This window comes from Sceloporus occidentalis, unplaced genomic scaffold, assembly GCF_023333645.1.
Source record: "Sceloporus occidentalis isolate IW3139 unplaced genomic scaffold, rSceOcc1.0.p SCAF_4, whole genome shotgun sequence".
In the NCBI taxonomy this organism is placed as follows: domain Eukaryota; kingdom Metazoa; phylum Chordata; class Lepidosauria; order Squamata; family Phrynosomatidae; genus Sceloporus; species Sceloporus occidentalis.
In genome coordinates this window covers 85,292,489-85,364,073 of record NW_028316984.1, presented here as the reverse complement: position 1 = coordinate 85,364,073, position 71,585 = coordinate 85,292,489, and the positions used below count along the sequence as shown (strand labels likewise).

Sequence of the window (71,585 nt, the reverse complement as noted above, 5' to 3'; positions counted from 1 at the left end):
TGCTGGTAGTCTTTCAAACCGATTGGCTAGAAATTGCTTGAAATTCTAAAGGTCAATGGGAGCACTTTAAAATGAGGAAGAAACACAGGTAATCACTTGTAACTTGCATAGTATAGGTGTAATATGTTCCAGCCACCTGGTTTCAACAAGCATTCAGATGCTGGTGCTCTGTACCAGTTCAAGTTTCAGAACCTTGTTTAAAGGTAACCCCAAGCAAAGAGTCTTATAGTTTGCCTACGTGTAACCAACACAGAAGTAACTTTTATTAAATGGGCTTATAACTGATGTACCAGATGTGGTGGTTTGAGTGTATGACTACAACTCTGGAGACAAGGGTTTGAATTCTCACTCTGCCATGGAAATCCACTGGGTGACCTTGGGTGAATCACACCCAGTCAGCCCCATGAACTCCATGATAAGTTCATTTTAGAGTCACCATAAGTTGGAAACAACTTGAAGGCATGCAACAACAACAACAACAACAACAATTCATTTCTCCTTATGGAACATGTGTGAACAGCAAAACAGAGAGAAAGAGGTAAAGACCTGCTTCAGCATGAGCACAGATCAGTAAGTTGAGTTACCATCATGAAAATCATAAAGAAAAGTGAAAGCTAGTGGAAGGGGGAAAGGCATCCCTTAATATATTTCAAAGAAGTTCTCAAGTGACTTTCAGAAAGTTTGAAAAACATTTTGTCTACTTAGGCAAAGGCTACCTGACCTGGTTATTTCATTTCACATTTGCATATTGTTATTGTTGATTTTTTTAAAAATGTTCTGAAACATATTGAACTGCTCTTCTCTTTTGAGATGTAGGACTTTATCCCTATTCTTTCAATGTTATTTCGGCCAAATTTTCTGTTAAGGAAGTACAATAATATTCTGGAAGACATCAGTTTTGTTAACCGAGATATATCTGTATCATTTTTTTTTTTAAAGAACAATTGTTATTTTTTATAGTTCCTTTTAACTCATATTGTGAGTTGTATTGCTTTCTGTAATGGGATAAAGGCAGGACAAAAACTAAATAAATACAAGTAAATGAACAATAAATGTCAGGTAGACCCAATTTTCTATTCGAAAGCAGTGTATGGGATCTGTAGAAAGCATGAGAAAGCAGCTACACATGGATGCTCCATGACCCAAAATTAATTATCTAATTAATTTCAAGGACAAACAGGTTCATATCCAGGCCCCTCTTTCTGCATCCTCCTTGCTGGATCCTATTTCTGACATCATAGATGGCTTATGTAGGGAAAAATGCATCGTTCTTTAGCAGGCAAATTGGGAAAGGTGGATATGCTGAGTTATCCCTCCAGCGACTGAGCCCAGACCCTTCCAATGATCATTAGCATTCCAATAATAATTACCCAAAGTGCTGGGAGTCTCTTTCACTGCCTCTGCCTCTCTGCTTTGCAGGTTCTGTTTCCTTTCGGAAGCCAAATGTCTGTGCATTCAACCAGGAAGTGTTTCTACAAATTATGTGAAACGGTTTTTATTATAATTGGACTTTGGGCCTTATTTACATAGTTACTCCCACCACACCTTACTCCTGTAGGAAACATTTGGTTCCTGGCTACTTGAACTGTGGTTGTCAAAGCATCTTGTTTTAGGCTTTGCCTATGCAGCCCAGATACACTGAAAGGTTGGCCATTTAGACATTAAGATAAAATTGTTATTTTTAGATAGAGTTGCCATATTCCAATCCATCTAATTTGCATATTATGAGAATTATTATAATTATGCATATTATTAATTTGCATTATGATTAGGCAAATTCAACACTTAAATCATTGCACTTTTTCTACCATTATGTGTCAACTTCAGTACCAGTACCAAGCTAAAACCTCTTTTTTCCTTCTTTTCCCTCCTAGCTAGTATGAAGAGAGGGAGGCCTCCAAGCAGCCCCAGAGAATAAAGGGACTCCCTTTATTCTCTTGAGGCTGTTTGGAAATGAAGTTCCACTGTGCTGTCTAGGCTTAGGCTCAGGTCACTGACACAATCACCACGCAACACAAGACCATCTCTCCTCGCCTTTTTTTCTTTTCCATCTTCTGTGCTTGTCAAGGGAATGGAAGAATAATAAGAATAACAACAACTGGAGCGTGCAGGGTTGGATGAAGCTCCTGTCAGGGCTGGTCTTCTTGTACCATTTCCTGCATCATTACCACTGACATATTTTAACCTAACTGTGATGAAGGAGAAATCCAGGATTTACTGCTTCAACTGGCCCAGTTGGCTGGGACATTTTGTAGTCCCTTCAATCTGGACTTTTCCAGGTTTTCCAGGACAAATGGCAACCCTACTTTTAGGACTGCAAAGTGGTGTTCTGCACTTCATGCTCCAGAAGCTCCATATGAGCTGCATTTCTGCTGAGGAATCATAGGGGGGAGTCACATCACGTTACTGAAGCATTGTTTTCTTTTGCTCCTCAAGTAATACATGACAGAGAAAAGAGAGTATTCATTGTGCACTGATCACTGCATGAAAACAAGATCTGGTACTCCAAGGACTGTTTCACATTACACAGTGATAGTGCTATGATTCCATATTAACTGTCAGGGTTCCATCCTATGATATCCTGGGATTTGCAGTTCAGGAAAGGGCATTTAGAACTCTCAGCCATAGAACTGTGCCAAACTACAAATTATTATTATTATTATTATTATTATTATTATTAATCTTTATTTATGAAGCGCTGTAAATTTACACAGCGCTGTACATGCAATCTTTTTAGTTAGACGGTTCCCTGCCCTCGGGCTTACAATCTAAAAAGGCATGACACAGAAGGAGAAGAAAGGAGAAGAAATGCCAAGATTCCATAGGATGTTGCTATGACAGTTAAAGTGGAACCATAATGCTATACTGTAGTGTCAAGAGGTCCATGGTCTTTTAGCTGTGAGAGCATGTAACCCACATTCCAAATCCTTTTGATGTGTAATCTCACAAGTGCAGGTTTTGTAAAAGTATGAGATTTTGGTTAGGGAGCTTTACAGCTTAGTTATGCCAGCTGTAAAAGATTCAGGATTAGTGAATCTAATCTAGTTGAATCTAGTTGAACATGTTTAACCTCCAAGGTAGACACTAAGATATACCAATGGGCAAAAGAAAAGGAAAAATTCTGAAGAGCTGCCGTTCCCAGAACCCTCTACTTTCTTCCCTAAGGATGATGCCAAACATCTGCTAGATGTCAATGAATTTTTGAGTGATGTAAGTTGGAAAGACCCAGACAAGACTCAGTGGAGGGATCAGAGAGTTAAACAGATATCCAGAAGCCCCTTGAGGGTGCAAAGAAAACTTATTTATTAGAAACCCCAGCCTCCCTCCATAGAAGAACACAAAGGCTGTAAAATGGGTGATTTTCTTTATAAAACTGTGTTCACACTTTAGGTACATTCTGTTTCTGAAACAGCAGGGGGCAGAAGATCATGTTCTGTTCTGTTCTGTTTTTTAAATTTGAGTATTAAAATAGTGATGATGATTACAGAATGAATTTTACAAGTACAGTGTACCCTTTTTATACGCTGGAGTTTGGTTCCAAGATCCCCCGTGTACTGTATAACAAAATCCGTGTATACTCAAGTGCCATTAAATATAATGACATAGCAAAATGGTGTCCCTTATAAAAAATGGAAAATGAAGGTTTTATATTTGAAATTTATACTTTTTGGGAACATTTTCAAACCGTGGATGCTTGAATCCTTGTATAAAAAAGTCCATGTATAAGAAGCAGCGACTGTACTCTTTCCCTCAATGAACAAGGACTTTTAAGATATAAAGGAATTTCAATCTCTGTGAAGGCAACTTGAAAGCATAGACCAGGAAGGGTTTACTGTATTTGCTCAGCTCAATATTGACTTGGCATTGGATTCTGCTTAACTGTTATCTGGACATTCATGTTTCCTTGAAAATAAAAATGCCTCACACATATGGGCCAGAATGATATTAGAGCTTTTTTCTTCAGAAATTTTCCTGAACACAATTTGAAACCTAGGCTTTGATATAGTGAAAAGAAAAATTAAGATAATTTATACCTAATTTTTAATATTTGCTTTACCAAAGGTTACCTTTTCATTTTTACCAAGAATGAGAGCTTAAAAAATGCAAGTAATCCTTCTTGTGATATCATATCATGATAATGTTCTTTAATAACCCTCCAACTTCCATTATATTTCTTCTGCTATTAATAATACTGACAGAGAAACACCATGGTGGTTTTTTTCTAAATATCTAAAAGACAGGATCAAGAAAGTGCAGCCCTTGGTTCAGCCCCATTTTGTGTCCCCCAAGCCACTCAACACCATCAAAAGCTCACCAGTCTCTCCCCATTTAAAAGCAGTTTTAAAATGCCCCTCAGTGCCTTGAACTGGAACATCATTTTCCACATGGACACCTGGAAGCCCACTTTTCTTCAGACACATCAGAAAGTGGCTAAAGATATGGGGGTAGATTTCTGATCATTTCTTGGGCCTGTGTTTAGTGAAAAGACAGTAGTACAGCTCTCCATGGGTGTGAACACTGGCCCCTGCCAACCCCTGATCTGCAACTTAAGCCTAAAGCCAATTTCTGTTGATGTTGTTGTGTGCCTTTAAGTCATTTCGAACTTCTGGTGACCCTAAAATCTATCATGGGGTTTTCTTGGCAAGTTTCTTCAGAGGGGGGTTGCTGCTGCCATCCTCTGAGTCCAAGAGATTGTGAGTTCAATTCCATGGTCAAGCAGGGATTCAAAATCTGGTCTCCAGAGTCATAGTCAAACACGCAAACTATATACTACACTGGCTCAAGATAATTTCTACTACCAAATAAAGTAGACCAATAGAATCAACTGCTCAGTGGTCATTCATGAGTTCTGTAAATACCATTGATTCTCTAGGCTTACTCCAGTTGAGACTGGAGTAGGTCATCAGCTGTTCATCCTCTCATATTTCAGTAAAATTGACTGGAAGAACACTTTAAATGAACAGAAAACTTTAAATGTGGGATCTGGGATGGGTTTAAATAAATTTGCTGTTCTTGAAGACCTCCAAGAGGACATTTTATGGGAGTTATTCCACCTAACAAAATGCTAAATATTGGATGGAAGCCACAGTGACCTGAATCTTCTATCACTATCTATATTATGTAACTTTATGTATACTTAGCTACATATCAGAAGCACTAAGAAACCCTGTTAGTGAACTGTGAAGATGTGTAATGGGACACCAATGTTCATTGGTTCTGTTGTACATCAGTCCCTTTGCTGGCTCCCCTACATAGTAATGTAACAGCACCCTCTTACTGGATACGAACATCATGGAACTGCCCAATTCTAATTCCCACAGACCTGTCCTGAACAGGATTCCAGCCAAAAAAACCCACTCCAGCTAAACAAACTAAGCAGGTTTTGTGACTGGTTCAAGGAGGAGTTAATCAGAACCCTATATAGCTGTTTCCTCCTCGAAACAAGAAGAACCAGTTGTTTAATTCACTTTAAAAAGGATTTTGCCCACATGCGTGTATATGTGTTCCCCCCCCCCAAAAAAAAAAAAAAAAAAAAAACAGGTGAGTTTGGAAGTGGATCCATAAGTGGCTTACCTTTCAAGATTCTACAGCTTTCTTGGGCCTATGTCTAGACCCTAGGAGGATCAAATTCTGTAACTACAGTGCGTTGTTATCATTTCATGGCCCTGAATTTCTGTAATTGCTTTTCAGGCTAGGCAAGATGCCCAAGAAAAGGACTCTCCAACACAAGCACTCATGGAGGGTTCTGATTCCAGTCTCCAGTAAAGAGTGGTCAAGTCCTTTAAAGTATGGCCACTTCAGAGAAAGGAACTGGCAGAACCACCTCTGAGTATTCCTTGCCTAAGAAAGCCCATGGGTTTGCCATAAGTCAACAGGTGACTTGAAGGCACATACACACACTGGTCCAGTGGAAAGGGTTAATGACAATGTAAGGCCTGTCAGGACCTTGGACAGCATACGGGAAGTGTTACTCACCATGTGTTGCTTTATAGGGAAAAGTGTATTGCCTGTAGGGAGCTGTAGCACACTGAGGCCTTAAGAAGCCTAGCAGCCCCAAAATTTTCAGGGTCTTCAATTGGATGTTAGATGTAGTTCTTAGAGGGACCATGGTTGTTTCTGTAGCCTCCCACTCCTGCATAGTAAGAGACAGTACATAGTAAGGGACTGCACTGTTCAAATTACTGTCACCATAGCGTGTGCTTCAGTAAGACTGGATTTTCTTGACTAGTTCAGACTCAGAGTTTGGAAAAGTTACTTTTATGGACTCCAGCTCTGAGAGTGTCCTAGCCAGTGTGTCCAGTGCCAATGCTAGCACAGGAATTATGGAGCTGTAGTACAAAAAGGTACCTTTTTTGAAGATTCAACATCCAAGGAAATTGAAAAACTCTTATGGTACTCTGCCAAAGTCATTTAAACTCACTTTTTAAATTGTATATAAGTTAAGCACATCTCCAATGCCATTTTCTTCTGCAGTTTCTCAACATGATCTGCTAAAACTCAGAGAAAATAAGAACTGGTTATTGTGTCCCTAGTACACCAGGATGTCTGGCACCCAAAACACGCTGCTGACACAATGATGTAGAACTCCAGCAGGTTGGAAAAGGATCAGGACCCCAAAGCCAAAATCTGGAGCCTGTAAGGAAGATAAACAGGTGGGTGTTACATGTGCCTTTTGATCTTACCATATAAAGTAAAAATTCTGTATGAAATTTGCCCACTTACCCATGTGGAATAGTTATAATATTAGTTATTATAATAAAGATTGAGATAAAAAGGAGATAGGGCCTGACAGCCTCCATTTACATGTCCAGACTATTTTCACAGCCAGCAAAAGACTAAGCCAGAAAACTTTGTGTGGATACAAAGTCTGATCAAATTCCAAGCATGCCTGTGCTGTCTGTCCTATCTAATTTGATTTGCACACCTATTGCTGGCTCACACATGCATCCTTGAATATAATTCTGTAATGCCAAACTGGATACAGTGGGAATCAGTTTCTAACATGACACTCACAACACCTGAGTCTCTGCGGTATGGTTCCTTCCTGAACCACAAAGTTCATGATAATTGTCACATGGGAAGCATCCATAATATGGCTCCTTTGCTACACAGCAGCAGTATTCCAGTTTCTGGGAAAGATCAAAATGGTGTAGGAAGTATTCAAGATATAGCCGTGTTAGTCTGTAGAATCAGTGTGTAGAGAGATCTTGTAACACCTTTGAGACTAACTAAAGAAAAAAGTTGGCAGCATGAGCTTTCATAGGCTAAAGTCTACTTCGTCAAATACATGACATTCTGGAAACTTCCCATATTATCTGGAGCTTCTGAGATGATACAGGCAGACACTGTGCTGAAAGAGCTCCCACACCATGAAGATATTATAAGCAGATGCCATATGAATGGCTACTAAGCAGCAGCCCTGGAGAAAGAATTGAAGGCCATGAGGTAACTGTAGTGGGAGCAGTTGACTCTGATGTTGGGAAAGGGGAAACTATTTCTGGATATAGTCAAAACTTTTAAGAAGCTATCCAAGGTGCTGAACCTGTTTGACAGGTAGGGTTCAGCACCTTGGACAGCTCTTTTGAAGTTCAAAATGAGTGTCATTCCACTAACACCAGCCATGCCACTGTATAATTAGCATCCACAAAGCTGCCTCAATTCTTTCTTTCTTGACATTTTTAATTTGAGGCAAAACTTGCTATGCTCTAATGAGTACTGGGACTCAAGGGCTAGAATCTGGATGTGATCACAAGTGTCTCCTCTTTTAGACTGATTGTATTTTACTAATCACCAGTCATACAAACAATGTCAGTGTATATGTCACAACTGACAAGATAAGTTCAGAAATCCATGCTTCAGTAGTTGTTTGGAAACCTTTAATAAGAAACTATAGATCCAGTCCAGATCATTGTCAGAACTGAATATTAAGTGTTAACATTGCCTAATTAAACCTGTTTTCAAATTCATGGTGGGCTTAACTCACATTCATTATATTTTATAAACTATTTTGTTCCACTTATTTCTATACCACCACTTTATAATTGTTACAGCTAGATTCTATCACAGAAACAACCTTTAGCAGTCTTGACTCAAGTTCCCCTCCCCTTCATTATGATTCCACAACCTGTGCCTGAGCTCTGCAAGTCTGAATAATAGCTGTTTCTATAACCCATCATACCTACTTTCCAACATATTATAGCAGGGAAATTGCACATGCAACGTCTGACAGTATAGCACATGCGGACTCAAATAGCATGCTGGAAGAGGAGAATGTGTAAGATAGCTTACCAGTGAACTGTATAGATATTTCTCAGAGATAACAGAAAGGGATCCAGAAATAATGAACTGTCCAGAAGAGAAGGAAAATGTATTGAATGCTGGTTTACTTAAAACATGAGGGGGGGAAAGGTCTAACTCTGACCTCTATTCCATAACTAGGGTGCCAAAACAGAGAAGACCCTCTCCCATGTCCTCCCACAGCTATTGCCCCCACTAATGGGGCACAGTGGAGGGCCATTTCAGCAGACCTCAAACCTTGAGCAGCTGTATTGTTTCTTTATTTAATTTGTTTATATGACACCTTTCTGCTGGATAAGGACCCAACAAGGCTCACAAAAAATAAGCTAATAATAATACAATTTTAAAACAATGGGCAATGGGAGAGAAAAACAAGAGTAGGCATATGGTCCCCAATCTGTTTGACCAAAGTCAATGTAGTTTTTGCCCCTCCACCCAGAAAAATTCCCCATCCCTACCTTTAATCAATACCTGCCTGATGCATTGTGGGACTATGTCATGATACACTGTTAACACTCTGATGATGCTTTTATACAAGTCCTATTCAGGCATCAGGCCTAAAGTGGCATGTAACCTGTGTAAAGGGAGTGAGGCCACATTTTGGCATGGCCCATAACATTCCTGTGTACACTGACAGGTCCTGCCCATTTACTCCTAAACTTGCTGCATTGAGCAACAAATTCTGAAAAGTGGTTCTACAGTGGTCTCTCCACATTCGCTGGGGTTAGGGGTGACAGACCCCCATGAATGTGGAAAAACTGCAAATAAAAAAACACCATTCTTTTTGCATAAGAGAACACTTCTCTAGGAAGCTCCAGGTCCTCTAGTACAATTCTGTGGTCAACATGTGCCAGAAGTTGATAATAGAATCATGCTGGAGGACCTATAGATGCCTAGAGAAATGTTTTCTCTAGTAATCACTAGGTTATCCAGCTCAACTCTATGGTTAGCATCTGGCAGGGTTGCACTGGAGGACCTAGAGATAACGTATTAATCAAAACTGCAAATGAACAAATCCAACAAAGTCAAAGCTGCAAATGTGGAGGGCCAACTGTATTTGTGTTTATTTGAATGTAGCGAGAACTTTGAAATGTTACTCTTTTGTAACTAAAGCTTCCAGAATTCTAGAGTCAGCATGACCACTTTTCCAAGCTCTGCATGACTTTGGACCCTAAGGATCCTGAGAAAACAGTTTCCAATTAGCATTCAGTGCATCATGAACTTATCTTTTACACTGTAGACTTCTCCAGATTTTGGAGTTTCCCAGTCAAAGAATGTAAACAAAAGTATGAATATAGTGAATATGTACTAAAAAGTACCAAATGCATTACTTAGAGAAATATGTATACTCTCTTAATCTCAGAGGAAGGCAAAGGCAAACCCTCTCTGACCTGCTCTGGCAAGAAATCGCAATTCATTTTAGGGTTGTCATAAGTCAGAAATGACTAGAAGACACCCAACAATAACAACAACAACATTTAGAAGATGTGCTCCATCACATTATGCAAGGATGTCTGGTGTGCTTTCTTTCAGACTGGTCCCTGGAATCTAAACATAAGATGAATTTCCAAGTCTGATTGATAATGCACAAAAATTATTTTTGAGTGGGGAAAAGGTGTGTTCATCATAGGATATGCACATTGATGTCTAGTTTGACTTTTTACTGGTGTTGTAAAAATTGAAAGTACAACAAGAGAAGTGACCTAAGGTCTCTGGAGGAAGCATACAATAAATATTTTACTTTTTTAAAAAAAAAAAATCTGAATTACTACGAACACTTATTTGGTGTCAGTGGGACTTTCTTCCTACTAAAAATGCAGACAATTGGGCTGAGAGTAGTTTTGTTTGTGGAAGAGCATTTGGCTGCTCCTTTGGATAGTGGGCAAGGGGAAGTTGCTGCTTTATCCTGCCACCCTGGCTCATTTTTTTTCCTTTCTGCTCCTTTGAATACAGAAAAGAGGCTGCCTGGTGGGATTTGAATGCTGCCAGCCACCTTGGCAGTCTGCCCAGCTGAGATGTAACTTCCACCTCTTCCAGCTGGAGTAGTACCAATCTGCCTGAGACCCAGCAGCCAAGTACTGGCAAAAATCATACCAATGTTCTCTTTACCTGCACAAACAAATACCTCTTCTGAGGAGAAGGGTGTGAAGCACGTAGCTTGTCAGGGATGCCCCTCACTATTTCAGATTTTTTAAAAAGCATTTTCCATACCAGATTTGTCCCTCTAACCATTTCTAGTATTGGTTGCTTTGGCTTTTCATTTTTATCAGTCTGTGCAGCTCCTGGACCCCACTCCCACTGGAGTTGCCCATCTCTGTTGTAATAACGAGGATGTTTCAGATTACCAAATGTTTCAGCAGAACTTACCCTAGTACAAGATGAGTCTCTGTTATCCGGAATTCCAAAATCTGAGATACTAATGTTACCACATATGGAATTTAATAAATTTTGGAGAGTGTGTGGAGTTCCTTCATGACCCCAAACTGACCTGCCAGGCTAGCAGCCATAATCCTGAAAGCAGTGGATCAGGTAGGCAGATGAGTCAGCCTCACAAGACCCCTGAAAAGCAACCCCCACAGTTTCCCCACAGAAAGGTTTGGGAGTTGCAAAAGGAAAAACCATCACCTCCAAGAGTAAAATCTTTGTTTTAGGTTGACACTTGATGAGCCAGTGATTAACTTAACTCATCTACCATCTCCCCCCCCCCCCCAATTGTTGTCAGGCCACTTTGCCTCAATAAGACAATGCAAAGCCTTTGTTTACAATGGCCAAGCAACCAAACACCTTTTGTTCTCACCATCAAGTACCTTTGCCAGAAGCAAGATTTTGTCTTATAAAAACCCCAGATTTTTGCCTGTTCACTGGGCCAGTCTGGATTTCAGGGGGAAACTCTGTCCCTTTGAACCCTGACCTGGCTCCTGACTCCTGGCCTAGTCATTCTGTGACTGAACCTCATGCCACCCCCATCACATTCCATTTGGACTCCTGAAGAAGCCTACTGAAGTAAGTATAGCCCTAGTACTGGCTTGAACTATTCCTTATTTCCACTCTTGATTTCCCGAGCTTTGTATGAGTGTGTGTATGTTAGTGAATTGTATGTGTTTTTCCCCTTATAAATAAATTGGATATTAATTCTAGAAGTCTGTCTCAGCTCCATTTATTGGATTTGTGGTCTCTTGGTATACACGATGGGAAGTGATTCTACAGAGCTGTCGTAGCAGGCCCCCTCTTGCAATATTGAGCTAATAGCAATAATAATAAATCCCCCTGAATCAGACTCTTGGCTACACTAAATAAAACCAAAACTTTTCTCATGGGTGGCTGAGACAATGACACCTTTGCTTTCTGATGGTTCAATATACACAAACTTTGTCACATGCACAAAATTATTTAAAATATTGTGTACAAAATTACCTTCAGGCTACATGTATGAGATATATATGAAACATAAATGAATGTTATATTAGACTTGGGTCCCATCTCCAAGATATCTCATCATGTTGCTGTTGTTGTTGTTGTTAACTGCCCTTGAGTCAGCCCTGATTCATGGTGACTCATGGGTGAGACATCTCCAAGCCCCCCTATAGTCCACTGCACTGCTTAAGTCCTATAGATTCATGTCTGTGCCCTCTCTAATTGAGTCTAGCCATCTGGTGTGAGGTTTACCTCTCTTTTTACTCCCCTTCACTTTTCCAAGCATTAATGTATTTTTGAGTGAGTCATGCTTTTTCATGATGTGGCTGAAGTACAACAGTATCAGTTTTGTCATCTTGGCTTCCAGGGAGAATTCTGGTTTGATCTGTTTGGAGGAGCCCTGATGGCGCAGTGGTTAAATGCCTGTACTTCAACCACTCACTCAAAACCACAAGGTTGTGAGTTCAAGACCAGCAAAAGGGCTCAAGCTTGACTCAGGCTTGCATCCTTCTGAGGTTGCTAAAATGAGTACCCAGACTGTTGGAGGCAAATTAGCATACAGTTGTAAACCGCTTACAAACTGCTTAGGCGGTATGAAGCAGTATATAAATGAAGCTTGTTTTGTTTGTTCTAGAACTGGTTTGTTCATCTTCTTGGCTGTCCATGGTATCCTCAGCACTCTACTCCTGCACCACATCTCAAATGAGTAAATTCTTTTCATATCTGTTTTCTTCACTGTCTAACTTTTACACCTATACATGATCATGGAGAATACTATGGCTTGGACAATTTTCACTTTAGTGCTCAGTTGTATGTCTTTACTCTTTAGGATCTTGTCTAGATCTTTCATAATTTCCCTTCCCATTCCTAGTCTTTTTCTTATTTCTTGATTGCACTTGCCATTCTTTTTGATGTTTGATCTGTTAGGAAGCCTCTAATTAGGGGAATTTCTTAATTTAGCTCAAATTGCTGAGAGGGAGGGTTAACAATGCCCTCGCGAGATATTATCCCTTAGTGTATACCAGAGGGCCAAACAATTCCCTTAAGAGATGATGTGGAGACAGACTACTCCAATTAAAGTCCAAATATTTATTAAAAGGGAAACAAACACACAGCACAGGACACACACACACACACACACACACACAAAATCAATGCTCAATGAAAGCAAAGGAGAGAGTTGAGAGAGGCAAAACTACAGGAGATACTTACTTCCGAAGGCTTCTCCGGAGGTGCAGTGCAGATGTGGATGATGGAAGAGACGCAACTGCCAGAACGTGGGGAAAATGGTCGAGGGAGCTAAAATCAGAGTCCAGTCTAGCGTGGATCCAAGCTGCATTCTGAAAGTAGCACACCTGAGTGGACAAATCTAAAGGTTTTTATAGGCGAAATCTAGCCTCTAGCGATGAGCTTAATGGTTTGGCCGAAGCTGAGACAAAGGGTGTAAGGACTTGGGCTTTGTTAAGTTGAAGTGAAGAATAGCCTAGTCAATGCAGTTGGGTCTTGACACAATCGAGGAAGAAAAACAGATATATGGGTGGATAGTTGATTTGAACACACGCCCATCAAGTATGAGGCTCAAAACAAACAGTCAACATTGTGTTGGTGTTTGGTTTAATAAATCTATATGTTCTAACAGATCCTAGGTACAGAAACTTTAAATATTTCAATTTCTTCATTGTCTAGGTTGAATTTATGTATTTCTTCCATGGTCATTATTTTTATTTTCTTTATGTTCAGTATTAACCTTACCTCTGCATTTTTATCTTTGACCTTCAATAATTATTAAACAAAGGACCAAAACACACTGCAGAATTAATCCAGTTTGAGACTGCTTTAACTGCCCTGCCTCAATGCTAGGGAATTCTGAGAACTGCAGTTTTGTGAGGCATTTAGCCTTCTCTGTCAGAGAGCTCTCTGATGCCACAACAAACTACAATTCCCAGGATTCCTCTAGCACTGAGCAAGGGGAGTTAAAGCGGTGTCAAACTGGATTATTTCTGCACTGTGTTTCTGATCAAAGTGACATATACAGTTGGCCCTTGGTATATGCGGGGGATCCGTTCCAGACCCCCCCCCCCCATCTATACCAAAATCCACGTATGCTCAAGTCCCATTGTCCCCAATGGTAGTGTGCATGCACACGCACTGCCATTGGGGACAAAAGTCCCTCTCCTCCCCTCCCCTCCTCTCCTCCCCAACTCCTTCTTTCCCTCCCTCCCTCCCTCCTTCCCAACTTACCTTTTCCTCGCTGGCACCACGGAACCTCCTCTTCACTGCCACCACCGCCACCTGGGCCTCCTTGCTGCCACAGCCAGGGGAAAGGACGGGTGGGGTTCTTGGAGGCGTAGAAGCCTCCAGCCTGCCACCCAGCCCTTCCGCGGAGGTAGCAGCGGTGGCAGCAGCAGTGGAGAGGAGACGGAGGACCTGTGCCAGAGGCCTCCTCGGCATCCTCTACACCACGACCAGCACCTCCACACAGGGGCCAGGTGACGGGCTGGAGGCCAAGAGGCCTCCGGGCTGCCACCGGCCTTTCCGCGGAGGTGGCAGCAGAGAGGAGGCTGAGGAGCAGGGCCAGAGGCCTCCTCTCTGTCGCCTCCACGCAAGGACCGGGTGGTGAGCTGGAGGCTTCTTGGCCTCCAATAGCCTCACTCGGCCCTTGGGTAGAGGTGCCGGTGGTGCCGGCGGCAGAGAGAAGCCCGAGGAGGCCTCTTCCGCTGCTCTTGGCCTCCAGAAGCAGCACCCAGCCTTTCCCCCACCAGTGGCAGTGGCAGCGGAGAGGAGGCAGAGGAGCAGCGGAAGAGGCCTCCTCGGCCTCCTCGCTGCCATCGCTGCCGCAGAAGGGCCGGGTGGGGGTGTTAGAGGCCTCTTGGCCTCCAGCCCGTAACCTGGCCACTGCGCGGAGGTGCCAGTGGCGGCGGCGGAGAGGAGGCTGAGAAGGCCTCTGGCGCTGGTCCTCTGCCTCCTATGTGCCGCCGTTTCTACCGCCGCCACTTCTGTGGAAGGGCCAGATGGCAGGCTGGAGGCTTCTAGGCCCCCAAATCCTCCACCTGGCCTTTCCCCCGGCCGTGGCAGCAAGGAGATTACCAGATATAAGACTAAATTCACAAGCATGTGCCATGTTGTGGATCCAGAACTGGATAAAACTTGATGAGAAAAACAGACCTAGAAGCTGTAAAGCTAAAATATGGATTGCATGCATATATAGGATATAGTAAAGATACAAGCGATAAAGAATTTAAAAATAATGTGATAAGTAAACCACTGATACAAATCTGGAAATCAATCAAGGGGAAAATATATAATGGTATCCCATTATGCATCTCAACACAGGAGGCTTTTTTCAGACAAGAACAGGATAGAAATAACTGGATAACTTATAAAGATTTATTGATAATAGAATCGCAGAGGAAAAATTAGGATAAGATCTAGAGTTAGAAGGCTTAGATAAGAGAGTACATTGGTTGGAATATTATCAGATCAAATCAAAATTTAATGAAGATATGATGAAAAATTCGAAATACAACAGAATCCCACATATTTGTACACATAATAGAAAGCAGCAGTTTGTAAAGGTCTTTATGACTTGGGCCTTGATTACCCAAAGGAATACATCCTCCTTTATGCTCTACCTTGGGGTTGTTCTCACTGGCTTATACGCCGGGTTACAAATCGAATCCAAGGTATAGCGTTCCTACTTGAACCCGAATTAACTAGAACAGTTCTAGATTAACCCTATATCGTTTCCACTTAGATTCGAATCTGATTCGGTGTATTTGTTTTAATCCGTGTTAGAGGCTTATACACCGGAGTAAAAAAATAGAAGGGTCGACCCTAGTATTTTTCCTTGACTCGGGAAAGGATTTGGAGTATTTAAATAGGAACATTTCGGCCTTTGAATCGGGTCAACTGGATGAGAGGAACAGAGCGCGATGGGCTGGCCTGGGGGTGTCACCCTCTTTGGTCTCTTTCTGCATCGCCAGTGCCATTTTCTTCCATTCGCATAATAGCCTTTCCTCCGGTGGATTGCAACCTCCCCTCTGCTCCTCTTTCATAGACTGATGTGTGAGGAGAGCCATTGAACACCATTTTTAACTATTCTTTTTTTCTTTTTCACCTCTGCCTGAACAACAGATGGGCTTTGGAGGAACTATGGGATGGGTTTTGCAGGACATATCCCCACTTCAAGGCTCTCCAGACAGCCCAGGGAGCAATCTTCCCCAAAGATTCTCTCCCCATGGAGCAGCCAAAGCGAATTTGGGGCTACCGAGGCTCTTTCCAGAGGAACTATGGGATGGGTTTTGCAGGACATATCCCCGCTTCATGGCTCCCAAGACAGCCCAGGGAGCAATCTTCCCCAAAGATTCTCTCCCCATGGAGCAGCCAAAGCAAATTTGGGGCTACCGAGGCTCTTTCCAGAGGAACTATGGGATGGGTTTTGCAGGACATATCCCCTCTTCATGGCTCTCCTGACAGCCCAGGGAGCAATCTTCCAGAAAGATTCTCTCCCCATGGGGCAGCCAAAGCGAATTTGGGGCTACCGAGGCTCTTTCCAGAGGAACTATGGGATGGGTTTTGCAGGACATATCCCCACTTCAAGGCTCTCCAGACAGCACAGGGAGCAATTTCCCCCAAAGATTCTCTCCCCATGGGGCAGCCAAAGCGAATTTGGGGCTACCGAGGCTCTTTCCAGAGGAACTATGGGATGGGTTTTGCAGGACATATCCCCTCTTCATGGCTCTCCTGACAGCCCAGGGAGCAATCTTCCAAAAAGATTCTCTCCCCATGGGACAGCCAAAGCGAATTTGGGGCTACCGAGGCTCTTTCCAGAGGAACTATGGGATGGGTTTTGCAGGACATATCCCCACTTCAAGGCTCTCCAGACAGCCCAGGGAGCAATTTTCCCCAAAGATTCTCTCCCCATGGGGCAGCCAAAGCGAATTTGGGGCTACCGAGGCTCTTTCCAGAGGAACTATGGGATGGGTTTTGCAGGACATATCCCCACTTCAAGGCTCTCCAGACAGCACAGGGAGCAATTTTCCCCAAAGATTCTCTCCCCATGGGGCAGCCAAAGCGAATTTGGGGCTACCGAGGCTCTTTCCAGAGGAACTATGGGATGGTTGTGTTTGTTGTGTTTGTGAGACATTTATCCTCCTCTGCCAGAGAGTGCTGGTGCCATAATAAACTACCATTCCCAGGATTCCCTAGCACTGAGTTATGGCAGTTAATATGGGGAGACACAGAAGAGGACGAATAAGCGCCTCCTGATTGGCTCTTTTAAAAAAAACCCGCGAAATTTATAATGAATTAAAAACGGCCAGATAGTGGGAAGGCAAGTACAGGCTACATCGGTGTATGTTACTCCGAATTAATGTGACGTCATGATGACGTCGCTTTGACTGACAGCCAAAACAAGTGAATGTGAACGAAAAAGTAACAAAACCGGTTTAAATATCCACCGAATCATCCTTGAATGGGGACGAAACAAGGTCAATTACAGCGAATTAAAATAAAACGTTAAGTAAATGGGAATGATACAAATAAAGCGAATTGAAAAGCGGGATAACACTCACTTTATTCTGAATTGCTTTAAAATGAACCGCTGTATTTAAATTCCTTTTAAATTACAAGTGAGAACGCCCTCCTTGTGTTTTGATATTGCTCAAGGATGGTCCTGCTAAAACTGTTACCATTGCCTGACATTCATCCCATAGCAGAATGCCTAAAGCTTTCTTGATAATAAAGCCTTATCTTTGAGGTGACCCCAATTAGGCAGGGAACATTACTGTTTCTCCCTTCAAAAATTAATTTAAAATACCTTCAACAGGCTAGGGTGCACAGAAAAATCCATAATTGCTAATATACTTTATTTATTTTACCTTATTTTATTTCTAGAAAAACACAATAAATTAGTTGCTCTTTCAGGCACCATAAATAGCACTGGTTTAGCTAAACCCAATGTTAATCTCAACTATAGTAGTCATGGAACTTACATCTGTGGTGACTAGCATGTCCTTTTCATTCCAGTGGATCTATGCTAGTTACAATTAACATGGGATTTAGCTCTCCATTTATTATTATAATTATTATTATTATTATTATTATTATGTATTTAGATTTAAAATATATTGAAGAAATGTTATGTATTTTTCTATTTTGTTTTCTGTTGTTGCAAAATGATGGATGAAAGATTTAAAAATTATTATAATAGTACATTTTAACAGTCAGGTTAAGGACATTCATGCATAGAAGCTCAATAATGAATGGTGCATAGCTGTAAAAACCTAAATGCCTAGAAGCCCAGTAATGAACACTGCACATCTGAAAACCTTGTGTATATTTACCAGCTGAAGTTGGCATAATGAAAACTATCAACTTACATTGTTTTTGTTACTAGAAGGCAGATGCAATTTCAAGCCAGAATGGGACAAGCAGAAAGCTCTGCATTATGCATCAGGACATTATGGATCTGACCAGAGAACGAAAACTAAGACCATGCGGCTAAAAGCTATGAAGCAATACATGTTTTCTTGTTTCATAGGCTTAGGACTGTAATTCCCATGCATTCCCATACAATATAAGTATCAAATTAATGTGTGATCCTATATATTTAATGACAGGGTAGATCATCCTATTTACACACACACACGCACACACCCACACACACCATTTAAAATTAATGTCTGAAACCACTTTCTAATTTCTGTGTATAACCTATCTTTAGTACATGTCCCATGGTTTGTCCTTCCTTCCATTCACACCTTGTCATCCTTACAGGTCACATTTCAGCCCCTCTAAACTGCCTGCTATGCAAGAGATTAAGTTCCCTTGCAGCACTGCTAAGCTTCCATCTGCTTTCCTACATTCACCCATGTCAGGGGCAAAGTAAGCATTCAGACCGTGCTATTGATAAGAAACTTGACTGTATAGAGTACAGCAGCTGTGTTCCACTGAGATATCAGCTGAAGAGAGATCCTGACAGAGAACCTTGGAGATGATCTGGGCAGACAATAAATAATAGTAATAAAACCAGATTAACACTGCAGCCGTATTGTAAAAACACCTTTAATAATGTCATAATTGTTCAGATTACACCAGTAAAGCCTGGTTTTGCAGGTGGTGGGTTACTCCTAACATACAGAGTGTCAGACTCCATACAAAACTGCACAACTCATTCTCATACTGGCTTCATGAGATCTCCTCAGAACTTGTGGCGTATCTACAATGTCAAAATAATGCAATTTGACACCACTTTAACTGTTGTTGATAGGAACCCTGTAGATAAGACATCTCCTAGCCCCCTATCCTCCACTTCTCTGCTTAGGAGATTCAGGCCCGTGAACTCCCTAATTGAGTCTAGCCTCTTTTTCTACTACCCTCCACCTTTCCTAGCTATTGTTATTGTTGTTGTTGTCTTCTCTTATGAGTTCTGCGTTCTCATGATATCACCAAAGTGCAACAACCTCAGTTTGATCATCTTGACTTCTAGGGAAATTTCTGGCTTTATTTGCTCAAGGACCCACTTGTTTGTCTTTTTGGCTGTCCACGGTAACCTCAACACTCTAGAATAGAATAGAATAGAATAGAATAGAATAGAATAGAATAGAATAGAATAGAAGCTTTATTATGGTCATAGACCAGCACAGATAAAAAGGGGATACAGAATAAAAGAAGGTAAAAACACAGGTTAAAAACAGTATTTAAAATATCCTTTCAGACTTCACAGCTCCAGTATAGCAAAACAAGATTGGTACTAGTCTACTGCAGAGATCATTGCCTGGAAAATTTTAACCACAGCTGCACAGAATCTGGCAACATTATATGTTGTAATAGGGCTGATGTCTGAAAGCAACAGGGAAGTGTAAAATTGACCGGTGTGTCCTTTGTCTTTATGCAATAGAGGTGAAATAAGACTGAGATGGGTGGCTGTTGAGCTCATCTGCGTGTTACCAACAGCATATTCCCCATGTGCTTTCCTACTACTAGTAGCATGAAAGATTACCTCCAGGTATTTCAAACAAGAGACCTGTTCAATCCTGTGGCCATCTATACTCCAGGTACAGTTCTTGGGCCTTTTAGCAAATGCCATGATTTTAATTTTTTTAGAGTTAAGTACTAGCTGATCCTCTTTGCAGTACTATGTTAGCAATAGCAACAGCAAGTACATTTCTATACCATCAGTGTGCTTAAGCACTCACTAAGCAGTTTACAATGTGTAAGCTAATTGTCCCCAACAAGCTGGGTACTCGTTTTAGCAACCTGCGAAAGGATGCCAGGCTGAATCAACCCTGAGCCCCTGGCTGGTATTGAACTCAAAACCTTGTGGTTTGTGAGTGAGTGGGTGCAGTATAGACATTTAACCACTGCACCAACAGGGCTAGTGCTTTTAGTGGTTTTTTTAGGCCAATGGGTGTTCTTGAAAGTACTGCTGCATCATTTGAATAAAGCAGAGCTGGAATATGCCTTCCCTCTAGTTTTGAAGGGTGGATGTTTGTGTTGTTCAGATGACCCACCATGTCATTGATGTAAAATTTGAACAAGAGGGGAGCTGGAATTATGTCCTAACAGTCACCCTTGTCTTAAATACAGATTTCTCATCAGGATTATTACATGTGTTGGCATTCCTATGGTATTAAGTGCCATCCAAAGTTTTTCATGATCTATGCAATCAAATGTTTTTCTATAGTCTATGAAGCACATGCTGATTTTCTTCTATGATTCACTGGTGCACTCCATTAACCATCATATGTTTGTAATGTGGCCTCTAGTGCCTCTTCCTTTCCTAAACCCCACTTGGATCTCTGGGATTTCTCTATCCATGTATGATTGGAGTCTGTGCTGCAGAACTTTGAGCATAATTTTGTTCGTATGGGAAATTAATGCTATGCTTTTATAGTTGCTGCAATCTTTTGTGTCTCCTTTTTTGTGGATGGGGATGTATATTGATTGTTTCCAAACTGTTGATCACCATTTTGGTTTCCATATTTGTTGGCATATTTTAGTTAACACTAGGGTTGAGTGTAGCAATTAAATTGGAATATCATTTATTCTTGGTGATTTATTCTTCCCCACTTACCATATTGCAGCTTCTACATCACTTTCTAGAATTTGGAGTTTAACTGCCACTTTAACTGCCAAGGCTGAATCCTACAGAATCCTGGGATTTGTAGTTTTATGAGGCACCAGCACTCTTTGGCAAAGAAGGCTAAAAGAACTTGTGGAAATACAAATCTTGGAATTCCATAGGATGGAACTACAGCACTTTAAGTGGTGTCAAATTGCAGTGTTTCTACAGTGTAGATGCATCCTTTGCTTCATCAATGAGTGCTAGGACAAAAACTTGAAGATAACTGCCTCAACTATTTCTCATAAGTAGTGATGTAATGGCTAATAATATTTGGACCACTAATTCAGAGCTCTCCCTGCAACCATTTGCTTAAGACATACTCCAGAATGAAGAGATGTAATAATGCAGAATTTAAGGCACCATCTTTATTAACCTAAGGGCATACATTAAGAAGCACAAAAAGGCCTAAGGCAGCCTTTGCAGGCAACAAGCTGAGTGGAGAAAAGTGGGATATACTTGCCTATCTCCACTGCAGGTGGCATTGCCCTGGTTCCAAGTAGAAGATCCACAAATGCACTGATACAAGTTCATCAATTTGGGGAGCCAGAGAAGAGAGGTTACTTCTTTTTCTGTCCTATTCCTCCACTGGCCAGTGTTTGTAAATAAAAAGCCTTCAGGACCTGAAAGGCCAGCTCCTCCCTGCCAGCCACCTTTAACTGGATAGCAGGATAGACACAACGGTAGAAACTCTTCACCCTGAAGGAGCTCTTCTGTTCCCTTTGGGGCAGCTAATAAACGAATGCCTTCTCTACCCACAGTCTCTGCAGCATACCTGTTCCTGTTCTATCTGGGCCACTAATCACAGGCTTCCTTTGCAAACTTTTTTTCCTCCAGAGTTCTAAATTGGCTCATAATGTACTTTGTCATGAGGCCACTTGGGAACTGTAGTTCAAGGGCAGGCAGCACACTGTTGCTGAGTGCCCGTTTCTTGTGTGTCATGAGAGTCCCATAGCTCAGGATCCTGACTAGGGGTTGGAATGTGGATGCCCAACATTTGGTAGTTCTCTCATCTAAGATGTTTATTGCAACCTTCAGTCAGAACAAGTGTAAGATCTTTTTGTTCATAGCAGCATTCAAGTCAGGGAAATTAATTTTAAAATTACTGTACTGCGGCACAACACAGCACTGGTACTAAATGTCACTGAAAAATAATAGCAGCATTAATATTTGATCATTCTGATTTTTTGCTGAATTTAAACCCTATCAGATTAGAGTCTGAGCCCTTGTAAGATGCAAACAGAAATCAATCAACAGCAAATGAATGTTTTCATTTGCCCTTCTCTTAAAATATAAGAACAATCCATCTGAGTGTATTGCATAAATGTGAACTTTCTTCTATGTTCCTTTCAGGCCTGATTCTACTGCCTCTATCAGGTAGACCACACACAAATATGTGTGAAAAGCTTTTTTAAAAAAGCAACATACTTTCTTTCTCTTTCCTTTCTTCCCACCACCTCACAATAAGGATATTAACACCAAATACAAAGCATCCAGCCCTACACAAAGACAAATAATACAGTAGACTACTCCTTCCAGGCCATTTGCTTTGTTCAGACAAGTTCATAGTGTCTTTCTCTCCCATTCAGGTGATGGAAGATCACTGACATCTTTTTAAATGCTGCCATTTCATGACTTTTGAGCTGCATAAGCACCAAAACACCAGTTAACTGGTAAATACTGTATTTGACTAAAAATCAGAAAAGAATGTTTTAATCACTAAGCAACAAGGCTATTAAAATGCATTTGTACCATCTGGACTATTGACAGCAAGCCAATAATAGAATGAATTCTTCAGATATGCTCTGTTCTGAACTGAAACTACTCTGGGAATTATGCAGGCCTACAGATGGCTGTCAGCCCTAGCAGCCCCAGCCAATGGTGAGGAATGTTGGGAGTTGCAGTCCAGCATCTGGAGCATCTGAAGTGCCACATGATTCCCAACACCTGCCTTAAAGGGCCTGTGGCACCAAAAAGTAGCAGAGATGATCATTGCATTTTGTGTCATGATTTGTGAAAAGACAGGTGCCTGTTCACATGCTCTGGTATTTTTATCTCAGATATTTGTGATATCTTTTGCCATGCTCAAAGTTCCAAGTTTAAATTTTGAGGCAACCAATTCCATAATCTACACCATATTGTTAATAAATCTGAACGTTGAGTTACAAATTGGTGTCTATAATTTTTAACACATCTTTCTCAGTCTTATCACTCAAGGACTGCATCCATCAAAATGAAAACAGAGGGTTTCTGATGTGTCTGTTCCAGTTGTATCAGCCAGGGTCCATGCTGGCTAGGAATTCTGGACATAGCAGGCCAAAACAAAACAAAACAAAACAACTTTTCCAAGATTTCCTGAACTAACAGGAATGTTCATTGATGATGATCTCACCCATGCAAGTCATCAACACTTCTGTTTGGATTTCCAGACAATTTATTTCTTTCAATGAAATCCTGACAGTTTTGTGGCATTTGAATAATATGCTATATACAGAGACCAGCCTGCATATAGCATATTATTCAAAATAATATTATGAGGTTGGGTGGGTTTCCTGAATTTACACTATAGCCTTGAGATGAAAGCAACACAAGTGGAGAATATGATGTGTATGTATGCGTGCCTTTGAGTCATGTTGCCTTCGAGTTGAGTCATATTGACCCCATGAATTTCACAGAGTTTTCTTAGGCAAGGAATAGCCTGAAGGATTTTTGCCAATTCTTTCCTCTGAAATAAAGCCTATATCACTTGATATTTGCTGGCGGTCTCCTACCCAAGAACTAACCAGGGCTGATCCTGGTTAACTTCCAAGACCAGATGGGATCTGGTACATTTAGAGTATTGAGGCCTAGAGATCACAGTACCAAAAAAGAAAGCACTAAGAATTCAGCTTCATGCAGTAATAGATTGAGACCACCTGAGGCAAAAGAGAAGATTATGCTCATCCGTATACAAAAGCTGACAGGACAGGCAACTGAATCATGCTTTAGCACCCAGTTTGCACTGGAAGGCACCAAGCTAGTTTAGGAGGGCACATGGCCATGTGGCACACAAAGCTCTCTCCCCAACACTACTGTTTCCCAGCTCTTCCAACATGTGCTACTGAAGGCACCTGTGTCTCTCCACAACTCTCAGAGCCCCAAAAAAATTGGAGGGCTGCACCCTCCTAAAATTGTTCACTTTTCCCCCTTCCAAATACCCCAAAGACCTCCTAGAGAGCATGGGCTGCAATTTTGCCATATTTTTCATTTGCTTTAGGCCATCCTGTGTCCAGGTAAGGCCTTTTTCCAATAAGAAACAATGCACAGATGACAGCAGGAAAAAACGTGGCAAAGTTTCCCACCATACCTCCTACCCTACTGGGAACTGGGACACAAATGGGCATCTAGGACAAATGAAGACCTCTTATTTGAAGAGGGCTTTTTAAAAGGGAGTCCAGCTGAAAGATAAAGAACCATAAGAAGGAAGAGAGAGGTTTTGAAGTTTCCCATCAGGACAGCAGATTGAACGGACACGCTTGGTCACATTGTTCACTCTTGTGATAAGACATCTGATGTTTCTGTTAATATTACAGTAATTATATCTGAACTTGCAACACTATAGATGAATTAGCGTATACAAATTTTAAAGAAATCTTCATCTCAGTGTCAGCTGAGGCATTGACTCCAAGCTGCTGCAACATTGTAGAAATAAAAGCAGTTTGACACTATTTAAATTTCCATTGCTCCATGCTATGGAATGCTAGGATTTCTAGTTTGGTGTGGCACCAGAGCTGTCTGACAGGGAAGGCTAAATGTTGCTCAAAACTACAAATCCCACAATTCCATAGCATTGATTCATGACCATTAAAGTGGTGTCAACCTGCTATATATCTACAGTGTGGATACACCCCAGATCAAGTTTTTGCTAGCTGAAACATATTTGGAATATGTAGGTAGACTCGATTCAAACCTGGAGTGGATTCACTGCTCCCTGATATGGGAACCACCAGCTTCCCCTACTTTATCTATTTTTCTTTTATTGATGCATTTCTTCTTATTTAAAAAATACAGAAGTGAATATACATACCATACAAGCTTCTGCATGCATGTATGTTTTTGTGCTAGTGCTCATCACAGATTTTTCCTTTCAAGCAATAAGAAAATGTGTATATGGTTTGAAGGCACTTTGTGAATCAAAATGGGTGACAACTAGGCCCCTTCCATTCTCCAGTTAGGGATACCTTGGGCATCGAATTGGATTGTGAAATGGCTGCTGCTATTACCCTCCCGCTTGTATATACAGAGGTAAGATCATCAACCACCACCAGTTAGAACTGCTGAATGGGATGTGAAGCCTCCAAGGATGACTAATCCCATAGTTTTCTCTGCAGAGAATGAAGACTTCTGCACAACATTCTCTTGCTATTCACACCTTGCAAAATGTTCTAGAGAATTATTTTGCACATAACAGCATGATTTCTTATTATTTAATTTTTCATCCTCACAAAATCATTCCTTAGATCACTTCACAAAGGGTATATGCTGGGAGAAACAGCACAGAAATCTGGTAGCTGCATCATTCTTCCTAACAGTTGGGAATCCCTTTCCACTGTAGGGAAACAAATCAGTCCCTATTTTGGTATACCCCTTGAGACCATGCCAAATTCACATAGCACATCAGGAACCACCACTCTCCACTCACTCTGAACCTCTGGACTTTGTCACTCAGTGATAGTTTTCACAATTCACACCTTTTTCCTCAGAAATAAATTCACTGTCTGCTCCTGGGAAAGTAATTTTCACATTGTCTTTGCTTTTCTGTCTTCTTTCTCACATCCCACACACACATAATTTTTTTTTTCAATTCCCATCCAAAAACTGACTCACTATTTGGCTTTTTCACATCTGTATAATACTTTTTCTTTTTAATTTTTTACATGGTGAGGGATGGAAGCATACTTGGATTGAGATCCTACATCAAACACGTGGAAGGTAACACCTCATCCATGTAGTTCCATATTCACCCCCTGACTATGTATTTCTTTTGGATGGGCACAACGTTTTAGGCCCCATTCATACTGGTCTAAAAGACCTGGAAGGAACTGGGCTGATCCAGATGCCCCTCCCCCGAATCGCTCCGTTAGCAAGTGCCCACTACAAATTTGAAATCGAATGCATTTTGACCTGCAAATTAGAAATCGAATGCATTCTGTGTCTGCTGGCGAGGTGGCTGCTGCCAATCAAGCTATCGTCATGGTGACGTTTGCAGGGCATCGGGGAAAGTGTCCTCCCTTTTTAAAGAGACAGGCACAGGGGTTTCAGCGGCTGAAGCAGGGAGAGAGATGCCTCTCTCTCTCTCTCTTTTTTTATAAACCTGTGGGCTTTGGGGTCAGATCTGCCCCTGTCCCAGGCAAAGGATGGGATTGCCATGCATTTTTTTTATGCTTTTAAAAGCAACATTAGCTTTCCCTTTGCTTCCCTTGCTGTATCTGCTCAAGAAGACAAACCATGCGCATATTTGCTCCAAAAAAATTGTTAAAAATGTAACATTGATTGTTTGCAACATTTGTAGTTTCCCCCTCTGCAGAAGGCAAGGAGATCCAAGGATATAAAGTGCAAGCCCAGCTCCATCTGCCTCTGGAATACAAACATAATGTATTCAATGCGCATATTTGCTCCAAAAAAATTGTTAAAAATGTAACATTGATTGTTTGCAACATTTGTAGCTTCCCCCTCTGCAGAAGGCAAGGAGATCCAAGGATATAAAGTGCAAGCCCAGCTCCATCTGCCTCTGGAATACAAACATAATGTATTCAATGCGCATATTTGCTCAAAAAAAATTGTTTGAATTTGAAAAGGGGGGGGGGTTTGCCTGACATGAGCTCCGTTCGTGACCTGAATTTTTTCCTCCTGCAAGGGAAGGAATGCCCAGCGACAGAGGGCTTTGGGCAGGGGATGCAGGGAAAAGAGGCTCCTAAAGAATGCCTTCCCTTGCTCCCTTCTTCCCAGGGCTCTTTCCTCCTCCCCCTCCCCTCCGATGAGGGGAGGAAATGCCTTGCCCTTTGCCCACCCTCTGACCTAAATCCCTCCCTCAATTTGCCTCGATCGTGATCAAGGCCAAGTTCTCATTCCCAGGACCCGGGGTTTTCCAAAAGAAACGGTATTTGCGCCGATTTCAAAAACACCGCGCTAGGGGCCATTTAACACGGAACGGGTGTGCAAGCCCCGGATTCGCTTGTGTGAGATTCGGGGTGAGTAGGAACTTCACGTGATTGAATCGGTTTCAGAACCGATTTTTTTTGTAATGTGAATGGGCCCTTAGTTGCTTGTATTTTTATTCTTTACATTCTTTACATTACATTTTAGCATTATGTAGTAAGCTGCCTTGACTATATTTAATAATAATAATAATAAATTTTATTTATAGCCCGCCTCTCCCTGTGGATCTAGGCGGGTTAAAAACAAACAAGAATAACAGTAAAATACAACATATAATTAAAATTCTAATTAATCCCCTATCCCAACCCTCCTCCCAGTCATAAAAAATAACAAACTAAAAGCAATAACAATATAAAAATAAACAACAATATAAAATACTAATTAAAGGAACGAATAAAAATTGGCTAAAATTAGAGATAATTAGAGGTGAGAAATCTATCTTTCTTGGGGTAGACGGGGGGCAATCAATATCAGTGGAGGGGAGGCTAATCTGGAAAGGTCTGCCAGAAGAGATCCATTTTAACAGCCTTTTTAAAGGCTTCTAGAGGGGTAATGCAACGGATCTCCTCCGGCAGGTCATTCCATAACCTATGAGTGGCAGATGAAAAGGCCCTCTGGGAAACCGCAGCCAACTTGGTCTTCTTTGGCTGCAGTAAATTCTTCCCAGAGGACCTAAGTGTGCGGGATGGATTACGTGAAGGAAGGCACTGCCGCAAGTAGTCTGGAACCAGGCCACGTAGGGCTTTAAAGGTTATAACCAACACCTTATATCATGCCTGGAAGCTAATTGACTGCCAATGGAGAGATTTTACGACAGATGTTATATGGTCAGTTCTAGGCTGCCATGTTTTGCACCAATTGAAGTTTCTGAACTTGGCACAAGGGTAGCCCCATGTAAAGCGTGTAAAACAGAAAGATGTGCCCTAAATTATCCAAATAAATAAAGCAAAGATTGATAAGGAGTCAGGTGGCTGAGGCTGCATTTACACTGCAGAATTAATGTTATTTGACACTGCTATGGTTCAATGCTATGAAACACTGAGTTTTGTGAAATATTTAGCATTCTCTGTCAGAGACCTCTGGTGCCACAATAAACTACAAATGCCAGGATTCCATAGGATGGCACCATGACAGTTAAAGTGGTGTCACACTGCATTAATTGTGCAGTGTGGCAGCAGCCTGAGATTGCCAAATATTGGCAGGCATCCTGTCTGAGTTACACATGTGTACTGTATATCATGTACAAGTCAACCTCATATATAAGTTGAGGGAAGGTTTCAGGGTAAAAATCCTGGATATTGATATGGCCCATGGATAAGTCGAGGGTAAAACTTAGGGGGCTATAAGGAAGGATGGAAAGGGGGAAATGGCACTTTCATCCCTCCTTCTCCTTCTCTGGACCTCTCCCAACCGATTCCCAGGTGCTGGAGGAGAGGTTTTAACATCAGATTGAGAAAGGAAGCAAGTGGATTTAAATGGAGAGTTGTTTCCGTAGAAAGGAAGGTCTTGCAAAAGGAACCAGGGAGAGAAGCAAGTGGATTTAAATAAAGAGTTTTTTTTTTTTAAATAAGAAGCCAGGGCGGGATACAAACCGCCGCTTTGCGGCGCTTCCCCGCCGGCGCCATTTGCTCCGCGTGGGAGCTGCAGCAGCCAAACCGCGCGGCTCCCGCGCGGAGCAAAAAAGAAGCTCCATTTCGGAGCTTCTTCTTGCGGTGCACTGATGATGTCGCGAAGCGCCGCTGGCGCATTCGCGACGTCATAGGCGCCGTGACACGTCTGGACGCTATGCGTCCAGTACGTAAAGATGGCGGCACCCATGTGGAAGGGGCGCCGCCATCTTGTACGTATTGTATACGTACTAGGGTTGGGGGGGGGGGTGCGGAAGCACCGCCCCTTCCTAACCCTAGTACGTATACAATACGTACTATATGGCGGTGTGTATCCCGCCCAGGTCTTGCAAAATGGAGCAGAGAGGGAAGCAAGTGGATCTAAATGGAGAGGGTTTTTTTCCATAGGAAGCCAGGTCTTGCAAAAGGGACCAGAGAGGGAAGCAAGTGGATTTAAATGGAGAGGGTTTTTTCCATAGGAAGCCAGGTCTTGCAAAAGGGACCAGAGAGAAGCAAGTGGATTTAAATGGAGAAGTTTTTTTTTGTTAGGAAGCCAGGGCTTGCAAAATGGACCAGAGAGAGAAGCAAGTGGATTTAAATGGAGAGGGTTTTCCTTAGGAAGCCAGGGCTTGCAAAACGGACTGGAGGGGAAGGAATTGGTGTTCAATGGAGATTGGGGCATCAGACCTGCTAGCTTTAGGACCTTTCTAAGCACTACTGATCTATTGACCTGTATATAAGTCTACCCCAAATTTTAGGGTCAATTTTGGGGCATAAATTTCTCGACTTATAGTTGAGTATATACAGTAAGTGAAATTTGTATCTGCATAATTTGGGGGGGGGGTCATTACAGAAGTCAGACATGTTAACAGTAGTCATGTTAACAACCAAATTCCATACCCAAACCCATATTTTATCTTCAGCAGCTCCCCCATTTCACAACATATCCAACTGTGTTCCTATAGCAGGATGCACAGCAATAATATCCTCCTCCAGAACTGTGTCACATCTCTCCACCTGCCTCTCTATCCACTTTTTACCTGCTACACCCTCCCCCCAAATGTGGGAGGAGGGCTACAGCATGTAACGGGTGCACTTTGAGATAGTGCGGGAAGTGACGTGGCAAAGCCTTTTGCTACATCTTCCTGATCCACACACCTTGGCCATTTTTTACTATCTGCATCAGCACAGCTGGTGGATCAGTTAAGATAGGGTGGGCAAAATTTCACCCCCAGTCCTGTATCTGTGACCCTCACTCCCTTTCAGAATCCTTAGTGCACTCTTTTGCTGGCCAAAGAAGCTGAATTTCCTCTCTTTTGGAAGTGCCAATGAATAGCAAGTTGCCTTTTAAATTGGTTGCAGTTCCTCTTCACTCTGATTAATGCCCTGAAAATGGTCATTTTTAGTGGACATCCAGCCACCACCACCGCTACTTAGAGTATCATTTCTCCTCCCCCTTTTTCTTCTCCTCTCCTTTCCCCCTCCTTTTATTTCTTTTGTGGGGGATTTCTCAGTCAGTGCAGCCCTTGGAGGCCCTGAGGGGAAGAAAATGGGCTCCTGGACCCACCACAGTTGCCCACTCCCTTGGCTAAGATAAATCTTCTTCTATCACTTCATCTCAAGCTCATGAAAAGTTTCGCCTACTAATATTTCTGCTGTTAATGGCAAAGAAGCCTGTCTAAGAAAAAACTCTGGCAACTCTATTTTGGGCTTCCCAGGAGTAAATAGAACATTAAATCCCATGTTCAGCATTTTTGATCTTTCAGAAGACATGCCCCATTAGCATCACTTAGGCTTTAAAGATTAAAAATATTTTTTTCCCAAACCTTTCAACCACATAAATGCAGACTAAAGAACAGATTGTGCAATCCTCATTCATTTTCTAAAAGACAATTCATTAGATGTCCCAGACAGATTCCTAAAATGTTGTGCTGTCTTGAAGTCCAGAAAATTATACAATAACATTAAAATCCCTGAGAGAATTTCATTGGGGCTAGATTTCCTGTACTGAGTTGCCCTATATCTAGTTGTTATGTAATGTTGCCTCAGAAACTGCCTTGTTGCTTGGCTCATGTAAGTGCTATGTGGGCTTATCGGCTGAATTGCACAAGGGTAGCTTCCTGCTGCTTTAGAAACTGGCTCAAAAGAAAAAAACACACATACACACCACACAACCATTTACTGGAGTTCCCATGATGCCTGCGCATTCCCTTTGTGTCACATGCAGCAACCTGAGAAACTCATTTTGAAGTGGGAAAAATAAATCCACATCATCTTTCTATAGACAAGAAAACCACTGCAGTTTATACCACATAAAGTTCTAGGCTGTATTTCTATATTAATCAATCAGTCTACTAGTTTTTAACAAGTTCTTCAGGTGCATTAGTTGTTTTTATAACCTTCTGCTGTACAGGTTGAGTCTCCCTTATCTGGAATTCCAAAATTCAAAATATTTCAAAAACCAATTTTTTTCTCATGGGTGACTGATATAATGACACCTTTGCTTTCTGATGATTTAATGTACACAAACTTTGTTTCATGCACAAAATTGTTTAAAATATTAAGTATAAAACTACCTTCAGGCTGTTTATGAGATAGATGTGAAACATAAATGAATGTTATGTTTAGACTTATGTTGAGTCACATCTCCAAGGTATCTCATTATGTACATATACAGTATGCAAATACAGGTACAGTGGGTCCCCTTATCCATGGATTTGTCATCCACAGATTCAAGCCCCCGGTTGCTCCTAATGGCGGTGTATGCAGCCATGCTGCACTGCCATTGAGACTGCATTCACAGTCATGGGAGGACCCCTGCAGCAGGAGGAGGACCAGAACCAGCAGGCAGCGCCGGACTGGGCAGATAGGTGCCCACTGCCCTGAGGGAGGCTTTGCTGGGCACTGGAGGGTAAGGGTGGCCACCAGGAAAGGGGTGCCGGATGCCTTGGGTGCCCTCAACATAAGCTGTGCTGCTGCTGCTGCTGCTGCTGCTGCTGCTGCTGCTGCTGCTGCTGCTGCTGCTTCTATGGATGCTTCTATTGCTGCTGCAAGACTCCTGGCCGACCCAGTTGCGGGAGCCCCTTCCTCCTCCATGCCCTGCAGAGTGGGTGGAACCTACTTTGGCATCCCCAACTGCCCTCCCCCCATTCTGCTCCCTGGGCACCCTTTGCCTGGCTACAGGAGCAAGGGGCAACCCACTCCGTAGGGCAGGCAAAGGGTCAGTCAGGAGTCCACACCAAGGGCACCACAGGTACCCCATGCCCCTCTCCAGCAGGCACCCTTGCCCGCCCAAGCCCTCCCTTTGGGCACAGCCTGATTATCCTGGTCCTTCTTCTCCTCTCGTGGGATCCTCTCACAAATGCAGTCCAAATGGTGACACAGTTGTCCCCAATGGTGGTGTGGCTGCATCCACTTGCCACCACTGGGGATAATAGAACTTGAACATCCATGGATTTTGGTATCAGCGTGGGTCCAGAATGCATCACCTGCAGAACCGAGGGCCAACTGTTTCCAAAATCCAAAATGTTTCCAGTCCCAAGCATTTTGTATAAGGGAAACTTATAACCTGTACTATCCCCTAAGCCAGTGCTTCTTAAACTATCTGATGTGGGGGACCAACATTGTACTGTATTTGTGACTCTTGGATATGACTGTTTCTTTCTTTCTAGGAAACTCCAGGGACTGGCAATAGTTTGGGTAAAATAGTAATTGTCAATAGGTATGACTTCCTATTAAAGCACAGGGAACAATGAAAAAGCAGACATGCATTGCTTCAAGTACATATTTTATTTTATTTTAAAAAATCATATCCATGAAAAGCAAGATCAAACTTAGAAAGAGTGAATCACCTGCAGAATCTAAACCCTTACCTTGTCTAGGATTAAATAAACAACTACAAGAATCGGACCTCTGTGAGATCACTGAAGATTAGATATTCCTGTTTCACAGACAGGCATTAAACAGTAGAAATTTCTCATGAAAACATGCTCTGAATAAACATTAACCAAGATGCTCAAAAGCCAAGGGAACTGATCCCAATTTAGCCATTCCCAGTTCCTTAACAACAATAAAAAATCTCAAAAATGCCAACTTCTACTTACATGTTGTGCAGGCAAAAACAAAACTCAACCAAAACTTTTGGAGACCAAGGGTATGATCTACCAGGATGTTCTCTGTCCTAAACTCCATTGAAATGAATAGAATTTGCACTACATGTTTGAATATAACTCCCATTCATTTCAGCAGTGCTCAAGCAGGAGAATTGGACTGTGCTGCAACCAGTTCCTCCTTATCTTATTAGACTGTACCTCCTACCATTACTGATCAGTGCTGGTGCTGGGTTAGGCTAATGGAGACACCTGAGTTGGGAGAAGACTGTTTTAAAGTAGCAAAGTCCAACTGTTTTAAACCAGCAAAGTCCAACCCCTTCTAGGCTGAATCTACCTGAGGCCTGTATTTCAGCTCCACTGCATAGTATACTACCCCAATATGGCCCCTTTACTGCCACACCTGTTTTAATCCAAACAACAGTTTGGAAACCCACACAGGGTTATGTAGCCACATTCATGCAAGATGGTGTTTCTTCTATGTGCATTTGTTCCCCATATCAATTTATGTCTGGCCACATGACCAGAAAGGCTGCTGGTGGAGGGGGTTCCTGCCATGCATGCACATATTCACATAGTCAAATAGCCTTTCTTTATTTTCCATCATTCTGACCACTCACCTGCAGTCCCATTGAATTGGGTTCATACCTAGGCAGTTATCTCAGCCTATACATGTGTTGCCTCTGCCCCATCTAGTTTGCACAGCCTCATTTTCTAAATTGAATTCCCAGAGAAGCAGGTCTAGGATTGATAACATATGGTGCAGGTTTTTACAGATCTACCCAGAAGCAAGTCCTACTAAATGCAATAGTGCTTACTCCCAGGAAAGTTTTCTATAGTGCTTGCCCCCTGAGACTTCCATCACTGTACTCAAAAGGACATCTAAAGGCAAACAGATATTCAAAGATCAAAGCTTTAAATCTTCACAAATGTCCAGAGCAAAGGTGAAAAAAGAGGGGGGGAGGATGCTGAGTCTTTTCCAGCCCTTCAAAAGTGAGAAAGAGCCCAGGTGACACATCTGTGGTGACTCCATACCACCCACCCACCACCATCCAAGCTGGTCTCACCATCCTGCTACCCTTAATTCACCCCAGCTTCAAATTCGGAAGGTAAAACACGCAATTTAAAAAACGTTCCCTCTCAAACTGTGGAGTAAACTGGAAGTTTTTTAAAATAAGCTTAAATTCCTCAGGCATAAAAAAAAATGTTTTCATGGTGGAAAAAGAGGAACAGCATGCATTCCAACACATCGAGGTAAGGATGCATCATTTCATCGGTGTAGACTCAGCCCTAGAAGCAGAGCTCTGTCATATGAAGGCTTGTGTCACCTCTTATTCCTGGGCTTGCCTCAATGTCTTTGCTGAGTTTGAATGGTGCGAGGAAACACAAAGGGTCCATCAAGAGAACCAAGTAATTCTGTCACCAAAAATTTTCTGTTATCAACTTTTTAAAAAGAGAGAGAGAGAGAGAGAGATGCTATTTCTTACAACATCTCTGAGTATTAGATGGCAGTGTATAATTCCAGAATGATTAAAGATGCAATAGGATTCACTAATGTGGAATGTAAAATGGGTGTTATCTCTTTTTTTGCCTCAGAGAGACTGCCTACTTATAACCCAGCAGGCTATTGAGAAGTAGAGGTACAAAGTGTTGTTTTTAGCTCACCATATTTGCAAGCTATATAGCCATCACAAAGGGATGAGCCTTCCAGAGAACAAACTAGCAGAGCATTTCCCAGGGCAGGGCGTGTCTGAATGGACATATATGTACAGTAAATTGAAATATAAATAGTCGTAGTGAGAGCAGTAGTCAACAGTGCTCGAGAACATGCAGCATTGCTGACAAGCTTTGTAAACCCAATCAGCTTTGCTGTGCGTGTCAAATTAATGCCAAATGCAGCTTTCTGCATCAAACCCATGCTCCCATATGGAAGCATAAGACTACAAGTATTGGGGCTAAGGTAGTCCCTCATGTTGGCTAATTCTCAGGAGACTCAGATTAAGTCAGAAGTCTTTAACAACCAGCTACAGCACTGGACACTTGCCATCCAAACCAACCCCACAGACTGATCTCTCTTTCCTCTCATCCCAGGGTCAGTCATACAGCCATCCAAAGGTAGAAAAGAGGCACTAATGTTTTGCCTATATTTGGGTGTGCTTCTGTTCCATGTTGTCTTTTGGGTCCCCAGTTATCTTGTGACCACTTCAACACTAGACCAAGACTATCTTCAAACACATTTTGACATTTTTCATATTCCATGTGCCCGACACATGGCTAGTGCCATACACAGCCTATGCAAAATGGAGTCCACGGTTACCTCTTAGTTCGAGGCAGAGCAGATCAAGCCACATGCTTCTTAGTCCCAGCCTGAAACCAAGACTGTACTGGAGAAAGAAGAGAGAGTCTCTTTGACCTCACTGGTCTGGCAGCTAGAATACTGGCAGTAACTGAAGGAACTCTGTCATGCAGGAAAGGGCCAGCTTTTACACCTCAAAAGAGGTGCAGCTGGTGTGATTTCTCCATACAGATTCCTCCTCTTAAGTCTTCTACACAGTCTCTACTTTTGAATCATAAGTTACATCATTGGAATTTGGTGGATAGCTTGTTGATGATTCTATTACAGAAGGAGTCTCTGTATCCGTCCTGATGGCATTTGGTTCAATCAATATGGCCTAGAAAAGAGAAAACATTAGGCTTGCTTGCATTCCCACATTCCTCTCTGGTGAGGAGCAGATTTAGGGGTCAGAGAGGCCACACTACCTTCTCCCAAATCCATTAGGCCTACGTACTTTCAGATGCTGTACTCACACACACCCGGAGGCCTCTCCTCCTCTGCCACCCTCTTTTACTACCACAGTGAAAAGATGTCGCTTACCTTTAAGAATGAGTGGTTTTCCTTTGAAACTGGAAAGTGTGTGCACCCTACGAATAGCAGATTTGCTACCTCAGAAGACATAATCTTCTTGTTACTGAGATAGGAAGGCAGATGCTTACTAGTTTCAAAGGGGAAAAAATACTCTCAAAAGTAACCTGTGTTTTTTTACCAATTTTCAGGACATTTGCCCATAGAGCCTTGAGGAACCCACAGAAATGGATGAGGCAACCCAGAGGCTCAGATAGACTAGTACTCAGATAGACTAGTTCATTTCCCACTGATGTCATAACTTGATTAATGGATCTGGTCTTAACCCTATTATTGTCACATCCCTTCCTTATCACCACCCAAACAAAGCTATTTTCCTACCCACAGAAATAGCCTTGCCTCCAATTTTCTTCCCACCTTACCCTTGCCATCTTCTTTCCCATTGCTTCTTGAATGTCCATTTATCCAAGTACAACTTACATTCTAATTCTCAAACAGAGATACAATTACAACCATATTGAAAATCATGCAGTACCTCATTGGAGTCAGAGCGGGTTGCTCGGCACCAAAAATATGCAGTGGCAGATGCGATGCAAAATTCCACAATGGTGAATGTCAACAATACAATGGCGATCCTGTTGCCGGTCTTCCCCCAAAAGAAAACATACACAATATTAGAAGCTAATCACCAGATTAAAATCTATTGATTTATCTTCCAGATACAAAAATTTACTACTTTTTAGCCTATGCATTACAAAGAAGACCTTTCAAGCCATAAAGCAAATTGAGTAGAAGTTTCCTTCTTGCAGTTGCATGTGGTATAATTAAAGGAGTATATCACATGGAACATTTTGGTGGTTTTGTAACTCAGTTCCAGCTCACTTCCGAAGTGATTGCACTTCCAATGATGCGGTTTCATGTCATAAAGTGACTGTTTTATCAGACGCCATTGATTTCTATGGGAGCTGCTTGCAAATTGCTTCAGCAGTGTTTGTGAAGTCACCTCTCATTTTGGTAAAAACAGGAAAAAAGTGACTTCAGAGAATTCGCTTCCAGGCTCCCTTTGATTGCACTGCGATTTGGTCTGGTGTGAAAAAGGGGAATGACGGAGCACGATGCCACCCCCCTTGGCCCCTTGCATCCTGCTCCGTCATTCCCCTCCTCCTCCTTCATGCCATCTCCTCCTCTCTGCCAACCAACCAATCCCATCATCCCGAGTCCCCTGCGTCCTCCTAGACCCCGATCTGCTCCCCTCCTTCACCCTGCCACCAATCCCATCATCCCCTGCCTTCTCCTAGACCCCCATCTGTTCCCCTCCTTCACCCTGCCACCAATCCCATCATCCCCTGCCTTCCCCTGCATCCCGATCCTGGCCCCAGGGACCTCCAGTGAGCTATCCCATTATCCCCTGACTGCTCCTGCATCCCAATCCTGGCCCCAGGGACCCCCAGCGAGCTATCCCATCATCTCCTGACTGCTCCTGCATCCCGATCCTGGCCCCAGGGACCCCCAGCGAGGTATCCCATCATTCCCTGCCTTCTCCTAGAACCCGATGAACGATGACAGCTAAGGAGGGGGCAGGGAAGGAGGACAGCGTCTGAAGCCCCACTGAGCATGTGCAAGGGGGCCGATTTGAATTGTTGACCCCTCACAGTATGCTCTGGTGTGGTAATACAATGTGCTCTCACTCCCCTTTGCTTGAGTCTATATCACGTGACTTGCTTGGAATCGAACTGACTTCACTTGCCCCTCACTTCGGAAGGACAATAGAAAGGCAACAAGGTGTGGAAAAACATGACGTATTAACCTCAATCCGCATTGCTAGAGAGGAGTGACTCTGGATCGGGTGTTGAAAAACATCACACTTTACACTGCTAGAACAGGAGTGACTGCGGATCTGAGCTGCAAACCCCCCCCCCCCCCATGTGTGATAAGGTCCATAGAAAGAACATTCAGATCTGATGTAAATCTATGTTTTTATATATGTTTATTTCATTTTATACATCCTTTAAAGATCTCAAATAGAGTTTCATTACGCATCCCAAAATACAAACCTACACTCTTACAATTCATACAATTCCTCATTCAATACTTCCTTGTTGCATGTTTTTGGGATTTTCTCTGGACTTTGTTTTTTTTTCTATCTGTCCTTTCTTCTTCTGCTTGTCTATGTTGTTTTATCTTCCTTCTCTTCATAACTTGTTTTATCTCTGCCTTTTGTTTCCCATTTTAGATCTAATATCATAGTGTTTCCCCATGCCTGTTGCAAATATTTCAATACTTTATCCCAGTCTTCCTTTAATTTACTATTTCTCTGGATTTGTAAATGTGTCATCAATTTATCCATTTCCAAAGCACTTAATAATTTTTCTGACCATTCTTCTACTTTTGGAATTGCTTCTGTTTTCCACTACTTTGCATAAACCATCCTTGTTGTTGTTAACATATATATCTATATTTTACCATATTTCCTTTCTATTTTATCCTCTATTATGTTTAACAAAAATATTCCAGGTTTAAATCATATTCTCTCTTGTAAAATTAAATTATATATTTTTGCCCAATATCTCTTCACCTTTTTACACGTCCATATGACAGAAGGTCCCTTTTTCTTTCCCGCACTTCCAACATTTATCTGAACAATTCCCATATATCTTACATAGTTTTCCCAGGATCAGGTACCATCTAAAAACATTTTACAGTAGTTTTCTTTTAGATCTTGACAAGCTGTAAATTTCAACCTACTACTCCATGTTTTCCCCACTGTGTTAGTTCAAATGAGTATCCTAAATTCTGTGACCATTTATTCATGTTTTCTTGTATTGCCTCAGTTTCCATACACAATTTCAGTAGAAATTTATAGAGAGAAGACACCAACAATTTTTTGCTAGTTGTTAATCACTGTATTATTTCCAAATTTGATGTTTCTATACCCACTAATTTAATATTCATTAACTCTCTTCTTTAACTGCCTATAAAGAAACTAGTTACTGTACATTGTTTTCTCTCCATTTCTAATCCCTTTTGTGTTTTTAGCCTTATCTTGTTTTCTTCATAAAGTAGTACTGTATATCTTTCTATGTATACCAAGTTTCTTTTAACAAGGGGTTGCTTCTGTATAATGCCGTCATGTGGCAAGGCCCAAGTTGGTATCTTCTCACATGTAATATGTCTTTATTTTTTCCAGACATCAAGTAGTGGTTTCCTAATAAAATGATTTAAAATTTCCTTATTCATTCTCACTTTATCATGTAGCAAAAAAGCATGAAACCCAAAATGTAAATCTGCTCCTTCTAGTCTTAGTAAATTATTATCTTCTGGATCCAATCCTTAAGCCAATTTAAACATGCAGCCTCAAAATATTTTTTTTTAAATTTGGCAATGCTAACCCTCCCCTTTCTCTGGCATCTTGCAGATACTTTAACTTTACCCTTGGTTTCTTTGCATTCCATATAAAAGCTGCCAAATCGCGGTGCCATTCTCTAAAGGGAATATCATTCTTTATAATGGGGAGATTTTTAAACAAAACTAACATTTGGGAAGATGTTCATTTTTATTGCCACTATCCAATAACAATAGTTGTAAACTTTCTCCTTTCTTCAGATCTTTCTTGATTTCTCCCCAAACCTTTTTAATTATTAGCATACAAGTCTGTGTATTTTTATTTGTGAGTGTTATACCCAAATATTTTGTTTTCTTTGTTATTTTGAAACATGATTTTTCTCCAATAATAAGTTTTCCTTTTTATCCAAATTTTTCATTAGTATCATTGTCTTATCCCTGTTAATTTTTAACCCTGAAATCATATCAAATTCTTTAAATTCATCTAATAGTTTTGAAATATCATTTACAGGATAACTTGATGATATGACAATATCATCAGCAAAAGCCCATAGCTTAAATTCTCCCCCTTTCACTTTAACCCCTCCAATATTCAGGTCTTGCCTGATTTTTGCCCCCCCCCCCCAAAAAAAAAATCGAATATACTGTAATTAAAAATAATAAGGGAGATAACTCATACCTTTTTGAATTTTTATAAGGTCTGTCCTTTTAACATTCACTGTCACTTGGGCTTTCTGATTTTTATAAATTGACTTGATCCACTGTATTAACCTCTCCCCCATTTTCAAAGACTTTAAGACTTCCACCACTAAAATCCATTTAACAATGTCAAAAGCTTTTTTGATGCCCACAAAGATCAGTGCTAATTCCTTTTCACTGTGTCTTTCATGATATTCAATCAAATTTAATAACTTCCTGGTGTTATCACTTAAATATCTCTTAGGCAAGAAGCCGCACTGATCTTTATGGACAATATTTACCAATATATTCTTAAGTTTTTCAGCTATTACTGAAGCAAAAAAATTTGTAATAATTGTTCAACAGAGTGATCGGTCTATAATTTTTTGGATTTGTTTGGTCCCAGTCTTCTCTTAGGATAAGAACCACATTTGCTTGTTCCCACATCTTTGGATAGTGTTCAAATGATATTCTATTCATCATCTCCTTCAGTGGGCTTACTGATTCTTCTTGGAGTTTTTTTATAATAGACTGCAGGAAAACCATCAGGGCTTGGGGCCTTGCCTGATTTGTGATGTAAATCTACTTTGATTTGGATATAGTTTTAACATCTAACTGCTAACAAGAAATAATGTTCTGATTGTAAGGCTGCTTTCTTATGCAAAGTACCTAGTAGCATTCAATGAACACCATGAGTCTCATTTCTCAGTAAACAGAATGTTGTATATGCCCTTACACTATCATGACAAAGCACACTACTTTGTATCTTTCTGCAAGGTCTTTGGGGGGGGGGGGGAGAGAATGAGAATGAAAATATCTAGAGATATGGAAACTGACATAATGGCTCCTATCAGTTATATTAATAAGCAGCATCACAACATCAGTTATCCTAGGTTCCCTCTTAAGTAAGATTTAAAATCAGTGGAGATTATCGCACTGTGTTCTGAGAACGTTCCTATCATCACGTGATGAGAACGTTCCTGGAACAGATATTACTGCATTAGTAAACTAGAACGTGATCAGAACGTGATCAGAACTGCATTTTACCGCACAGCGATTCCTGAAACCGTTCTGAGAACATATTCCCCCAAGGCCGCCTCCGTCTCCTGATTGGCTGAAAGAATGACAGGCAGGGAGGCAGGGAAGCAGGCAGGCGAGCGACTGCAGTGAGGGAAGGGGGGTGTGTGAGAGAGAGAGGGGGGAAAGGAGGAGGGAGGGAAGGGAGGGAAGAAGGAGGGATCGGGAGGAAGGCAGGGAGAAAGAGAAATGGGGAGAGATGAGCCTTGCAAGTTACATCCCAAACCTCCTTTGCAAGGCTGGGAAGAAGGAGGAGCTCCATGCAGGTCTCTTCAAGCCGAAGAAAAGCAAGTTGCCAGGGAGGGGACTGGGCCAAGGGCAGAGCCCCGGCAGCCATAGCAGCTCTTTAAACCGGTTAGAAAAGAAGAGTCCTCTGCTGTCATTCCAATTCCCCATTTTGGCTGCTTGTCAGCCTTTTGCCTCCTGTGTGTGTGTGCGCATGTAATGTGTGCCTTCATAGAATCATAGAATCATAGAGTTGGAAGAGACCACAAGGGCCATCCAGTCCAACCCCATTCTGCCATGCAGGAAATCACAATCAAAGCATCCCCAACAGATGGCCATCCAGCCTCTGCTTAAAGACCTCCAAGGAAGGAGACTCCACTACACTCTGAGGAAAGAGTGTGTTCCACTGTCGAACAGCCCTTACTCTCAGGAAGTTCCTCCTAATATTGAAGTGGGATCTCTTTTCCTGGAGCTTGCATCCATTGCTCCGGGTCCTAGTCTCTAGAGCAGCAGAAAACAAGCTTGCTCCCTCATCAATGTGACATCCCTTCAAATATTTAAACAGGGCTATCATATCACCTCTTAATCTTCTCTTCTCCAGGCTAAACATCCCCAGCTCCCTAAGTCGTTCCTTGTAGGGCATGGTTTCCAGACCTTTCACCATTTTAGTTGCCCTCCTTTGGACACGCTCCTTTTTGAATTGTGGTGCCCAGAACTGGACACAATATTCCAGGTGGGGCCTGTGAGCTTCCCTCCCCGCTTTAATTCTTGTCTGGCTCTTTGCTATGGAATTCTGGGAGTTGTTTGCTTGCTTTTGTGTGTTGCTCCAAACAGAGGAGCTTTTGTGGGTTCCTTCCTGGAGGGAAGGAGGAGAAGGTCCTGGGCATCCCTGCCATCCTTGCCTCCTGCAGGCTGCCAGCACAGGAGCCCCGCTGGACATGACACTAGAGGCCCCCGCAGAAGCAGCCAGACCCTCTCCCTCTTGCTCTCTGCTCTGGCCCCCCTGTTTCCCTCTCTCTTTCTCTCTCTTTCCCTTCTTTCCTCTTCTCTCACTTGTCCCAACTTTCCTCCCTTCCCTCCCTCCTTCTTTCCCCCCTCACACACACACACCTTCCCTCACTGCAGTCGCTCGCCTGCCTGCCTCCCTCCCTGCCTGTCATTCTTTCAGCCAATCAGGAGACGGAGGAATGAGAGAACGGATTTGAGAACAGATAAGAATATCGCACACACCTCTGTTGGAACGTTCTCATCACGTTTCAGCTCTCTGGGAACACATTCATATCTGTACCCTCCTGGAACACATTTGGAACACATTTAAACGTTCTGAGAACCCGATTGGAACACATACGTGCGGTATACTCAAATGCGTTCCGTTCTCATCACGTGATGAGAACGGTCTCAGAACGCAGTGCGATAATCTCCAGTGTGTGAAGCTAACTGACAAACCTTTGTGAAGAGAAAAACATGGTTACTTGTCTTTGCGATGGATAATAGTATTGTAGTAAGACAATGCTATTAAGGAAGGCAGACAATACATTAAGGAAGGCAGAGGAAGGTCAGTAGGAATTTTTACTGGACATGGGAGGATGAAAAAGGGAATGTATGAGTCCATGAATTACTCCCCTTCCATTTAACACCCCGAAGACAATGGAAAAATAAACACTCACCATTTGGACAGTTTGGGCCTTAATAGATTTCGCATTGTAACAATAACCCAAGAATGTGGCATGCATCATAGTAAGAAAAAAATGTTTGATGAAACAGGCTGCATTTGCACTGCAAAAATGAAGCAGTTTGACACCACTTTAACTGTCATGGCTCAATGCTATTCTGGGATTTGTAATTTGATGAGACACCCAAGCAACAGAGAAGGCCAAATATCATACAAAACTGCATTACTGCTGCAGCGCAGATGCAGCTACAGAGGTTTTAAAGTGCAGTTGTAGAGCAGCAGAAAGCAGCTCTTCCTGTCTGGGCTTCCTCAGCTTGAACCTGGGCTATCAGCTGGGATCCACACATAGCCCCCATGTGGCTTGATTATGTAAACTGAATATACATAATTGGCAATCCCTCCCCTTGCCTCACTCCAATATCTTAAGCACTTTGTGAATGCTATGTGTTTTCTCTCCACATTCATATAAGGGCTGTACCATCATGACTGATGCCCAGGAAAAATGATGTTGCCACAGTGTGATTACTTACCATCACTAGGGAATACTGATGACTGTCGTCAGAATGAAATGGCCCATTTATGCTCAGATCTACTATAAAAGCCAGTATTCCAAGTAATGCAAATATGGCACTGATGATATTCATGGCTTGAGAGCCCTTCACCTGAAAAACACAAACACTGAATGCAGATCACTGCTGAGAAGAGGAGGTAATTGTGCCACATTTTCAAAATAGCAGTAAGGGACAATCAAAATTCATGACATGTAGGATCGACAATCAGGAAGTAGCTATCAACAAGTATGTGTTCTACTTAAATAAGTATTGATTTCAGTTAACCCAGCCACGTAGTTCTCTATAAAATCAACATTTTGCCCACATTCATAAATTACATGACATACATTTCTGACTTTATAAAAGACACATATCCCAAATATAGGAAGGGAAATCTCATTAACTCTGCAAAAAAAGAAAAGCTTTCCAACTCTCACACAAAGAAAAATCCCTTAGAACAGTGATGGCGAACCTATGGCACGCGTGCCAGAGGTGGCACTTAGAGCCCTCTCTGTGGGCACATGTGCCATCGTCCCAGCACAGAGTTTGCCAGAGTTTGTTATTAGAAAGCCTGAGGGACATGGCATTTTGCAATAAATAAGTGGGTTTTGGGATGCAGTTTGGGCACTCAGCCTCGAAAAGGTTCACCATCACTGCCTTAGAATAAGGAACACCTGCCAGCCCTGTACAGGACAAGCTTTCTAGTCCACAAATAAGGGACATTCCATACAATAAAGGGATACCTAGTAATCCTAGGAGCAAGAAGAATTCTATTGAATATTAAGAGCTGCCTTTCCCAACTTGGTGCCTTCCAAGTGTGTTACAGTAAAATTTCCATCCTACCCAATCTGCACAACTGGATATAATGATGGCCTTATAGTCTTCTAGCACATCTAGAGGACACCAGATTGAGAAAGGTTGGTTCAGAGTGCCAGTGAATGAGAGAGTCTACATAACGCTTTGTTCTGTTTCTGTAGTTCTGGGTCTCTCTGCACTTCAATTCAAATGTCAAGTGAGACTCTCAATGCTTTCTTATGAAGCACTCAGACAGATTCTGTCAACCACAGAAGCTGGTTAGGGTGAAGGTGGATGATACTTTTTGAGAGAATTGACAATAGCACTATTGAAACATCATTTTGTGAGGTGTACGTCCTGTTTTCTGCTTTTCCATTAATGTCTGTGCTCAGATAGCTAAGACTGGTATTCTTGGCATTGCCTTCATATCTGCAAATTCTATAAACAGAAAAAACAGCAAGATGAACATGTCAACCATTGGCATAACATCACTGTTGTACTACTCTCTGCAAAAAGCAATTGTCTGTCTCCAATCTGATACTCCTAGAAAAGTAGTCAGAAATTTTATTTTTGGACTGCAACTGCCAGAATTCCCCCAGTCATTGACCATGCTGGCTGGGAGATTCTGGAATTGTAGTATCAAAATGTAACTTTTCAGATTCTATTAAAGAACCAGCTACTTCCCTCAGGTTGAGACCCACACCCACCTTCTTGCAGCTTTAGCTGTGATCCCAAGGGTACCAAGCCCCACTAGAGACAAGATTTGGCAAAACCTCAGAGGTTAGATGAACTAAAGCCTTACATTCCCCATCCTAGACATGTTTACTCAGATATTACTCCTGCTGGGTTCCATATGAGTGAGTCTTACGGAGGAGGGATAGAGTTTCTCCCTTAATCTAGCAGGCCAAGAGTTTAATATTATAATAATTCACAGGGCTAGACTGGGATGCCTTAAATGCAGATGACAATCAAGAACCACATTTCTCACACCTGCAGCAAGCAATATATGGAGAGATTCTACAAAAGGCTGCTAAATCCTGGACAAAGAGAGGAACAATTTATATTGGAAATCAGTTTTGCTGGATAGGGAGTGGAAATATGTCTCATCCCCTCAGTGTCCTCCTCCAATAAGTAGAATGAATATATATGTGCACACGCACACACGCACACACTGTATATTCATTCTATGGCTTCTAGCTGAATCCAAGTGATGGGTAGTCCATATGGAAACAGCCAACTCACACAGAAGGGAGTTGAAATAAGCTTAATAAAAAGTATATAGACTTCATACCATCAGAAATAAAACCTTCACTACTTAACATTAGTCTCCTGGTTCATTAATGCCCACCACTGTCTTTTATACTTTGTGATTGCTAAGCCAATTACAAGTTAGCTAGCTCTGCTTCCAGGCTTCTGCATGATGGCTGCATCAAGTGCCCTCAGACCATATTCTTGGCAATTCTATGCCAGGCTCAAGCAGTTGTGCCATCCAGATATTTCTGAACTGCAACCCTGATATTCCCTCACCATGGCTCTCCTGGCTGGGGCAGATGAGGGCTGAATGTCCACAGTTGTCCACCCTTGATTTACAGAAAGCTTCCTTGAAATAAAATTCTACACTTCTTGATGGTGAGTCATGCTTTGAATAGGGCATTTTTCAGTCCACAGGCTTACTTTCACATGAGGTATTTAATACAAATATATTTGATCCTATCTTTCTTCCAAGGAGCTCAAGTTGATAGATGTGGGTCATCTCCTGACTCAAATTTATTCTAATGTCAACTCTAGGTGAGTTATTCTGAGAAACAGTGATTGGCCCAAGGTCACCCAATGAAAACCTGGACACATGAGGCTAAGCAACATCATAGTGTGATCAAAAAAGAAAAATATTAATAAGGACAAAGCAAGCTAGGGAAGACTGAAGCAAGGTAGGGCAAGATTCTCTCCTCTCCTCTCCTCTCCTGAGTTGAAGGCAAACTATTTTTGAACTTATAACTCTGTTTGCACCAACTGAAATAACCATGAACAAAAGGGGAAAATGGAAGTAGGAGAGAGGAACTTGGCATTTTAAAAGCAGCTGTAAAAGCAAAACAATAGAGGATTAATCAGAACTGTCCCTCCCAAACTGCGACAGTTAGATGGTATAACAGCCCATATATGTAAAGCATTTGCTGCATAGTTTAGCTTTGCTGTAATCAGAGTTAAAAGTGCAGTTAGATGAAAAACAACATCAGGCTGACTCACAGCACATTCTGTCGGGCTCTTCTCAGCACCAATGGACAGGCATCCAGAAACAATGAACTGTTCAGAGGAAGGAAACAAGGATGTCATTGATAAACCACATTTTAGACAGTCTCTCACTTCCCACTATCACTGGATCTATCTAAAAAAACAAAAAACTATGACAGAAATGAAGAGGAAGATTGGAACCACCCTGGCTGTTTTTTTTTTTTTTTTAAAGAATATCTTGATCAAGAAAGAGAAATTACTGTGTTTTGGCCCCATTCAGTGAGGTGTCTCAGCAGCTAGCCAGGAGGTCATACTTCCTTCACATAAAAATCATTTTATTTTTTGGCACAGTTCATGTTCTCAGATCTCATTTATTAATATCTCTGTCTTCTACTTCAAGTCTTCAGTTTTCTATTCTGGGCCTCAGAACTAAGGCTGCATCTATACTGCAGAATTAATGAAGTTTGGCCCTGCTTTAACTGTAATGGCTCAGTGCTATGGAACTCTGTTATTTGTAGTTTTGTGAGATATTTAGCCTTCTCTGTCAGAGAGCTCTGGTGCCACAACAAACTACAAATCCCAGGATTCCATAGGATGGAGCCATGACAATTAAAGTGGTGTCAAACTGCATTAATTCTGTAGTGTGGCAGCAGTCTAAGGCTGCTTCTGTGCTCTGAAGCCATGTTTGCTCAAAGCATCTGATTGCTCAAGGGATTGGTCTCAGCCATGCTGACACTATGGATTCGCTGCCATGGTGTGCAGTGTATTTGATCTGAATGATTTAAAGACTGAGCCAAAACATCCTGCCTTGTAAGGGTCCAATCCAGTCCCAGGCCCTCCACTTTCAGCAGTGTTCAACTTCTTAAGTGAATATATTTAATGTTTCAATATCTTGCACCATTATCCTTCTCATTGTTGTTTGCCACTTTCAGTCTTCAGTCCCAATTTGCCCAGACTCAAAATGTCTGTGGGAACCATACCATTTATTTACTGATGGTGTCATGAAGGAAATATCTAATGTGATGATGGTCATGGGAGCTTGTAAGCATGCACAAATCAGACCAAATGGTAGTACAACAATTGAGGGTGAGAATAGTGAGAACAAAAGTATTTTAATAATTTAATAACAGAATGAGATGAGTGTTTTTAACACTAATTTGTCTTTGACAATTTAAAGGTAAACATTTGTTGCAGTCCTGATCAGGTGTGAGAAATCAATGGACCTTGAGAAAGTGTCTTTGCAAATGTCAGTTAAGGAAGCTTTCATATGTGAAGCTTAAATAATATTTGTGCTTTGTTATTCTTTACAGGCATGTGATCATTTTTAATCAAATCCACCATTACTTCAGCAGCCAAGACCCTGGTAGGACACACCAGTGGGTTCCCATTTTAATTTCCCAGAAAATAGCCCATAACAAAACTGTAATTACCAGAGGTAAAAGTTAAATGCATTTATTATGTGTAATGTTATGGACAAGGATAAATATGAAAATGGTTAACCGATAGAAGCTGGCATGCGCACAAAAGTCTGTCTTTTCATTCATGGCTAAGGCCAGAGAACTTAAATATTGGGCTGCCAAATCTTAAATTGTTGCTTATTGTTACCAAGATGCTGACTCTACCAAACAAAATTTTTGCCTTTTCATGGCGGAGTGAAGTGCAAAAAAAGCACATTTACAATTAGTTATTTGTGAGTATTATGTTTAAGGACTTTATCATACTGCCTCCAGTGCTTGATTTACCTCTTGGCTCAAATTTGGACATTACGCTGATTTTATCGCACAGACTTTTCCCTCAAAATAGCTTCTCATTGCCTCCAATGTTGAATTCAGGCCCCATAAGTCACTCTGGTGGCCATTTTTTCCAAATCGGAAACTTGTGTCATTGGAGTTTATCACACAGGACACTAAGTGACTAAATCCTGTGCAGAAATGGGATTTAAATCCTGGAAAAATCCTGCAAAAGCAGGATTGTTTTCAGACGCATTGGGGGCATTGAGCACTGATGTGAAGATATCCTGTACAGAAAGTGGACAAAATTGGCCACTTTTTACTTTTGGGATAATCCCAAAAGTAAAAAGCAGCTGATTTTGTCCACTTTCTGTGTAGGTTAATGCCAAATTAATAATAATAATAATAATAATAATAATAATAATAATTTGTTTTATTTATATACCGCTATTCCAAAGATCATAGTGGTGAACAGTAAGTAAGCTAATTAGCAAGTAAGCTAATTTGCCCCCAACAGTCTGGGTACTCATTTTAGCGACCTCGGAAGGATGCAAGCCTGAGTCGAGCTTGGGCCCTTTTGCTGGTCTTGAACTCGCAACCTTGTGGTTTCGAGTGAATGGCTGCAGTACAGGCATTTACCCATTGCGCCACCAGGGCTCAGTGCCCCCGATATCATGTGAAAACAATCCCACTTTTGTGGGATTTGTCCACTTTTTATGTACGTTAATGAGCGATGTCATATGAAAATGATCCCACTTTTGCGGGATTTTCCCATTTTAAATCCCATTTCTGCACCCCGTATGATAAACTCCATAGTTAGAGATGATTGAGGGGATACAATTCTACCAAAAAATAGCTGGAGAGAATATAAGGACACGTTCAGCTCTGGCTGGGGGAGTCAGACATTCCTGGGTGCCCTATAAGGTTGAAGAGCAAGGAACTCTAGAAGAGGCTCAGACATATTTTAAAAGACTCTTTTCTAAAAGACCTGCAGCCTGTTCACATTCTATAATTACAATGCTATGATTCCACTTTAGAATCATAGAACCATAGAATTATGATTAACTGCCATGGCTGCATGCTGTAGAAACATGGGACCTGTAGTTTAGTCAGAGACACCAGTCTGAGAATTAATTCTAAAGGCCCCTCCCTCAGCTGCAACTCTCAGGATGCCATTGGATATTATCACTTTTGAAGTGGAAAATATTGCTATAATTGTGTAGCGTGAAAGGCACAAATTGGCCCTGTGGTTAATTGTGGGAAAGGAAAAAAGAAGCATTTATAATATGACTTGTAATCTGCTGAATTTAGGTTTTGTATTCATATATTCATAGTAATTTAAGCAAGGAACAATTTAAGCCTCACTAATGAAAACATAAGGCACTACAGAGGAATGTCAGTAGGAAACTAATGAAAATCAAACTAGAGCATGGATTGAGATCACTGATCAGGCTAGTAAGTGATATGAAGCAGATGCAGAAAGGAAGACAGATGAATACAAACAGCAACCTATACAGGAGGGGAAGAAATGGATAGAAGCAGCAAAGAAAAGGCCACCAGTGTCTAACAGTAAGAGGAATGAGCATAGGTAGTACACCATATCACCTTACCCCACACATCCCCAAATGGCATTTGCTGCATGCAGTTTCCCCAAAGTGAGATAAGGATACATCCATTTTGGTGATTCCCTCCCCCCCCCCCCCTTGGCATGATTTGCTACAGAAAATTATAAGAGTAGGTAGAAGGTGTTCCTAGACAACATTCTATAATCTACATCAATTTACTATTCCCTTTTCTCCCTTTAAAAACAACAACAATAAACTGTTGTGAACACATGGTGTTCATTACAGCTGTAAAGTCTTTTGCTACAAATAATCTGGTCAGTACTCTTGTACTGTTTCTTCCCTTTCCATGACTTTCTATTCACCTACACTTCCCATTTTAATTATTGGCTCAGTTTCTCTTCTTTATGTTGCTACTGCATCTGAGTAGCCATCACAAATATAACTTAATAATTTTCTGTTAATTGTTTTATTAATACATAACTTTTAATTTGTTGTTGTTAACTGCCCCCGAGTCGATCTCGACTCATGGCGACCCTATGGATGAGACATCTCCAAAATCTTCTGTCCTCCACTGCTCTGCTTAATTCCTGTAGCCCCATACCCATGACCCCCTTAATAGAGTCCACCCATCTAGCATGTGGCCTTCCTCTCTTCCTACTTCCATCCACCTTTCCCAGCATTATTGTCTTTTCCAATGAGTCCTTTCTTCTCATGATGTGTCTGAAGAATGACAGCCTCAGTTTGGTCATCTTGGCTTCCAGGGAGGTTTCCGGCTTGATCTGCTCTAGGATCCATTTGTTTGTCCTTTTGACTGTCCATGGAGTGAGTCCTCAGCACTCTTCTCCAGCACCACATCTCAAATGCCCTATCATCTTTCTTAATTATCCAGCTTTCACACCCATAGATGGTAACAGGGAATACAATGGCTTGTATGATTCTAACGTTTGTGCTCAGTTGTATATCTTTGCATTTTAGAATTTTTTTCTAGTTCTTTCATAGCCACCCTTCTCATTCTTAATCTTCTTCTGATTTCCTGATTGCAGACCCCATTTCTACCAATGTTTGATCTCAGATATGGGATTATTTTTTTTTACTATTTCTATTTCTTCATTGTCTGGGTTGAACTTGTGAAGGTCCTCAGTGGTTATTATTTTTGTTTTCTTTATGTTCAAAGCCTGCCTTTGCACTTTCTTATTTGCTCTTCCTTAGTTGGTGTTCCAAGTCTGTGAGGTTTTCTGCCACATCTTTAAGGGCATTCTATAGCCTTTCGTGATCTAAAGATGTCATCTGCATATCTTATATTCTTGATATTCCTTCCTCCTATTTCCACTCCTCCTTCTTCTGTGTCCAAGCCTGCTTTTCTTATAATATGTTCTGCATACAAATTGAACAGATAGGGTGAAAAGATACAGCCTTGTCTGACCCCTTTGCCAATTGGGAACCATTCTATTTCTCCGTGTCCTGTTCTGACAGCAGCCTCTTGTCCTGAGTACAAATCCCTCATCAGGACTATCAGATTTGTTGGCACTCCCATGTCTTTACAGGCATTCCATACCTTTCATGATCTATGCAGTCAAAGGCTTTCCTATTGTCTATAAAGCACATGCTGATTTTCTTTTGGAATTCCCCAGTGCCCTCCATTAGCCATCGTATGTTTGCAATGTGGTCCCTAGTGCCTCTTCTTTTCCTGAATCCCTCTTTAACCTCTGGGATTTTGCTCTCCATGTATGGTTGGCGTCTATGTTGCAGAATTTTCAGCATGATTTTGCTTGCATGGGACATCAGTGCTATAGTCCTTTTTGTGGATGGGAATGTATATTGATCACTTCCAATATGTTGGCCATTGTTTTGTTTTCCATATCTGTTGGCATATGTTGGTTAGCACTTGAGTTGGTTAGCACTAGGATTGACTCTATCAATGTGGATTGCAGCAATTCAATTGGAATATCATCTGTTCTTGATTATTTGTCTTTCACTGTTTCTCTTACTGCAGTTTTCACCTCGCTTTTTAGAATTTGGGGTTCATCTTCGTATGTCATTTCATTCCATGTGTCCTTCATTTTTTCATCTCTTTTGTATAATTCTTCTATGTATTGCATCCAATGTCTTTTTATTCCCTCCTGGTCTTGAATTATGTTATTTTTATTGTCATAGAGCATCCCAGTCCTTGGTTTGCATTTTCCTTTGATTTCCTGGATCTTGTGAAATAGATCTCTTGTTCTGCCCTTTTTGTTGCTGTCTTCTATTTCTCTGCATTGGTCATTGTAGTAATTTTCTTTATCTTTCCACACAAGCTGTTGTACAGTTGCATTCATAATTCTTAGTTTGTTCCCATCTCCCTTTTGTTTTTCTTCTTTTCTTTATTGCTTATAGTGTGTTTTCCTGACATCCATGGTTTTTTCTCTTTCTTTTTGTTTATTGAAACTGATATTATAACTTATTAAATAAGCTAATTATTGTTTTTATCAGAAGCTCACCCATCTGCTTTGCAAAATGAGCTGTTTCACAATTTCCCTCTAAATTTCCTCTCCCTCCCTCCTACAACCAGTTTACTGGGATGTACAAGATAATTCAGCAGAAAATAAGGAGCAATACCTTCAGCCCCATGCTTCCAGGTGGGGTGGATAAACATATGCAAGAAGTGAATGGAGTGAAACAATGTGGGGCAAAAATGAAAGAGAAATGAACCATGCTTTTCAGAATAGGGGCTGCTTTTTAATTGTAAAATATTAACTAGCGATTATAGAAAGTACACTGATGGCATACCCATCAACATTTCACATATGAAACCTAGGACATGTGGCAAAGCAATGTGGTCAAGAAGACAAAAATATTAATGAGGAAGAACACACAAACTAGGAATGACTGGAGCAGTTTGTCTTTGCCTGAGCCTACAAGGAAGGGCATGATCTCCTGCCTCCCCCTGCTAAGTTAACTCAGTGCAAACTACTTTTGCACTTTGCAGCAACTGAGATAAGGTGAGGACAAAGGGTGAAAGTGGGAGGAAGAAAGAAACTGGGTCGTTTTAAAAGCATCTGAAAAAGTGGGATGACAGGGAATTAATCTGGACTACCCTTGCCAAACTAGGACAGGGAGCAGGTATGTTGATGACTGTTGACCCACAGGTCCTCACATGTTTCCCTGATAACATTTGATAAAAGAAACAAGCAGTATCATTATGCTCAGCACTTTCCTACCACGCTATTAGTTAACTGGTGGCTGCATGAAATGAAGAAATTGGTAACATCATGTCACTTCATATGTTTCTATGATTTTATGTTATATGGCCTGGGATTGGAGGGGTGTGGTGTGATCCATGTAAGCTGGCAGTAACCATGTGTCAAATGTGTTAACATTCAAATGTGGCCTAATTGTAAATATATGCAAAGAACCAAATAAAGGCTCCAATCTTTGCATTTCCTGAAAAGGAGCCAACATTTCGATTGTTCTCATTTTTTAAAATTGCCAATGAAATGATGCGTACCTTTGTTATATCGATGACGCAAGTATTTAAACTACTGTCTACTGTGGCCACACAATAGTCAAGATGTGCATAAGCTGACAATTTTTTTTTAAAGCACACCATCTAATGATGTTCCCAGGAGAACCCCCTCCCTGGCTGTGGTGAGCTCTGGGTATCAGCCGTCAGTGCATATAAGGGGACACCGGCAGAAGAGAAAAAAAGGCAGGCTGCGCTTTAAAGAGACCACTTTCCAAAGCGCTGGAAGTTTGAATCTACTTCATTTCTGGAGCTGCTTTTAGTACCAAAGGGGAAAAACAATGGTGCTTAGCTGGCAGGGTGAGAGCAAAGGGGTGGGCATGACCCACCCCCTGCACATGAACACCCCCCCTTCCTGTGCACCAAACTGAATCAACAGCAAGTTCCCATTTGTGGCTGGTAAAAAAAGACTGGTTCTTTTGAAAAGATGCGCTAAAATCCCCAGTTCCAATAGGACTGGGTTACATGGGGGGTTTGCCAGTCCCCTCACCCCACCCCCGAAAAATTCTACTCAGTGCCCATATGAACGACCTTGAAATAACTCAGTTTCCACACTGGCTTATTTCATAGTGTGACTGGCCCAATAGATGTCCAGAATGGGATTTACTTTTACAATGCTTAGGGCTGCAGCATAAAATGCTCCTAACACATGGTAAAGTGTTGCTGATTAAAGTAGTAAACTGACAGGTAGGGCCGAGGCAGAGCTGTATGGTGGTGATGGTGTACTGGCATCATCATCCCATGCACTGTAGAGAGGACATATGGAACATACCAGCTTGAAGTCAGTCCTGCAGTGGCCAGACCAGATGGTATCTCAACATGGACCCTGACTGGACTGTGTGCTTGCTCTTTGCCTGCAGGTTGGTGCTAGCATTGGCTAATCACATGTTTACACTCCACTTCTTCAGTTAATTATTAATATGACAACTCTCAGCAAAGATGTCCACAAATCCCAGAGAACAATTACTTCTTAGGAAAAGGGAAAAGAAGAAACAGCTCCCTTTTTAGGAAGCATTTCCCTTCTCATGAAACAGAATCTGAACTTGGAAGCATTACTTTTTGGTAACTACAGTTCCCAGAATCCCCTCGGGGCATCTGAGTAGCTGTGATCTAAAAAGCAACCTTTTCTAAGCTAAGGAAAAGCTGACTGGACAAGCTAAGATGCACATTACAGACAGTGCGCCTGCGTCATACGCGGGCGTGCCTTCTGCAGTTTTCAGCATACACTGGGAGAAGGGGTGGCACATCCCATAGGGAATAATGGGATGCATGCACGAGCCCCATTCATTTAAATAGGCGGAATTCACTTTACGCGGGGGAGTCTGGAACGGATCCCCTGCATAAAGAAAGGGCAGACTGTATTCTCTAGATGCTACCAAACCTGGTTTCCTATAAGGATCGAATGGTTCTACCAAAGTGGCCCAGACATTCTAACTCTGCACTAGTGAAGCAGCTTACAAGCAGAGAGAACTTTGAGTATGAAATATGGGACCCTGTTGTGTCACACTGCAGGTGGCTAGCAGAGGTATTACCCCGAGAGTGATGTCTGTCTTATTTTACCTTGTATAGTGGGCTTAAGCACCCACTGGGGTTTGTGTGTCATTACAATTTCCCTTGGGCTCTTTCACACTACATAGTTACATGACCTCTTATCTTCTCACAGTTTTGCTTTGTCACGGTTTCTGTGTGGGAAATGCTTATTAACAAATATTCTGCAAAGCTCTGAATATGAAATTTTAAACAAAAGATTTTTTAAAATTGTAACACAAAGATTAACAGAAGCACATATTTCACTCTGCTATAGACAGACTGGGACTCTGTCAGTGTTAATAAATAGCAAAGCATTTGACATGGAAGTCATCACACACCACTGACTGGCTACATATGCATTACCTAGTTGTAATCTTTATAACCTTATAATCAACAGGGCTGCTATTGGTCAAGACTGACGCAAGGACAGTTAATAACAACAAAGGTAATACAATATTGCAGATCAGAGGACAGTGACTGGCTTGCCTAAGGCCATTTATTACGTTCATGGAAGAGATGAGATTCAAACCAGAAACAGCCTGATTTGCAGTTCAGTCTGCTAGCCACTCCACTTCACTAAATCTGCTCAGCTTTATACATACATCTCTGCCTAGGCTTGACCCAATTTTCCTGATGTCAAAAAAGCCCCTCATTATGTAATCTTCCAACACATCTCAGGATGTTCCCCAAACATGATCAGAGTAGATATCAGCTCATCCCATGTAGCTAGGAGCTACATCCAATGGAGTACATTAATGGGAACTTTTTAAAAAACTTCCTAGTCATGCATGGAAGGAATCCGTTTCAATCATGGCTACAAAGTGCAGGATATATCTCACTTTGCCATACACTACAGTCAAAATAATATTTACACGCACCCTTATACTTGTAATTATTTTAAGAAAAAACAGATGTAGCTGAATGCTTCACGTTTTGAGTAACATATAGATGGACTGCAGCAGGTGTTTCTTAAATGTACTTGTGCACTCTGACACTACATTTTAACATTTTATCAGCTGACAGAATTCTGTGCAAGAATTCTTGATTCTGTGAATACGTTCTTGAGACCAATATTCAGAAAATACTATTGTAAGAAGAACAGAAGCATTGCACATGGGATGGAATATCTTCTTTTTAAAATATCAGTGATATATTGGACTTTCTGTTTCCATCTTATTTCTATGGCATTTGCAAACTGAGTTTGATCCGTGTCTATCATAATACTTCAGTTTTAATTCTCTTCTAATCAGTTCTGACAGGCTCTAAAATACTAATGTAACAGACAGACAACTCAGTGCTGGCACATTAATAGTGGGCAAGTACCCAACCACATCTTCAGAAATCCTAACAGAGGCTGCAAATATGATATGTGTAGCCTGTACTGAATTCTATCTACCCTGGGATTTTCTCATTCTCAGTTAACATGCAGACAACTGACCCATGAGACCTAAAAGCTCTGCCTTGTCTGGTTGTGGTCTAGCATGTTCAAAAGTAATGTAAGAAATTTGTTCATTGCTAGTGGTAAACAGTTTGTTGATTATATTTTTGAATCTAGATAAGAGCTTGGTTTAGAAGAAGCACAGATTCCAGACTTATCTAGACTCCATTTGCCAGCTGTAAAAGGCTAGGGGAGCTGCCATTTTTATCCTGGCTGTTCAGCCAATTTTCAAACTACTCTGAGCTTAGTGTAGGCTTCCTGAAGCACTTTGCCCCATCCAGACAAGCATGTGTTGACTGGCAGGAGTGGAACTTCCCCAACTTTGGAGGTCTCCTTAAAGAATCTTGGGGGCTGAGGCATCCTGGGGCTTGCCCTTCTAGTGTCCTAACATCACTGCCTCATTCTCAGATGGCAAAGAAACATATAGTAGCTTGTGTCCATTTACTGTCATCTCATGAGTTCCCTTAGCAGATGGGCTGACAGGCAGGTTATACAATGATAGGATGTATTATCCTAACAGCTGGAATCAACAAAGTTCTGGCTACTTTGATTCCAAAAGTGTTTGTGGCCATTAGCCTGGCCAACAAGTCATAACTTTCCTTCTGTACCTCAGTTTCCCATAAGATGTCCTTCTGCTTGGGAAAGTCTCTTCAAGCCTGAATTGCACCTAGCAGAAGAACTGCATTATGGAGGAACAGTGGAAGAAGATCTGTTATCTACATTAGATGATGAGCAGAAAAAGTAGAACTTTGCCTACTAGAGTGCAAAGATTATGCTTAGCTGTTCCTGCCTGAGGAATCAAGGTCAAAACAGAAATAGACACATCCTACCCTCTTGCCCTGCTTCCAATGAGTTCAAGACCATGCACATAGCTCTCCTCTTCCCTAGCTTAACCTCATAATAACCTTATGGTTAAGTGGAGAAAGAGTGACTGGCCTATGGTCACCCAGTAAATTGTATGTTCCATTGAGGACTATAACTCACATCTCCCAAATCTAAGTACTCTAACCACTATACCACATTACCTCTCTGTAAAAAGTATACCTGAGGCCTCGTAACCTCTGGGCATTTGCACTTGCTATCTGGCTTGTTACTTGGAAGGAAAAGTAGTGGTTGACATGACCACACAAAGCATTTTGGATCTTGTGATTCCCTCCCTCTTGATTACTGTAATGGATTCCAGGGATTGTCCTGGGTGCAGTTTATATAAATTATGGTTACTCAGAAAAGTAAGTGAATCCAGCAAGGCTAACATTTATGACCTTTTGGAGTACAGACCTTAGCTGGAAACCTGTTAGTACTTTCAAAGACATTGCAATAGAGGTATTGAGTACCTCCTTACACAAGGCTTTTGCTCCAGATGCACAAAGGCAGCTGAAGGCTCCAAATGCACCTTTGCACAGCCTAATAAGCCATGAGGATTTGTCTGGACATTGTCTAGATGCAGTAAAGAAGGAAGAAACAGATTCCACTCTTGTCTAGGAGCCTGTGTGATGGATGCTTCTGTTTTTCCAATTCTGCAAAGACAGCTGGATGGAACTCAGGTGCAACCTCATAGCCAATCAGCGGCCAGGGAAGCAGGTGAAGCTGCAGGGGCCTCAAATTTCCTTGTGCCCCCCCCCCAGAAGAAAATGCTGTTGCTCCCTCCAAGCACTAGTTTAAGTATATTAGCAGAGATTCTTGTTCTGCCAGTGTGCCAACAGGTTCACAGCCCTTATCAAAGAAAAATAAATAGGTATTGAGATCATTAATCAAAGATGGTAAATATTTGTGTCCTGGCTCAAGAACAATGGAATGAAGTTATGATTGCCCAAAGAAAGCAACAGGAGAAAAAAACAAAGTATTACTATAGCTGTGTTTGGCGGGAAGGCAGAGCTCCTTTAAACAAATGAAGAAGCAGTCAGAAAGTTCAGAATGACTTGTATTCTTTCTGACTTGGGACATATTTTATGTTGAGCTAATGCTCAGAGAAAAAACTCATAACAACACTGCAATGTAATATAGGGATAGAACATATTTTGGGACATGTAGTACATCATAGAAAACTGAGGGGTGACATGATTGCATTTTTTAAATATCTAAAGGGCTGTCACAGGGCGGGGAGTGCAGTTTTGTTCTCTGCTAACCCAGAGAGTAAGACTAAAGCTAATGGTTTTAAGTTACAGGGGGGTAGATTTCAATCAAACAACAGAAGGACGTTCTTGACAGAAAGTGTAGTTAGGCAACAGAACCAATTACTTAGAGGTGGCAGGATCTCTTTCTCTGGATGTCTTTAAAAAGGGACTGGACAGCTATCTGACAGGGATGCTCTAGCTGGAGTTCCTGCACTTAGTGGGAGGCTGAACTCAGCAACCAATGGAGTCCCTTCCTGCTCTTTGATTTTATAAGTCACTCTTACGTACAAATGCTTTTAAAATTCAACTTTAGAATGCCGCAGTGGAAATATAGTCCTGAATCTTACTGCTAATCCAAACTCATTGAATCAAATGTTTAGTGGTGAAAAAAAATTCACATATATCCAATTTAGTGGCTCTATTCTAATTGGGATTATTAATAAGATTCAGACCTGTGCTTGCCCATTAACCGATTACCATTATTTCACTGAAAAATTCAATTGTCAGAAGCCAGTGGAGACATTTAACACAAAGACAGTAAAGCATATGGTAAGACTCTTTAAGAATGCAATCATGTGTACAGATGCTGAGAAAAAGCCCCACTGAGTACAGTTGCACTGAGTAAACATGCATAGAGTTTTCTGTGCCCTACATTTAATCTATTGCAATATCTATACTGAAGTCCAATTGTTGTTAATGTGGAAAAGAATGAGAGTAAAGGCAATTTTGCTATCTCCTGTACATTTATCATTTTACATTTCAGGATAGCTGAAGCCATTTGGAGGCCAAAGTAGTCTTTCTACTAAAGGAAAAGCATCTTGTCACCATGGTTTAATTGTCAAACAAGAAATTCTTATCACAATGGCTTCCCACACCGTACCTAGTTTGACCCTATACCTATGTATGAAAATACTATTCAAGACACAGCTATGGCATGGAGAAGTTGACACAGGGAAACTATTTACAGTGGAATCCCTGTGGCAAGTATAATACACCCATATAGCAGCTGGAGTTGACAGAATAAAAACTGGAGTGGGCTCCTATGCCTTTAATTTAGAAGAAAGAATTTTGTGTAGAAAAAGGAATTTCAGTAGCTGTAGCATGTTACCTGGGGCATATTCACACTATGCATTTATAGGACTATTATTCCACTTTAACTGCCATGGTTTCATCCTATGGTATCCTCGGATTGACAATTTAGAGAGGGGAATTTAGAAGCAGTGCTCTAGTGGCTCAATGGACTACAAAACCCAAGCTTCCATAGAATGGAACCATGGCAGTTGAAGTGGAATAGTAGTGCTGTAACTGTGTAGTGTAAATGGGCCTGTGTTTGGTTGATAAGTAACACCTGCTGACATTCCTTCTTCTACACAACCATTAAAGGTGCAGGAGCCTTCTCCAGTTTTCAGTCTGGTAACCCTAATTAGCAGCCCATGATGTGAAGGAACCAAGTGAGGAGCAGGGCGTTGGAATTAAGTCTACACTACCTTGGTAAATTCATCCTTGTTATAATTACCACTATCACTATGCAAATAGCACTAAAGCCATATTGTACAATAAAAGGTTTTAAAAGTGGCATACCACCCCAACTCACCACTAGATCTTTGCTACATGTACATTTCAGTGTGCATGTTTTCAGGCATACATTTATCTCCTCTGCATGTTGTTATTGCTATATGCCTTCAAGTCGCTTCTGATGAATGGCAACAGTAAGGCAACACTATCATGGGGTTTTCATGGCAAGATATGTTCAGAGGAGGTTTGCCATTGCCTTCCCTTGATGCTGAGAGCATGTGACATGCCCAAGATCACACACTGGGTTTCCATGGCCGAACGGGGAATCAAACCATGGTGTCCAGAGTCATAGTACAACACTCAAACTACAAACAACACATGCTCTCTGTTCAGTTTCACAATGTATAGCAGTTAACATTCAGATAAGGCTGAAGTCCAAATCAGACCAGACTGGATCTCCTATTTGAATGTCTGAACTGATTTGTTTTTTTAATTGATTGTGAATATATATATATATATATATATATATATATATATATATATCTCTCTCTCCACCTGTCTCAACTCAAGAAGTGGGGCAGGTCATCTCTCGATGGTTGCTTTTCACAGCTCTACAATATTTAATACATCTGTTGTAAAGTTTCCCTTTCATAGTTCAATATTCATAATGGATTCTACATTCCGACGGAGGAGAATTACACATTACAGGTAAATACGTGTTAACAAAAGCCCAGCTATTAGTTTTAATGAAAAGGAACCTCCAGAGCAGTAATGAGTGGAATGTATGGTCTTCCAAATGGTATTGGAATGCCACTCCCATCATCTTTCACCTTCACCATCAGCTATGCTGATGAAAACTGTGGGGACTGCAGTCAACCAATATTTGAAGGGTAACAGGCCTGGTCCAGGGTCTTTGATTTTAAGCCGAGGAATGAGAGTGGTGTACTTAGCTATTAATGGGTGCATCTGCACTGCAGAATTAATACAGTTTGACACTACTTTAACAGCCATGGCTCAATACTATGGAATTGTAGGATTTGTAGTTTTGCTAGAAATTTAGCTTTCCCTTCAAGGACGTAGCCAAGGGCGGGGGGGTCCTTGGGGTCCGGACCCCCCCCCTTCTGTTAGATACAATGAATGGTATGTACTGCCGCGCCGCTGCACCCAAACTCCATTATAATGGTGGCACTTAGTCTGGATTTCCCCCTTCCCAAAACCCTGGCTACGTCCCTGTTCTATGTCAGAGAGCTCTGGTACAAGAGCCAGTATGGTCTAGTGGCCTGAATGTTGGACTATGACTCTTCAGACCAGGGGTCGAATCTGTGCTCAGCCATGGAAACCCACTGAGTGACCTTGGGCAAGTCACATGCTCTCAGCCTCAGGGGAAGGCAATGGCAAACCTCATCCCAACAAATCTTGCCATGAAAACTCCATTATAGGTTTGCCTTAGAGTCGGAAATGTCTTGAAAGCACACAAGAAGTATTTTCATGCATTTCTGTGTAATTCTGCATGGAAAGCTACAACAGTTGAACCAGTGACAGGATGTAAAACACTTCTTTCTATAGTGGAAATCATGTTTTTGGAGCTTGGAATATGACTGCTTAAGATCTGCACATCATATAGATTTTGTGTATTGAACACATACACACAGAGAGAAGCACATACACATTGTAGAAAGTACCTGATTTCTCTAATATGAAATTGATCTGAAATCCTAATATCAGGCTTCTCAGATATAAACTGTCTATTTGCTCCAAGGAATACATTCAAAATATATCAGTACAACACTCCCTCTTTGTGTATTCACTTTTTTCTTTAAAAAAGAACATTAATCTCCTCAGAATCTCTAATTAATTGGTCTTTTAAACAGAAACAGGGATTTAGATTTTAAAAAATTAAAATGTTGTCATTTTTAATAAGAATGGGTATGAATATAATTTTAAAAACTCTACATTTTAGATAGGAAGAAAGAAAAAGAAGAAATAGTGGGAAGGAATTCAAATACCATAACATATTTTACAGCATGCAAAATACTTTTAGGCAAAACATTCAATGAGATTCAAAATGGATTACACACTTTTGAAATATGAGAAACATCATCTGTTTTGTAATTAGAAGCCAGGCAGGCATCTGAAAGTTCACAACATTTGACTGAAATCTCCACTAGGGCTGCAAACCTATGGTATACGCATTTAAATGGGAATAAGTTGCATTAAACTCAGTAAGGTCTGAGTAGGTATTTCTAGGATTGTGGTGCAAATCACATTAACCTAAGAGATTTTTTATGGCTCTGCAGACACTTCCTTCAAAAAGCTGGTGTTTCTTCCATAATATCCCTACCTCCTTCTCACATGCAGCATGCCATTCTCATTCTCATGCCTCCTTCATTTATCCTCTCTTTTAATCTTTCACTCTAGTCTTGCCTGCCTGTTCTTTCACTTTACTCCCCATCTACCCCAAGGGATTATCCAGTCCCAGGTGTGATACTCACAGATGCTCCTCCCAAGAAGGGGATCTCTCCAGACACAAAGAATGAGGTATATACACTGGTCAAGGTGCTGAGAATGATCCCAAAGCTAATGTGTATGAAGCCAGTCATGATCTGGATGGTCTGTGGGAACAATCAGGGGAACAATACTCGGCACTTGATGGATATAAATTCACACAGACACACACTCACACGCACGCCTTCAGGATTACACTGCTTTCAGAGGGTTGATACCAGAGAATCTGCTGAGCCAGTCCTTTTTAACAAAGCTATTAGTAAACAGTTCATTCCTTTCCATGGAAAACGCTGTTCACAATTTTCACCCATGCCACTGACTTTTTATTTCAGGAGAATTTTAGATACCCAAATGTTCACAGAAATAGTGGATATCATTTGCAAGATGAATAAAATCTGACATTGTACAGATGCTAGCAGGACAAGAGGAAGGCCAGATAAAATGTAAAGCTGGGCCAAGGTAATCCATGTGGACCTATGAATAGGGATAGAGGGAGGGCAGATTCATTAGTGCAGATACTTCTATTGGATAATCTAATTGTTTCTTTGAGACCTATCACACAATTATTATTATTATTATTATTAACCTTTATTTATAAAGCGTTGTAAATTTACACAGCGCTGTACATAAATTTATTTTTTTTAGTCAGACGGTTCCCTGCCCTCAGGCTTACAATGAACTCTACTTGACTCTAAGGTGTTTGGGTTAACTCAGGCCAGCCAAATTTGGGAAGTTACAGAACAAGTCTGCAGAATATAATATGGCCCAACAACGTGGACTCAGGTGCTCCAACTGGTGATGGCTATCCACCAGACGTCTCTCTAAAAAATTTCACAACAAAGAAGTGGGATATCAAGCATTTGGCTGCCAGCGATACGTGGCTGACAGATTATGTTCAGGTAGGCTAAAAGTTGTGCAGGTTGATTCTAAAATAAGATACTCGATACCTATTGACTTGATGGCCCATGAGTGCCACTCCAACTCTAGGGTTCTATGATTCTGTACTGGAGAGAATCAAATCAAACATTCATTCTATTCCCCCTCCTCTCTCTTCTCATGCCAGCTGAAGCTTGGGCTGTTTCATCTGGTTTACTGTTCCCCTAGATATTTTGAGATTAAAGGGATGTTTGTATGTCTGAAAACAATTTTCAACTCAGATTGGCCCGATATTGATATTGTTTTGTTTTTATTGTTTTAATGCATTTTAGTATTTTTAATTATTTTAATAGTACTATTTTTATATTTTAATTGTTTTTTATTCTTTTAATGAGTGATGTGTTTTAATTCTGTGCTAGTTTAATTCTGTTTCAAACCTCACTTTTGTATGTTTTTAATTGCATTGTTCTTTAAATTTGCAAATCTGGGAGGAAAATGGGATATATATAAATAAGTATCATCATCCTTTCAACTTGGGAGAGAAAGCAATGGACAACACTGCCACCATTTCATAGGTGGCAATACTATAGCTTTGCAGTAATATAAGTTGCTTGTCTCTTTCATTAAGAGTATATAGACGCCAGGTAGGGCCCACGTGTGAGAGATGCTGCTATTTCTAGCCTGTGAGAAAACAACAGAGGTGGTGGGAAAGATTTCAGAGGAACAAGCTTGTTCCTGTCTGTCTCCTGGGGCTAAGCTGTTTTTAGAGTGTTTCTTCTCCAATCCTGGCACTAGCTGACAAGCTGCTGAAAGTTCAGGGTCAAACCAACATGAAGGAAAAGCATTTATGTGGGTAATAGTCCTTAAGAATCACTTGAGTAACCTGGGATAAACCACTCAATTTAGCAATATAGAGTAGGACACATGTGAATACGTGGAGGGATGTTTATCCTAATTATTCATATAGTGACATATGAACAGCTGACCATAAAGGAATCCTTGAGCAACATCTTCTGTGTTTCTTGCTCAGTTTTCAAACTTAAGGACCATAATCACCTCTGCTGGTGTCTATGCAAGTTCAAACCATGAATAATAAACCAGCTAGGCCAAATGATACTAGGATGGTCATAAGTCCAGCTTTATAGTGGATAGTCCTCTATTAGAAGGGTTGTCTGTAGACAGTCCTTTATTTAAAGGTATTCTCTGTCTAAGTACAGTACAGGCCAAGACAAGCTTAATGTTAAGCAATCATCAGAAGGAAAAAGTAGGGACTCGGGGGTTCCCCATCGGCCCTTAAGCACCTGGACAGCAAACTAAGCAGATGCATTGTCACCAGGGAACATTTTATCTCATTATGGTGAGCTGTGTTGTGTACTTTAATTTAAATTAAAACATTGTTTCTAAATATGTGTAGCTAGAGAGATAGCAAGATAAATATATACATATGAATTAGCAGGGACAGATGTATATCCCTGGGGGAAAGCAATGCCAACATGATCAGTCTAATGATTTGTATCAGTTTATGTGGCTCAAAAGCAAGTAAAATTTGCCTTTAGTAGACTACCACATCCATCCACACACATTTTTAAATATCAAATAAATTTTAATGCATTTGTGCATTTAAGGACAGGCATGAAATACTGCATTAATTACATTTGTGCCAGCTTTGACGGTAGTGGTGTGACTGGTAAGGAAAAGCAAAAATAGTTCTTTTCAGCAAAATAAAACCTAGCACAAGAAGACAATGTACATTGACACCTATTCTTCTGACAGCAAGGCTCTTTTGTGAGAACCCAAAGAACTCTTACAGGATATCTGATGTCTCTGTACATCACAAATTTTGCAGCTCTCCTATTCCAGTTGGGATCTAAACTGCCTTTCTGGAGAGCATCCATGTCAAAGAGCTGGTAAATCCCAACAAAGCAGTACATAATAAGGAGGGTGAAATCCTTTCCCAAGCTTTCTGTGTAGTACTAAAGCACAAACTCGGCTATGGGGATTCTTCTTTGTAGATATGGCCTCTGCTGGAACCTGTCTTATTCTGAACCTAGGCCCAAACTGATACACACTGTGTAATTTCAATACAGATTATAATGAACATGGATTTACCCTTGTACTCTAGTTTTAAAAGTGATAACATATATTTTTCTTATTGTCATTGTAAAGTAAGAAACCTTCTTGTTTACAAGGGAGGGGGAAAGAAAATATTGTTATACCATAATCTAGAATCCAGCCTTTGAAGGCATGACGTTGGACACATTTGCCCAGTAATGTGGTCTTCAGAAGCAGCCCTCTTCCTTCAAAGTTTTGTTTCCAGGAAAGGAGTTGGGGAAATTGGGGCGGGGAGGAGCTGCTTGTACACTTCTTTAGAATCATAGAATCATGGAGTTGGAATGGACCGGAAGGGCCAACCCCATGCCATGCAGGAATATCTCTATAAAAGCAGTATGAAACTTTTTTTAAAAAAAAATCTGCTCTTAATGTTTCAAAAATGCTGTCAGAGATAACTCACACTGCCTACAGGATCAGAAGCAAGACTTATATTTCAGTCACAAGTGAGCCCAGGAAACCATTTTAATAGCTAGACCTGAGCCCTTATTGAACCATATGTATTAATAATAAAGAGAACACCCTTAGACATCATAGTCTCATGGAGCTGGAAGAGACCAAGGGCCATCCAGTCCAACCCTCTGCCATGCTGGAATACACAATCCAAGCACGTGTGCAGAATGACCACAGGCACAAATACATCAAGTATTGGGACTCCCAGATCAGGCTTCAGAACAGTCCAGTGCCACTATCAGCCTAAGGGTTGGAGCCATGCAGGATCATGCCAAAGACCCTTGTAATATAGCACTCTTTTCTTCCATGTATCTAGAAAACTCACACATGAGGCAAAAATGTGATAGTCCTCCTTTGTTGATTGCCCTCAGCATCTAGCATTCAGGGGGATATTGCCTCTGAACATGGAGGTTCTGCTTAGCTACTAAAGCTCACAACCTCCGATACACTCATTCTCTCTTGTAAAGACTACTCATAGGCACTGACAGAGTTCTCCCTGCATTTCTATTTTAATCTGTTCTATTCTTATGTGATGCTGCTCTCTTCCTCTTACGCACAGAGAGGGTAATGCTCATCCTCCCCTCCACTGTCCTAAAATTGGTACTGAAGTCTGCTGTGCCCCAGCTGGACAGAGGCACTGGGCACTCCAGAGAGCACAAGAGGTCAGAAGGCTCTTTCCCCAGTCTCCTTCCTTGTCTCCAATCCCTGAGAATATTTAGCAGAGAAATGAACACATGTGCACGCACACACACACACACACACACACACCAGATTTTTTTTAAAAAAATATCCTTAGAATGAGCTGCTCTAAAAAAAATGTTGCTACAAAATGGGCCATAAATCCCTCCCTCATTCTGAGCAAGAAAATGCACAATACATTCCCAGGTTACTTCAAGGGACCATTAGGATTATCCATCTTGACATCATTTTCCTCATCCATTCTAATGCTGCCTGCTCCCATCACATCTCACCCTCTGTTTCTCTCTCACACACACAAAACACAAAAACGCAGACAGAAGAATAACATCATCCCCTAAATTAAGGGATCCATTGCTGTTTTAGGGGAAACCCTCTCTGTCTCTTCCATCCTCCTTCATTCATATGCCACCATTCCCTCCCTTCCCCCTTTCCCTCAAGCACTCCCTCCCCCCAGTTGTGTCACTCACCCCCAGGACTCGATTCTTCCCTTTAGGGATGGTTTCCACAGTGTACATCACAGTCCTTCTCCCCAGCCGGAAGGTCCCCATTCCCTGCATGGGAACTAGCTGGTGTGTTGGCTGTTCCCAAACCTACTGGGTCCCTAGCAACTGAGCGCACTCGGCTGCATCAGCCACAGAGGCTGAGCATGGATGACAGCTCACTTGGCCTGACTGCTCAGCTCCAGCAGTACTCTCTTCCAGGGAAAGGAAGAGAAGAGAGGGGTCTCTTCTTATTGGCTTCTGCCACTGGTGATGTCAGAGTTGCTGCAGAAGATGCAGGAATGGGGAAAGCATGTTGGGGAGTCAGTTGGGGTTTGTGTGTGGAAAAAGGTTCCTCCCCAACCTGCAAACAGCTCCTGCTATAATTGCTTTTCCAGCCAGCAGAAAGACAAAACCAGGACTGTGTGTGTTCTGCACCATATTATCAGGGAATAATATGGGGAATTACATCCCTAGGGATGTAGATGGAGGGAAGAGGCTGGGCAAATCACTGTGACAGCATATGCCACATCCGCAGGTAGCACAGATGGGTATGTCACAAGGAAATAGGGGGAAAGTACTGGGAAAGTTGCCCCAAAAGATTTCTGAAATTCAAATGTGTATGGAAAAGTTTCCAGGATTTTCTCCATGGCAATATAAATATACCCAGAATTATTATGGATTGACATGTATGCATTAATTGCTCTATGAAACACAGGATAGTATACATACTCTCACTCTGTAGGCACTGAGGGCTCTGATTCAGAGGAAGGAATTGGCCAAACCACCTTCTATCTGTATCACCCTTTCCCCTTCTTATTACAACAAGCCTTTGAGGTAGGTTAGGCAGAGAGATTTCAAGAGAAAGAGAAAGATACTGGCTACCCAGTGAGCCTCATGGCTGAGTTGAGGTTTGAATATGGGTTTCTTCTTTCCTCCAAGCTCAATGGTGGCTTCTCCTACTCCATGGTCAAAAGCCAACCAGATTGGTAGCCTGAATCTTATTTCAGCACTAATGGTGGGATAGCAACATGGTGCACCTAAGACATTAAGTAATACCCCTTCTTGTTGTTGTTGTTGTTGTGTGCCTTCAAGTTGTTTCCTACCCTAAAGCAAACCTATCATGAGTTTTTTTTACAAGATTTGTTAAGAGGAAGTTTGCTATTGCCTTTCCCTGATGCTGAGAGAGTGTGACTTGACCATGGTCACCCAAGGGGTTCCATGGCCAGGGAATCAAACCCTGGTCTCCAGAGTATTAGTAACACCTCTGCCTATTACAAATAGGTATGACAAATTACTTTGAAAAACATCTCATGGACCTTCAACATCTGGTAGTTGATAATCTTTGAAAACTGTGTTCCTGGTTTCTCTATGTCTCTGACTGCTGCAGTGACTAAGGATGGTATCTCTTCTCTGGATGCCCGTCTTGAGTCGGTAATGGGCTGGATGAGGGAAAACAAACTCAAGTTGAATCCAGAGAAAACTGAGGTACTTGCAATAGGTTCCCCAAGTCCAGGGATGGAGATTTGTCAAGGACAAAGTTTGCAGTTTGGGGGTTCTTCTGGATCCATCTCTACAGTTATCATCTCAAGTAGATGCAATGGTCAGAAGCACCTGGTACAAGCTTCGGTTGATACGCCAACTGCATCCCTACCTGGACCGAAAGGACCTTGAAGCAGTGGTACTTGCACTGGTAATCTCCCATCTTGATTTCTGTAACACGCTCCACATGGGGCTACCTTTGTATCAAGTTCGGAAACTTCAATTGGTGCAAAATGCGGCAGCCAGATTGGTCACCGGAACACCTAGGCATGACCACATAACAGCAGTTCTAAAATCTGTTCACTGGCTGCCGATTAGTTTCCGGGCACAGTACAAAGTGTTGGTTATTACCTTTAAAGCCCTACATGGCGTGGGCCCAAGTTACTTCAAGGAACACCTCTCCCTACACAATCCGCTCCACACTCTCAGAACAACTGGGAAGAATCTATTGGATTACCCAAAGACCAGACTAACATCTACTTCCCACAGGGCATTTACTGCTATTGCTCCCAAATTGTAGAATGGCTTGCCGAAGGAGGTCCATCTTATTACCACTTTAGATGCCTTCAAGAAGGCACTCAAGACTGATCTCTTCCGGTGAGCCTATCCCCCAGATCTTCTATAACAGCTTTAAGATGGCACTTAATTCAGAGCATGTATGGGAAATTAGATGCTGATATTGTACCTGTATAGGTTTTTTTATGTGTTTTTAAGATTTTATATCATGAGAATGTATTTTAACTAACTGCAATTTTAAAATTGTGCTGTACTCCCGCCTCAATCTGCAGGGAGAGGCGGGATATATATAAATAAAACATTATTATTATTATTATTATTATTATTATTATTATGTTCTCGAATATGGTGTCAATTGCCTTACCAACATGTTCAACAACATAAATCTGCTCTACTAGACTATTTCCACAAAGGTACAAAGGTTGAGGGGCTGCAGAGAAGTTTGAAAACAGTTTCATATCAGCCTGGACAGTAGATAGGAGGAGCTTGTATGGGGGTATGTGCCTTCAAGTTGCCTGACAACTTATGGCAATCCCATGGATTTCATCAGGTTTACTTAGACAAGGAATCCCCAGAGGTGGTTTGGCTGATTCCTTCCTCTGAATTAAAGCCTACAGCACCTGGTATTCATTGGTGGTCTCCCATCCAAGTACTAACCAGGGCTGACCCTGGTTAGCTTCCAAGATCGTAGCTCAGTTTAAAATGCACCTCTACAATGCAAAATATTCTTGCAGACTTTGAGACTAACTGAAAGAAAGAAATTTGTAGCCTGAGCTTTTGTAACTTACAGCCTACTTTCTCAGATAAACTCTACAATGCAATACTCCAGAAGCACATAGCTCTCCACATTCTACAGTCTGAGATCTCATTGATATAAATAAAGCAAACTAAAGGGAAAAATTATAAAGGGAGAAAAAACAGGGCTCTGGAACATTACTTTTTAAAAAACAACTCCCAGAATCCACTAGCCAACAGAGCAGCAGCCCAGCTAGATGGGGGATTTTGGGACCTGTATTTGAAAAATCACTTTTCTAAGCTTTGCCAAACATTAACATGAGGTAGCTAGTTACAAATTAATTCCCCTTTCTCAGTAATGAAAGTGTAACTATGTGACATTACTATTGTAACTTGACAATACCTTCATTCCTTTTGTGGTGTCTTTGTAACATTTGATTACTTTTATGGTGATGGAAGTTTGGCCACATTAAATGGCAGAGGGGAAATATCATGTGGTGAAAGCACCGTCTTATCCTGTGCTTTCTTTTCCTCTAAGGGTGTTGAGCTAATGATGTGACTGAGTGGAACAGAATGTGTTTTGGACCATTGGCTAGTGTCTTGTAGCATATAGGTTTTTTTAAAAGGATTTCAATTGGTTTTGAGAAACAGAGAGAGTTCTTTCTTAAACATGCATATACAAAGAATGAGAAAGGGAGAAACTGCTGTAATTTGTTTTTGGGTTCTTGGAACTATCACAGCAACAAATTACTTTTTTAGTGGACAGAAATAAGCAGAGGATAGTAAGAACACAACAGGTAGCACAACGAAAGGTGCGCAAAGAAGAATGAAGATGAAGATGATAAAGTGCGTCATGGGATGGGAAGGCGCATGTGCCAGCCCAGCCTCAATGTCCTAGCATATGCCAGTCTCTCTCTCTCTGCTCACAACATTCATATGTTCAGTGGTGGGAAGTTTATAACTGAGGTTCAGTTGAATGCGCTTATAAGATTCCCCACAACTATCTCCAAGCTACCAAGCTTCGTGATCATGAACAGTCCTCTGACCATATGAGAACATTGTCAGGGGGGCAGACACCCCACTTGTTTTCACAGCTCCTTCACATGTTCATAAATGAAATCCTGAGAGAGTAGATAATATATCAAGATCTTGGTTGAAGTGGGCAACTGCAACTGATCAGAAGGGGCACTTTATGCCCTGGGAGCCCCAGGGGCTGCATGGAATAGCAATAAATAAAATAAAAACCCAAATAGCCAGATGTCCACTTCTCATTCTCAACAATTGGTTGTTTTGTTTTGATTTATGCACAATGAAGACTTGCAACCATTTTAAAAAATAAATTGTGCCTTGAAATGTCCAGGTGCAGCAATCCACCCTTTCTTTTCGCCAGAAAAAAGGTCAGACTGGGGATTGATAAGGGCTACATAAACAGCCCTGTAAAGCCACAAGCTGCCTCAAAAGAACTTTGCCCACCCATAGTCTAGATCCTAATCCAAGTCCATATCATTCATAAGGGATGCAAAAGTGATTCATGATAAGTCTTGAATTCACTATTCCCATAGCAACCAGATAAATTCTTGAAATCTCTCCCACACGCACACTCCAGCTTGCCAGTAATAAGGAAAGAACATCACTCAAGGACACTCAACAGCTGAGAAAGAACAGCAAGGGCCATGGAGGCATTTAGGCACAGTGCCCCACCAGTGGTAACACACTCAAATGAGGCCTCTCATGCTGAAGGGAATTTTCAAAATATGTCAAATCACTTAACCAGTGTGCTATACCTATGATTAACACTGTTATTGATGATATGTGCCTTCAAGTTATATCTGATTTACAACAACCCCAAAGTGACCCTATCACAGGTTTTCTTGGCAAGAGTTATTCAGGGGCTTGTCTTTCCCTTCTTCTGAAGCTCAGAAAATGTGACCTGCCAAGTTCACCCAGTGGGTTTACATGGATGATATGGGAGTCTACCTCTGGTCTCCAGTTAGAAGCCAACGCACAAACCACTGCACCATGCTGGCCCTGATGATTAACATACTCCATTTTTAAAACTGAAACAACTCATGATTGATATGAGACCTGGCCTAATATT

The 71,585-nt window shown here is 41.4% G+C and overlaps 1 protein-coding gene across 2 annotated transcripts; it reads right to left on the bottom strand.

Annotated features, from left to right (window-relative positions):
* Positions 1 to 32,415: 32,415 nt before the first annotated feature.
* On the bottom strand, positions 32,416 to 66,979 carry LOC149314227 (membrane-spanning 4-domains subfamily A member 12-like). Of its 2 annotated transcripts, XM_089520688.1 has the most exons (6): positions 66,683 to 66,974; positions 62,066 to 62,185; positions 46,198 to 46,254; positions 43,138 to 43,269; positions 36,149 to 36,259; positions 32,416 to 35,422 (listed from the first exon to the last, which is right to left on the bottom strand). In XM_089520688.1, exons 1-6 carry the CDS (start codon positions 66,770 to 66,772, stop codon positions 35,297 to 35,299), a joined length of 636 nt encoding a protein of 211 aa, XP_089376814.1. In that variant the 5' UTR covers positions 66,773 to 66,974; the 3' UTR covers positions 32,416 to 35,296. The 2 variants fall into 2 exon arrangements, with proteins under 2 accessions (XP_089376814.1, XP_089376815.1); XM_089520689.1 differs by lacking the exon at positions 62,066 to 62,185 and having other exon boundaries at positions 66,683 to 66,979.
* Positions 66,980 to 71,585: the final 4,606 nt, after the last annotated feature.

Coding starts and splice junctions, on each gene's coding strand:
- LOC149314227 (XM_089520688.1), bottom strand. CDS start 66,772: ATGCAGGGAATGGGGACCTTCCGGCTGGGGAGAAGGACTGTGATGTAC. Junction 36,260..43,137: donor ATCAGTATTCCCTAGTGATG/GTAAGTAATCAC, acceptor TTTTGGGGGAAG/ACCGGCAACAGGATCGCCAT. Junction 35,423..36,148: donor CCCGCTCTGACTCCAATGAG/GTACTGCATGAT, acceptor TCTCTTTTCTAG/GCCATATTGATTGAACCAAA.